This window comes from Dromiciops gliroides, chromosome 5 (genome assembly GCF_019393635.1).
Source record: "Dromiciops gliroides isolate mDroGli1 chromosome 5, mDroGli1.pri, whole genome shotgun sequence".
Taxonomy (NCBI): Eukaryota; Metazoa; Chordata; class Mammalia; order Microbiotheria; family Microbiotheriidae; genus Dromiciops; species Dromiciops gliroides.
In genome coordinates this window covers 289,470,576-289,538,093 of record NC_057865.1, presented here as the reverse complement: position 1 = coordinate 289,538,093, position 67,518 = coordinate 289,470,576, and the positions used below count along the sequence as shown (strand labels likewise).

General features: G+C 48.6%; 3 protein-coding genes across 3 annotated transcripts; all 3 read right to left on the bottom strand.

Moving 5' to 3' along the window:
• Positions 1-16,620: 16,620 nt before the first annotated feature.
• GALR3 (galanin receptor 3) lies at positions 16,621-20,044 on the bottom strand. Its single transcript, XM_043969138.1, has 2 exons — positions 19,592-20,044; positions 16,621-17,416 (listed from the first exon to the last, which is right to left on the bottom strand). The coding sequence occupies exons 1-2, from the start codon at positions 19,942-19,944 to the stop codon at positions 16,621-16,623; spliced, it is 1,149 nt and encodes a 382-aa protein (XP_043825073.1). The 5' UTR covers positions 19,945-20,044.
• An 11,933-nt stretch (positions 20,045-31,977) lies between these two features.
• Positions 31,978-48,551, bottom strand: GCAT (glycine C-acetyltransferase). The gene is made up of 9 exons (XM_043967411.1): positions 48,257-48,551; positions 43,771-43,901; positions 38,481-38,582; positions 37,157-37,303; positions 36,419-36,573; positions 35,540-35,622; positions 34,565-34,736; positions 32,867-32,988; positions 31,978-32,425 (listed from the first exon to the last, which is right to left on the bottom strand). Exons 1-9 carry the CDS (start codon positions 48,468-48,470, stop codon positions 32,274-32,276), a joined length of 1,278 nt encoding a protein of 425 aa, XP_043823346.1. The 5' UTR covers positions 48,471-48,551; the 3' UTR covers positions 31,978-32,273.
• A 3,326-nt stretch (positions 48,552-51,877) lies between these two features.
• LOC122728581 (histone H1.0) lies at positions 51,878-52,878 on the bottom strand. Its single transcript, XM_043967324.1, has one exon. It carries the CDS (start codon positions 52,731-52,733, stop codon positions 52,158-52,160), a length of 576 nt encoding a protein of 191 aa, XP_043823259.1. The 5' UTR covers positions 52,734-52,878; the 3' UTR covers positions 51,878-52,157.
• Between the last annotated feature and the right edge of the window lie 14,640 nt (positions 52,879-67,518).

The following is a 67,518-nucleotide window of genomic DNA, read 5'->3' as shown; positions in this document are numbered from 1 at the left end:
AATGCAGGGATGCTGTGGAGGTGCGAGGGTAGACAAGGGGTTTGAGCCAGAAACCCCTGAGGTGCCAAAGAGAGGACACCCTCTAAGCCACAGTCAGAGAAGCCCGCAGATCTGAGATCCTCCCCTCCAACTGATTCCTCAGAGCTGGGAGGTATCTTAGAACATGGACAATCAGGGCTGGGAAGGGGCTTAGAATGGGGGATGTCAAGCTGTGGTATATGATAATAATGGGATATTATTGTGCTATAAGAAATGACAAGCAGGATGATTTCAGAAAGGCCTGGAAAGACTCATATGAACTGATGTACAGTAAAGTGAGCAGAACCAAGAGAAGATTGTGCACAGAGACAGAAATATTGTTTGATGAAGAACTGTGAGTGATACGACTTCTCAGCAACACAATGATCCAAGACAATCCCAAAGGACTATCGATGAAACACACTCTCCACCTCCGAAGAAAGAACTGATATTGATGGAACACAGACTGAAGCAGGCTATTTTTCACTTTCTTTTATTCAAATTTTTTTGGTACAAAATGATTAATATGGTAATGCTTTACATAATTGCACATGTATAACCCATAATTGATTGCTTACCACCTCAGGGAGGGGGGAGCGGAGGGAGGAAAGGAGGGATAAAAATTGGAATTCAAAACTATAAATAAAAATATTACTTTTCAAAAAAGAATAGGGGATGTCAGAACTGGGAGGGACCTTAGAACAGGGGATGTCAAGCTGCATGCTTGGAAGGACCTCGGTAACAACACGGCCCGATCTGCAGTTAGGCAGGGCTGTGTTCTTGCCATAGCCCCCTCCTCTGACACCTTTCTTCCTCACTTCATCTCTTTGGTTTGTCCCCCTCCTCCCATCTCCTGGACTTACTCATAGAAATGTCAGATCTTAGGGGTCCAGCCCAGTCTCTTCCTCTTTACCAGGCCCAGGGAGGAGAAAGTTCTTGCTGAGATCCAAGAGGTGAGGGAGCTACCCCTTCTGTTTTTGTTGTTGTTGTTGTTGTTGTTGTTGTTGTTTGTTTTGGTTTTTGTGGGGCAATGAGGGTTAAGTGACTTGCCAAGGGTCACACAGCTAGTTAAGTGTCAAGTGTCTGAGGCTGGATTTGAACTCAGGTCCTCCTGAATCCAAGGCCAGTGCTTTATCCACTGTGCCACCTAGCTGCCCTAGAACCACCCCTTCTGAGCACTGGCTCGCTCCAGATCCCACACCATCTCAAAATGTTGGCGTGTTTATTGTCGCTGTGCCCCCCAACTCCCGCCCACCACACATGTATACTGGTCCTGTTGGCCACTGGGCCAACCCCAGGATCTTGGAGACAAGGTGCGGACAGCAGGAGGCCTGCTTCTCTTGTCTCTGACTCCAGGCCTCCTAGAACCCAGTGATGGCGTCCATTTCCACTTTCAGGCTTACGACGTGCTTTGCATATACCATGCTATTGGAGCCTCAGCTGCCCCGAGAGGCAGCAGCTGTCACTGAACCCATTTCATGGAACAGGAAACGGGTCTTCCCGACGCTAGTTCAGCCCTCCACGCACTAGGTCACCTATCTTTCTTCTAGTCCAGCCCTCCCTGGTCCTTTTTACACGGGAGGAAACCGAGGCCCGAATAGCTGACTTAGCCGTGGCCTACAGCTAGCACCTCAGCATTCAAACCTGTGCTCTCCCCGCTGTTTGTAGGAAGGGAGGGGGCTTAGATTGTCTCTTGTCGCCAAGCTCCCGGGCTCTTTGCCCTGCCCTGCCACGTTCCTTCTCTCCCCTTTTCCTCTTTCTTCAGCCCTCTCCCTCCACCTTGCTCTTTGCTCTGGGACCTTGTTCCTCCTCCAGCATCAGTGTGGCCCCCCCAGCCCTGTCCTGACCCCTTCTCCCCACCTCCTTCACAGATGCGATCACTTCCTTTCTGCATCTCCCATCCACCCAAAGATGATTTTAATTTCCCCTGTCTCCCTGGCCTTGGTGGCCTGTTACTCAGCTCAAAACAGTCGGTGACATGCCAAATGAGCCTCTGGGCAGGGATGAGAAATTTATATTCACTAATGGGAAACCTTGGCCTGGTTAATTAGTTTTATTTCCCCAAGTACAAACCATTCAGATGATAAATAGCAACTCCCTGCCAGCTTCAAGGAGGGGATGGTGGAGGAGAAGCGAGGGCTGCCCGCGTCACCCACCCCTCCCAACCACCGCACTGGAGGCTCGCCTGGGTCCGAGGCCCTAAGATGATTGATCACAGGCTCGTTTTAGAATTGGAAGGGCACTGGAGGTTGTTGAGTCCAACCTCCCTCATCTTACAGATGAGGAAACTGAGGCCCAGAGATGCTAGATGACTTGCCCAGGGTCACAGCTGGGAAAGATCTGAGGTGGAATTGGAATCCTGACTCCCTGTCCAGGACCAACATTGCGTATGGCCTCTCAAAAGTGCTCTTCATCTCTTGTCATCTCAGTGACAGGTGCTCCCCACAAAGCTAATCAAGATGGTGACAAGCCCAATCTTCAAGGCTCTCCATGATCCAGCCCCAAGGTTCGACCTCAGCTGGCCCTTCATGGCTCCTGTAGCCCCTGCCAGTGGCTGCTGCCGCCACCCATTCCCATCAGTTCACGCCTACCTGCCCTCACATCCTGGCTCATGCCAAGAACTGCCTCCCTTTGTGTCTCTGCTGCTTTCAAGCCCAGCTCATGTCCCCTTTTTCTGTGACTGGTTTCATCGAGGGTTCCCCCACACCCCTCCTCTGAACTCCCAGAGTCCTTACAGTCAGGACCACTTTGAGGGTGTTCAGGACAGGCCACCTGAGTTCAAATCCAGCCTCAGACACTTGACACTTAACTAGCTGTGTGACCCTTGGCAAGTCACCTTCATTTGCACAGTCTGCTGTAGTGGTGTAAAGCATGGACTTCAGGTCTGGAGGCTTGGGTTCAAGGGCTGTCTTGAGCTCCCTGAGCCTCAGTTTCCCCTTCGGTCAGATGAATAATCAGGAGGCAGCATGGTACAGAGGAAATAGTGATTTTGAAGGAGGAGGACCTGAATTCTAATTCTGCCTCTGTTCCTTCCTGCCTGTGGGACTTGGTGAGTCAGTGTGCTTTCTTATCTATAAATGAAGGGCAGGACTAGGGACCTCTCAGTCTTCTTATAATTCTAGATCTATGGTCCTGTGACCGATCAATCAAGCATTTAGTAAGTGTCTACTGTATGCGAGGCACTATGACACAAGTATAGAGAATGAAGCAATCCCCGATTGCCAGAATCTTACATGCTGATGGAGAATATATAGAAATTTATTGATATATGTGTATATATTCACATGTAATCAATATATGCTTATCATATTAACATATACTTGTCTTATATATAAACATATACACTTGTCACATATATTAACATACTTGTCATATAGAAATATATACTTATAAATATTAATATATACTTATCTTATATTAATATATAATTGTCTCATATTAACTTGTACTTGCTTTGTAAATTAATCTATACTTTTCTTAAATATTAACATCTTTATTAATATATTAATGGTATGTTGGTTTACACTTGTTTTATATATTAATATATACTTGTCTTATATTTAAATCTATACATGTCTTACATATTAATATTCACTGCTTTATCTGTTAATAGACATCTCAAATATTAATACATGCTTGTACTATATGTTAATATATTTGCATTATATTAACATATATTTGTCATATATTAACATACTTGTCTTGTATCTATTAATATATACTTTCTTATAATACTAATATATACTTGTAATATATTATTTTATGCATGATTAATTTACACATATTACATGGATATACATATGTACATGTGTATACATACACATATTAATATCTAATATAACGCTAATAAAAACAAATAAATAAAAAGACGTTTGGGGGTGATGAACCATATTCATGCTGACAGCTTACCTGGGAGGAAGATTCTTATATTCTCAGGCAAAGAGGGATCGATGGAGTCGGTTTCATCATGTCCCTGAGGGCATTATTTCAGAGACACTCTGCCATCTTGCCTTGCAGGACCCATTAAGAGTGTAAATAAAGATTCTATGGTAAAGACAGTGGCACTCTGTGCCAGGGAATGAAGTACTCAACAAGAATCTCTAGTATAAAAAAGAAAAATAATAAATGTTGGAGAAGCTGTGGAAAAATTGGAACACTAATGCATTGTTGGTGGAGCTGTGAACTGATCCAACCGTTCTGGAGAGCAATTTGGAACTATGCCTAAAGGGCTATAAAGCTGTGCCTTTGACCCAGCAATACCACTATTAGGTCTTTTCCCCAAAGAGATCATAAAAAAAGGAAAAGGACCGACATGTACAAAAATATTTATAGCTGCTCTTTTTGTGGTGGCAAGGAATTGGAAATTGAGGGGATGCTCATCACTTGGGGAATGGCTGAACAAGTTGTGCTATATGAATGTCATGGAATACTATTGTGCTGTAAGAAATGGAGCAGGTGGGGGCAGCACAGTGCATAAAGCACCTGCCCTGGATTCAGGAGAACCTGAGTTCAAATCCAGCCTCAGACACTTGACACTTACTAGCTGTGTGACCTTGGGCAAGTCACTTAACCCTCATTCCCCCACAAAAAAAAAAAAAACAAAACAAAACAAAGAAATGGAGCAGGTGGATTTCAGAGAAACCTGGAAGGACTTACATGAACTGATGCTGATGAGCAGAACCAGAAGAACGTTGTACACAGTATCAACAACATCGTGTGTTGATCACCTGTGACTCTTCTCAGCAATACAATGGTCCAAGATAGTTTCAAAGGACTCATGATGGAAAATGCTCTCCACATCCAGAAAAAAAGAACTGTGGAATCTAGATGCAGATTGAACTATACTTTTTCTACTTTTTTTGTTTTTGTTTTGGAGGTTTTCCCCTTTTGCTCTGATTCTTCTTTCACAACATGACTAATGCAGAAATATGTTTAATGTGATTGTACATATATAACCTATATCAGATTGCTTGCTGTCTTGGGGAAGGGGGGAGGGAGGGGAGGGAGGGAGAAAAATTTGAAATTAGAAATCTTATAAAAACAAATGTTGAAAACTATCTCTACATGTAACTGGAAAATAATACAATACTTTTATGGGAAAAAAGAGTCTTTAATCTATGCTAACACATGCTTTGAGGCTTAATTTTTTAAATTGAAAAAAAAAACTTTTATGAAGTATCTGCCATGTACTTGGGACTATATGAGACAGTGGGCACTGAGAAAGACAACAAAGAGTATGATGGTGAATAAGGTTTCCAATTAAGGAATGGAAGAGGCCAAAGACTTGAAGATAAGTCAGAAATCACACTCCAATAAGAGAATTGGAAGGCACGGGACACAATAAGTCTCAATTAACATTTTAAAAATGGAAATTAACCTTTAATTGTCAGTATTAACTCACAAAACAGGGAAAACCAGTGAAGAGAAAAAGGAACCTACAGAAATCCTGAAGCCAGATCATGTCCAAAGCAAAAAAAAAGCAACAAAAAGAAATGAAATGGGATCAATTAGCATGATTCTAGAATTAAGGATTTAGAATTTTTTTCCACCTTTTAAACTTTTATTAGTAGATGTTTCTAAAGAATAAAAATAGCAAATTACTTTAGATTCATCAAGACTTTCTTTTTTTATTTAAAACTTTCACAAAATGCATCATAATATAAAACAAACCAAAGAGATGGATTTCTATTACTAGATGTTACCGACTGTATCATTTTTTTTTCTTTTTTTAGTGAGGCAATTTGGCTTAAGTGACTTGCCCAGGGTCACACAGCTAGTAAGTGTTAAGTGTCTGAGGCCGGATTTGAACTCAGGTACTCCTGACTCCAGGGCTGGTGCTCTATCCACTTCGCCACCTAGTTGCCCCTCACTGTATCATTCTAAAGTAGTAAGTTTGTAGTCCAAGAATGATGTGAAAAGTAAAACCAAAACACGGCTGGGAGGCAGGACTGAAGGAAATTTCAGACGTTGTGGATTCCAGCCCCCTGGTTTTGGAGTGGAGGATTCTTAGGCATAGAGGTTCATCTGATCTGCCGCCTTCACAGAAGAATGAGAAACAGGGGCATGATATATCCAGGTGCTTAGAACCCAAATCAAGCTGTTTTCCCATCACTCTGTGCTTCCCACCTAAAGGAACCTGGTCTCATTGTCATTGGTTGTGGTACAACCACAATGGGACTCTTAACCCCTCAGTAATCAAGGAGATATGAGAGAGTGGAATTGGCACTTAACAAATGAAGGCAGGAAACACAGTTGGGCCTGAGAGGAAAAAATAGATATTCAGGAAATCCATCCTGGAGATGACAAAATTTAAAGGCACAAGAGGGAGATTTAAAAAAAAAAAAAAAAGGAAATACAGTCTTGTACAAAATGACTAATATGGAAATGTTTTACATGATTGCATGTATATAAACTATACCAGATTGCTTACCATCTCAGGGGGAAGGGAGGGAAGGGAGGGAGAGAGGGATAGAATTTGAAACTCAAAACTTTAAAAAAATGTTTAAAAATTGGGGTGGAGATGTTTTGCATGACTACACAATTATAACCTATATCTAATTGCTTACCTTCTCAAAGTGAGGGGGGAAAGGTAGAGAATTTGGAGCTCAAAGTTTTAAAAGTGGGGGGCAGCTAGGTGGAGCAGTGGATAAAGCACTGGCCCTGGATTCAGGAGGACCGGAGTTCAAATCTGACCTCAAACACTTGATATTTACTAGCTATGTGACCCTGGGCAAGTCACTTAACCCTCATTGCCCCACAAAAAAAAAAGAAAAAAGAATGGAAAGCCAGGGGCACCAGAAAGCAGAACTCAGAACTCTCTCTGGGGTCTCTCTCACTAGCCCCAGGGGGATTCAGTGGCTTACTTCCCTTAAAGATGCTGATTTGGGCATCTCACAAAGCAGTGACCAGAAGGGAGGGAGAGGAGAATACATAGGGTGCCTGATTACTCATGATGACTGACTCCTGAGAAAAGGTATGAAATCTCCATCATCAAAGACAGGGAGGATCTGAAGATGCAGCAAGCTGGCCATGTGGAGGTCTCTGTCTGCTATGCATGAAGTGAAGGCAGAGATGAGACATGGCCAGCCTGCCTGCTGAACTGACATGACCATAATTCTGATGGGGACCAATGTTTGTGGGGCACATTTTCATGCCTCTGTAATACTTTTGGTCTCCAAATCCATGATGTAACTAGACTTGACCTTCTTGGAGGAGGAAAAAGTCTTTGCTCCACATTTCTCTGAGTCCTCCTCACTCCCCAGCTACACCCATAGCAGAGGTCTGAGATGTTTTTGGTTGTTTGATTCTTCAGTTCTGAAGGGAATCAACTACATGACACAACCAAGCAGGCTCCTATATGGGGGCTTTGGGGCAGAAGTATCTCCAGGCTCCTCCCAAAGCTCCTTGGGTGTACAGGTTGAAGAGGGAGGTAGATCTATACCCTCCCGTATCATGATCAAATGAGATAACATTTGTAAAGAACTTAGCACAGTACCTGACACATAGTAGGCACTTAATGAATGCTTATCTCCTTCCCCTTCCCTTCTTCATGTCTAGGGTAGGGCTGGTGGGAGATAAATGCATCTTTTTTTGCTAGTAGAACCCTTCTCAGATCAGGGATGGAGTTAGGGGGACACAGGGGTGAAGCTAGAGAGAGGAAGGAGCCCCACCCCAATGGTGTCCAACCCTAGAACTAGACTGTGCAATCAGAGTCCCTCTCTCAGCAAGCCCCCAGCCTTGAAATTGATGGACTTCAGAGATGAGGGTGGGACGGGGAGGGGATGGATGGAGAAATATAGCAAGCACTGAGCTGGGCTCATTCATCCCCATCCATTCTGTACATGCTAGGCTCTCTCTGCAACCATTTCTGCTTCAGACCCAGGCTCAAGCTGGTGCCCCCCTTCCTCTCTTCCCCCTATTCATCTCCTGCTCTCCTGTCCCTTGGTCTCGGTTTCCTTTGTTAGAATAATTAAGACCATCTGCTCCTCGGAGTCTTTCATCAGCCACCTTAAATCAGCCCCTGGAGCTTGCAATGAGGCTGGGTCCCTGCCTCCCACCCCAGTGGATGACAAAATTAATTTTCCTAGCCAGGAAACCTGGTCCACTCCCCCCTCCATTTCTCCTCCCATCCTCCTCCTTCCCAGCCCAGTCATGAGTCAGCTGGCCCCCAGATCACATCTCTAAGGGCCTGTGGAGGCTTTATTGAACCAGGCTAGACACAGAAGAGTGGAAAGCTGTTAGCAGCAGACCACAGGTCTGTTTATGTTGGGGTTGGCCAACTGGGGTAGGGAGTCAGATCTGGGTTCAAATCTCTGCTCTGACTCTTGCTAGCTGGGGGTCCCTTTCCCTCCCCCTTTTCCTCTGAGATTAACTTTCGTTCTACTGCACACATCTTGAATTTACATAAGTATTTGTATGTTGTCTCCCCGATTAGAACATGACTTTCTTGAAGGCAGGAACCATGAGTTTGCCTTTCTTTGTGGTCTCTGTGCTGTGTCCCTGTAAGCACAGAACCTTTGTCCCTGATTTGTCTGGCACAGAGTAAACACCTAATATTCCTTGACTTCAATCATGGAGAAGGTAGGACTGAGGGGGAGACAAGGGGAGGACCGGCATCCTAAGAACCAGCTGCCATCTTCCTGCTGTGGGAGACACGGTCTCCCTGCCCCTCCAGTCAGTGGGGATGCAGGAGGGCCTGAGTCTCCCTCCCTCCCCAGTTATGGGGAGGCAGCCGGAAGGCTGCAGCATGAGCAGAAAAGCTCATAAATTTGATGGCTTCTCTGGGAGCTCAGCTGTGCTCTACCTAGCCCATCCTGGAGGCAGATTGATGGACTTCATTTGTCTCCAGGGCAAGCCAGGCCTCAGGCTTCTGCTCTCCAGAAAGGGAGGGGGGCTGGTGGAGGAGAGGGGGAGGCACATCCAAGATGAAGAGAGTGGGTTTGGAGGAGAAAAGAGAGGCCATCATTCACACACCCATAGACTCCTGAGTCTAGAAGCAACTGCGGGAGGCATCTGGCCAACTCCCTTCCTTTTATAGATGGGGAAACTGAGACTCAGGGGTGGTGAAGCACCTTAAGTGTGATCATGCAGCTAGAAGCAGCAGGTCCATGATTTGTATCCTCCATGGAACCCCTGCTCGGGCTATACCTTTTCCTTCCTTGGTCTTTGAACAAATGTGGATTTGATAGAACTGTGTACTGGCTCCAGCCCTGGGGGGCTGGGCGAGGTGGAACCACAGCTGCTGATTCATCCCTCTGGAGTAACTGGCTCCATCCAAGGTGCCACATTGTAGGAAGAATGTGGATACCCCGGGCACCTTCTAGAGAGTAGGGAACTGGAAGTCATGATGAAGGAACTAGGGCTCCTTACCCAGGAGAAGAAAAGAATTTGGGGGAGGACCTGAGCACTATCTTCAAGGGCTTCTTGTGTAAAAAGATTGGTCTTTTTCAGCTTGGCCCCTGAGATAGCAACAAGGTGTCACTGGTGCAGGTTGTGTGAGTCAACTCCATGGAGGGGATAACTTGCTAACAATTCTTGCTGCCCCAAGGGGAGTTTCCCACTCCTGAATGTTTCCAAGCAAAGGCCAAGTGGCCTCTTGTCAGGGTATCACTGCTGGAGTGGAGAGTTCCATCCCTCCTACCCTACCCTTGAGCAGAGGGGCAGCTGGGAACCAATACCTGTCATCCACAGAAATCCTTTTCTCATTGGGATTTCTTTGGTCATTCATTGGTTGAAAGTAGATAGATGGGGGCAGCTAGGTGACACAGTGGATAAAGCACTGGCCCTGGATTCAGGAGGATCTGAGTTCAAATCCAGTCTCAGACACTGGACACTTACTAGCTGTGTGACCCTGGGCAAGTCACTTAACCCCTGTAACGATTGGAATAATGCCACCTGCTGGATACTTACTGTAGAAGAGTTCTGCCCATGAAGGGAAGGTCTTTGAGGGCAAGACCAGGAGTCTTTTCTTCAGGAGTCAGGAAGTGACGCGGACTAGTGGGAGGAGGAAGGAAGAGACTGGCGCTCAGTCTGGGCTCTTTCCTTGGGACTCTGGTGGAGAGCGGAGCTAGAAATGTGCTCTCCCTTTAATAGCTAGGAATTTAGGCCTTTTTCTCTCTCTTTACCAAATTCTTATTCTCCTTAATAAATGCTTAAAAGTCTAACTCTTGCTAAAGCTTATAATTTATTGGCGACCACTCATTAGATATTTTAGACAGTTTAGCTAGAATTTTAGCCCTTAACAGATGGCTGACCACGAAGAGGAAAGCTAACCCTTAGTCTTCTTCTGATCTTCTGGTTGGGTAAGAAATTTCCCCTCCCTCTCCCTTTAACTGCTAAGTACTGGTGTACTGGCTGTGTTTTTCCTTTGAATTTTTTCGAATGGACCTTTTAAACTCCCTAATTATCCTATTTTTGATTTTGGTCTGTTTAACCAGACAAATGGGAGATAAGATCATGTTAATGCTTTGTTTTTGTGGATTTTCTATTTTTCTTTTTCTTTTTGTTAAAAGAGCCAGCAACTTACTCACACAAGGAAATATCTCTCCCTCTCCCAACCATGCTTTTTCAGAGAAACCTGAAGAGATTCCTGCAGCTTTTCCCAGTTCTAACACTAATTGTTGCTCTAATTTTGCATGCCTGGAGGCAATGACCCACCCCCTAGAAGCTTTTAATCCCCTAGCACCTGGAGGCAAAGTGGGGGAAGAGGAATCCAGGCCTGAGTTCAAAATCAAGTCTGATTCAAATTGCTCTGGTCCTTCCCCTCCTCTCCAGACCCCACCCTCTACTCCTCCTATGGCCAAGCCCATAGCTTCCCCTGCCTGGGAAGTCCAGAGATCTGATGCGCATGCTCAACTTTTTCTACCTGCATTTGCAGCTTCAGGCTCAGCCCTTCCCCGGCCTGGCTGTGCTTTTGAGACAATCTTAGAAAACTCTTTAAATTCCAGATATGCTTGTTTTGTTCATAATTTTGCTAACCTGCTTTTGTCTTTAATTAGTAATCTTATAAAGCATTTGTATGGTGAAAAGACTGACAGACAATATAAAGGGGTTAAAGAAGAAAAACTTAAGCTGAATAAGAATGACAATCAACATAGTTCAAGACTCTGCCTCTTTTGCCATGGAAGGGTATATATTTTACAGAAATGTAGAAGTAAGCAGCAAGGTATTGATATGAGTATTGGGGATTTTAGATATCGGAATCAAAGGTGTTCTGAATTCACTCAGAGTATTAATATCAGTTCAGAGGTTACATAGGATTTCTATGCTATTACATATACATTTTGAAATTAATGGTATGGGTTTATTTTCATAGAGATTTTCATGCTTTTGAGATTGTGTTTTATATTTAGTTTTTAAAACAAGGAGAATATTTGTAAAAGCTTTTTATAGTCATGTGATCAAGTTTATATTTTATAATACTCTTATTAATATTAAGTTCATATTCATTTAGATTTCCCTAGTTTGAATTTCATTGTCTTTTATTGTTCCATGTGTATTTTTTTTCTATTTATTCATCTCTAATTTTGAAACATTGCAAGATGGTTTTGATTTTATTATACAATGTTAATTCTAGGAGTATTGTGCTCCCATATTCTGAGTTGTTTGTTTTTGTTATTTTTTCTCAACTGATTATTTGATCAAACTCTTTAAAGCATTTCCCTGGCAAATTGTTTGCCATGGCAAGTGTAAATTGATTCTAGAAGTATTATTTTTGATAAGCATATTCCAAAAAAAAAAAAAAGAGGGGAACATTTGTAAAAGTTGTCTTTGAGATTGTGTTGTGCTTTAACTTTTATTTAAATATGTTCAGATTTTTCAAAAAAGTAATTGTATACTAAGTAAAAAAAAGGGGTATTATTTGAAATTGTTGCATAATTATATATTGTGTTCTGAGTCAAGATGTATTCACATTTTTTGCAATCATTTATTATCCTCAATTTTTAAATCCATATGAGACTTGGATTATGGGAACTTATCATTTAAGACATTAATTGCCTTTATTCTGAGTTATCAGATGCCAGTTGGCCAAGATGCCATCCAATCACAAGAGGAATACATGCAAGAGCAGACACTGAATTGTCACATGAGGGGAGACATGCATGAAGTCAAGGTATGGCCGAGGGAACGGCTTTTGACTAATGTTGAGGTTGGATTCTCTTGGTTTAATATTTTATTTTATTTTTCCCCACAATATTGTACAGATGGCTGGAAGTATTCATCCCACCCATCTCACTTCTACACCTGGCTTCCATGCTCCCTCCTATATGCCTGATGCCATGGACATCTCAGTCCCATGCATCTGATTAAGTCTGACTCAGTTTCTTCCAATATGTTCGGTGGCATGGACATATATTCCATCCACCTATTTTAAGCCTGGCATACTGTATGGGCAGTACATATTGCTCAAGTGTGGGAATGCTCATATCCCATCATTTCTCTGTTCTTTTATGGTAACCCCCATAATTATCTCAGGTGTCATGATAAATACAGTGTTGAATTTGGCCTTGACACCTGTTACCAATTATATTAGATTTTTAAATTTCTCATAATGGCATGAGGATAATTAGGCAGATGATGCAAAAAGTGATGAAACAAAGATAAAAAATTATTTTTAATAATTAATATCGCAGCAATTGTCTTCTCAATTACCCTCCATAAGGGGGGGACTATAGTAATATTATAATTTTAAAGAATGGTTCAATTTTTGTTTTATTGTATGTTTCATGTGTAACAACTAAGATTCTGAATTCCCTTAGACATGTTTTTGAGAACTTTCATTGTTGGATTTGATTATTGACAAAGCTATTTTAAAGTTGTGTTAAGCTCAATTTTGTAGGAAATTTTCCTGGCTGATTACCAGTATCCACACATCAACCCCTGAAAAGACTTCCATTCCACGACTACACCTAGAGGACATCTGAGAAAAGACTTTCAGAGACTTTAAATGAACAGCTTTGTTTTGTTTTTTTTTCTCTTTTCTTTTTCTGTTATAATATCATCTGTAATATGTATTTTCTGCAGAGGCCCTCCCTTTGCAAGACCAATGTCAAAGCGTCGGTTCATGAGGACAAAAAATCGCCCCTCTGAACAAAACTTTCCTCTCTTCCTTTTCTATATTGTTGTTCACATATTATTAGTTAGCAATAGTTATTATATTCTTTTTACTGTTCCGTCAAGGAAACATTTTGTTTCTTGAGGAACAACAGGGGGGACTGTAACGATTGGAATAATGCCACCTGCTGGATACTTACTGTAGAAGAGTTCTGCCCATGAAGGGAAGGTCTTTGAGGGCAAGACCAGGAGTCTTTTCTTCAGGAGTCAGGAAGTGACGCGGACTAGTGGGAGGAGGAAGGAAGAGACTGGCGCTCAGTCTGGGCTCTTTCCTTGGGACTCTGGTGGAGAGCGGAGCTAGAAATGTGCTCTCCCTTTAATAGCTAGGAATTTAGGCCTTTTTCTCTCTCTTTACCAAATTCTTATTCTCCTTAATAAATGCTTAAAAGTCTAACTCTTGCTAAAGCTTATAATTTATTGGCGACCACTCATTAGATATTTTAGACAGTTTAGCTAGAATTTTAGCCCTTAACACCCCCACTGCCCCACAAAAAAAAAAAAGAAAAAGAAAGTAGATAGATAACTTCTGAGGGTCCTGCCAACTTGGAAATTATCTGGTTCTGACATGGGGCAGGGTGGAGAAGAGTAGGGGTTGGGGCTTGACCCAGGCTACAGATGAATCAAGGTGAATTAAGATATCGGAGATGGAAAATTGCAGCTAGGTGGTGCCATAGCACACAGAGTGTCAGGCCCAGAGTCAGGAGCACTCATTTTCATGAGTTCAAATCCCACCTCATATACTTACAAGCCGGGTGATCCTGGGCAAGTCACTTAATCCTGTTTGCCTCAGTTCCTCATCTGTAAAATGAGCTAGGAAGGAAATGGCAAACCATTCTTGTATCTTTGCTAAGAAATTTCCCGATGGGGTCATGAAGAGTTAGACATGACTGAAACAACACTCCCTCACACTTTGTGAGGGTTTGGGCAGGGGAGACTTTCTCTGGTACCATCTATTTAAGCCATTTTAGGGTGTCATGGGACAGGATCCCCAACTTTATCTCAATATGGTTGGGATCCTGTGAAAATTGTGTGCCTTTGTCTTTTCCATCAGTGAGTAAAAAACCATCTTCAATCCACTTTTAGCTGGAGTCTACCAGTCAACATGCATTTATTAAGGACCTACTATGTGCCAGGCACTGTGTTAAGCCCTGGGGATACAAATAAAGTAAAAGAAACAGGCCCTGCCCTCAAAGAGCTTACAGTCTAATGGGACAGATAACATGCAAACAACTCTATATAACAAAACATATAAAGGATTAAATTGGTGATGATCAAAAGAGTGAGTGGTTTGAGGGAAGAAAGGGTGGGGGGGGGTTGATGGGGGGGGGCGAGAGACCAGGCACAATAGACCATTCAACTAATGATTTAGAGAGGGGATGTGCTGTTTGACCTGGTCAAGCCCAGAGTTCAATAATGGGCACAAGGGTTCCAATAGGACTTGACCCAAATGAGGAAGCAGGACCTCCCCAATTCCTAAGTACACCCTGCCTTGGAAACTTTTCCTCTTCAAACCCCCCTAGCCTTTCTTATCTCTCTCTCTCTCTCTCTTTTGGCAGGGCAGTGAGGGTTAAATGACTTGCCCAGGGACAGCTAGTAACTGTCAAGTGTCTGAGGCTGAATTTGAACTCAGGTTCTCCTGAATCCAGGGCCAGTGCTTTATCCACTGTGCCATGTAGCTGCCTCCTTTCTCATCTCTTAATCTAAGACCCCTCTTATACCTCTCTTATCTCTTAATTCTCAAAGAACTTACTATTTAGACTTCTCTTTGGGTCCATAGCACAAACTATCTGGTATTAAATTTTTTTGTCCCCCCCACACTTGGCCCCCCAGGAGATGAGAAAGATATATCCTCTTCCCTTCTTTACAGGGGTGGGGGGCTATGGGTATGGAACATTGCATTACTATCAGAATCGATAAATGAAATTGTTTTACTGAAATGCTTTCTCACCCTCCCACCCTTCCTATGTTTTTTATTCTTGGTTACAACAGATCGTCTGCTGGGTAGGAGATAGAGAGATATTCAGAAATATCAATTTATGAATTTTTAAATAATAATCTAAAAAAAATATAAATATAAAAATTGAACAATTTATCTACATACAAGTCTTATCTCCCCATAGGTACTAGTAGGAAGCTCTTTGGAAGTGGGGTTGGGTCAGATTCTTTGACTTTTCTCTGTCCAAGACCTCTTCTGATACCTTGTGGGCATTTGATAAATCTGGGTTTGTGAAAGTGTACCAGCACAATGTAAGTGGAACGTTTGTCCTACTGAGTAGAAATGGCTTGGGGTACAGTCCCAGTGACAGAACGTCTCTGTGGGCCCAGAGAGGGCCAGTCTAGGGAAGTACGGAATGGCATTTCACTAGGTTAGCCCCATGGAGAAGCCACACCTAGGAAAGCACACATCCTTCAAATATGGAAATTCCCAGAGTCCCAAATATACTAGGTTCTCTGGGGCAGCTGGGTGGCGCAGTGGATAGAGCACCGGCCCTGGATTCAGGAGTACTTGAGTTTAAATCCTGCCTCAGAAGCTTGACACTTACTAGCTGTGTGACCCTGGGCAAGTCACTTAACCCCAATTGCCTCATCAAAAAAAAAAAAAAAGAAAGAAAGAAAGAAAAGAAAAGAATAGATAGGGTCCCTGCCCTCCATGAGTCTACAGGAGAAAATAAGACTTAAAAATATGGGGTGACCAGGAAGAAATAGGGGTACATGACTATGGGTGAGGCTGGTAATTAGTCAATTTGGGAGGGGGGGAAAGACCAGAGAGAGTAGGGAGTGTTGGCAGGCCACGAGAACAAGAGTATTGGAGGGGGGTTGTGCTCATTGTTCAATGGAAAGATGATGCAGAAAGACTGGAGAACCTTAGAAAAGCATCTTCCCCTTGTTTGAGAAACAGTTGATTTATGGAGAGAGGTAGGAGGGTTCAGAGTTAGAGCTAGAGAAGCCCCCCTCCCCATATCAGCCGAAGACTGGGCTTGGGTGGGGCCTCTGCCAAGAAAGACTTTCCATGGGGGGTAATTATATATAATTCTGGGGATGTCCACACCTCTCTGGCTCAAGCAAGGGTCTCTGTCTTGTTTTCTGCCTTCTTCCAGTAAACCTTTCACCCGTAGGATTGTAAACTGTTTGCTTGTATGTGGAGAGACACTTCCTCGCACCTGGTCCTAGATGCCCTTTCACGCGTGGGTCAGGGCTGTGAGCCAAGGAGAAAGATGCATCCTTGGGGCTCTTGGTGGCATGAGAGTCTCTGAGACCAGGGTCCCATGATGTGAGTAACAACGTGTCTAGTTCTTCTCCTGGTCCCTTCCCCACCAGTGGTCTCTGAAAGGCTCCTGCTGGGACTCTCAGGCACCGGCCCTACCATCCCAGACCCCAGCCAGGCTGAAGATGATGGAAAAAAGTGGAGCCTAAGCTGAGATCTGGGTCCCTTCCCCCATTGAAGCACTCAGCGAGTAAAAAGAAGTCTCCACCCTCACCACCCCACTGCTAGCAAACTTCGGGAAGCAGCTCCCTCTCTTTCCCCTCTATGGGGGACTGCCCTCTCACGCGGGAGGGGTGGGCCCCCTCCTCCTGGGGCTGGGGAATCACAGAGCATGCGTCCCTCCCGGGGAGGGGAGCTAGCCCGAGGGATGCTGCGTGCACCCGACGGTGGACCCTGGCCCGCTTTGGAGGACCAGATCCTTGGGCTGGAAGCCATTGGTGGCGGTGTCCATGGCAGCAGAAGGGGCAGAGATGGCGGAAGCGTTTCCGGAAGTGCTTGGAGGCCAGGGCATAGACGAGGGGGTTGAGGCAGGAATTGGCATAAGAGAGGCAGTGGGAAGCTAGGCGACAGGCATAGGTGGCCCAGTTGAAGGGGAAGTGGCCAAACCAGAAATACAGGATGACCACGTGGTGGGGCAGCCAGCAGAGGCCAAAGAGGGCGGCCACCGCCAACATGGCTCGGCCGGCCCGACCTTTGGCCCGGCGCCGGGCCTCCAAGGCTGGGCTCCTGGGGTCCACGGCCGCCCAGAGGAAGCAGAGGATGCGGGCATAGGCCAGGCTGACCACGGCCACGGGCAGTAGGTATCCTACGGCAAAAGTGACCAGGTCCAGTGCCCGGCGACTCTCGTCCTCCCAGCCGGGCACACACAGCACCAGCCTCCCGTACTGTACTGTCCAGTAATAGCTGAAGTAAGGCCCCGAGAAGAGGAGGGCCAGGAGCCAAATCAGGCCGATGGTAGCCCAGGCATTCTGGGACGTTCGGAGGGACCGGGAGCGCAGGGGATGGCGGATAGCCAGGTACCTGGAGAGGAGAAGGCGGGCTGTCATTAACCCCACTTTGGTCCGCCTGCCAAGGCAGAACAATGGTCTAAGGACAGGGAGGCGGCCCCTGCTGGGGCATGCCGACCTCCCTCAGACCAGCCCTGCGGTGCGGGGAGGAGCAACAGGAAGGACCCAGAGTTCAGTCAGAGAGGCTCCTTTGTTACCTTGGACAAGTCACTTCAATTTCATGCCTCAATTTCTTTATCTTCAAGATAGGAGAGGGAACTGTGATCATTTGGAGAATGACTAAATGCCTTCGTGAGATACTGAATGGAATATTATTGTGCTCAAAGACAGGACCAACGCGAAGAATTCACAGACACTTAGGGAGATCGAGGCTCCATCAGCGGAGGGAGACACATCAGGGAGACGCACTGGATTGGAACTCCCGGGGAGGGGGCGGGGGGGGGAGGTGCCGTGTTATTTTTCCTCTCTGCAACCCCCGCACCGAGGCAAGGACCCTAAGTGGAGTAAACACTCCATAAATGCGTGTTGGATTTGTCTAATTGAATCTGTGAAACAGGAGAAAAATCTAATTCCTGGGTCGTAGTGGGGAGACTGCTTACTAGATCTTACTGGTAAAAATAATAGGATTATTGATCGAGGGCCCCCAGAGGCCATCCCTCTAACCCTACCCCCTTCATTTTGTTGTTGTTGTTCAGTCATTTCACTTGTGTCCTACTCTTCATTGACCCTCTTTGGGCCTTTCTTGGCAGAGGTACTGGAGTGCTTTGCCATTTCGTTGTCCAGCTTATTTGACAGATGAGGAAACTGAGGCAGACAGGGTGAAGTGATTTGTCCAGGATCACACAGCTAGTCAGGTCAAATTTGAATGCAGGTCTTCCTGACTCCAGGTCCAGTGCTCTATCCACTGCACTACCCAGTTGTCCCCAAAACCAGATCCCCTCATTCACAGCGAAGGAAACTGAGGCCCAGGGACCTGCCCAAGGTAACACAGGTAATAAGCCTCAAAGGCAGGATTTCATCCTATATACTCTGATTCCAGAGTAAAGAGCCCATATTTCTATGGAGCATTAAGAATCATTAAATATTTTACAACAAACCTAGGGAGAAGGGGCATTATTATGCTCATTTTACAGATGGAAAAACTGGTTAGAACTCGTGTCTCCCAGACTCCCCTCCATCATGTCATGTCATGTCATTCATTCATTCATTCATTTGGCCACCTAGACTCCCATCCATCACTTCATTCATTCATTCATTCATTCATCCATTCATTTAGCTAGCTGACACTCTCCTCTAGTCTAAAGTGCCTGTGCATTGCCTTCCAGAGAGAGCACTGGTTGGTAGTGTCATCATGCCCCTTATCTGCACAGATCCCTGCTCAGGCTCAGTACAACACGTGAACCCAGATCTCTGGGAACTCCTTTTCAGCCCATCTGAGCCTCCATTTCTTCACCCTAGTAGACTGTAAGCACCCTGAAGGCAGGAGCTATGTACTTTTTTCCATCTTTCTTTCTTGCCCAGGGTCACGCAGCTAGTATGTGGCAAGTGTCTGAGGCCGGATTTGAACTCAAGTCCTCCTGAATCCAGGGCTGGTGCTTTATCCACTGCGCCACCTAGCTGCCCCTGCCCATAGATTTTATTTATTTATTTTTGGGGGGGTGAGGCAATGGGGGTTAAGTGACTTGCCCAGGGTCACACAGCTAGTAAGTGTTAAGTGTCTGAGGCCGGATTTGAACTCAGGTACTCCTGAATCCAGGGCCGGTGCTTTATCCACTGTGCCACCTAGCTGCCCCAGGAGCTATGTACTTTTTAAAACTTTGCATCCTCATACAGACACAGTCCCTACACACACACTTAACGGTAGATAGAGTTCTAGGCCTAGACTCAGGAAGACCTGAGTTCAAATTTGGCCTTGCTTACTAGCTGTGTGACCATGGGCAAGTCACTTAACCTATTTGCCTCAGTTTCCTTACATGTAAAATGGGGATAATAATAGCACCTACCTCATAGGGTTGCTGTGTGCATCCAATGAGATAATATTTGCCAATACCTGGCACATAGTAGGTGATTAAATGCTTCCCACATGACGGCTTCAGTATTCTTCCCATTCTACCCCACTGCTTCACACAGGTCCCCAAAGGGTGTGTTTCCAGCCCAGCCCCCTAGCCCCTGAGCTGGCTGTCGGTACCTGTCCACGGAGACAGCTGCCAGAGTGAAGCTGCTGGCATACATGGTGAGATAGATGAGGAGGTGCACAGCCTTGCAGGCGAAGGTCCCGAAAGGCCAGCTGTCCAGGGTGTAGATGGCAGCCTGGAAGGGCACGCAGCACACTAGGAAGCACAGATCGGCCACGGCCAGGTTGAGGATGAACAAGTCGGTGGGGCTGCCCTTGGACTGACCGGGACGGAGCAGCCCGGCCAGCACTAGCCCATTGCCGACTGTGCCCAGGAGGAAGATGAGGGCAAAGACCACGGGGACCACGACACCCACTGCCCCTTGGGTGCCCAGGCCCTCTGAGGACCCGTTCCACGTGTCTGGCATCTCCACATCAGGGGGTGGGGAAGAGGGAGGTCGCAGCCCTGCCGTCCTCTGCCCCAGTCACATCACCTCTGGAGGATCAGGTCCAACTCTGGCTTCGGTACCATACCTGCAAATGGCAGAGGGATCAGTAAGGGGTCTAGGGACCCTTAACAGGTGCTATCTCATCACCTGCCAACCCAAGGAAGGCAGACTCCTTAGGAACTCTTCTCCCTACCTAGGGTTAGCAGAGATGGGGAGGAAGGAGTGCTGGGTTAGGGATGGTGTGGCCACCCTCTTCCTACCCTCCCACTACCAGAGGCAGCTAGCTGGTTGCCCAGGCATGGAAAGGAGACAATCATTTTGGCAGCTGCTCCCAAACCCAGATGGCTGGCACATCCCCACCCCCAGAGCCCCCCTACATCTCCCTGGGCTCTCTTGGGTCCTCTCACTTTCCCCACCTCAGGGGGGAAGCAGGGACAGGTGCCCAGCTCAACCTAAAACCTCTGTGGAGCTGTACCCACCTGATCTTTGAAGCAGAGAAGAAGGGAAAGGGAGAAGAAGCCATCCTTGCATCTGGTCTGAAACCAAGGCATAGGGAACGTCCTGACTCAGAGTCACCTTGGGGTCCCTTCCTTTGCCCTCTGCTGCTGTCCTCTCTCCTCAACCCAGAACCTGGTTAATTTCCTCCCTTCCTCTTCCCAAATCACTCTCCTCTTCCTACCTCCCCCTTTTCTTCTTCTCTCCTCCCCCTCTCCTCTTTTCTCTTTCCCGTCCCTGTTCCTCCCCTACCTCTCCCCCAATCTTCACTTCTGCCTTCCCTGACCCTCCTCTCTCTATTTTCTCTTTCCCTTTCCCCTCCTGCCTGTTGCTTCTCCCCAATGGACTCTTACTCTCTCCATCCAATGAAGTGATTCTTCTCCTTTTTTAGTTTTTCCAGGGCATCTCTCTCTCTCTCTCTCTCCCTCTCTCTCTCTCTCTCTCTCTCTCTCTCTCTCTCTCTCTCTCTCTCTCTCTCTCTCTCTCTCTCTCCCTCTCTCCTCTCTCTCTCCTCTCTCCCTCTCTCTCTCTCTCTCTCTCTCTCTCTCTCTCTCTCTCTCTCTCTCCCTCTCTCCCTCTCTCTCTCTCTCTCTCTCTCTCTCTCTCTCTCTCTCTCTCTCTCTCTCTCTCTCTCTCTCTCTCTCTCTCTCTCTCTCAGCTGCTGAGTACCCCATTGATTCTTCTATGTCTGACATTGGTTTCGGAGTTAACCCCTCAGCGTCTGGTCCCTTCCTGCCTTTCCCTCTCTGTGCTCCCTCCCCTTCCTCCCTCTCAGAGCCTAAAAGGATGAAGAAAGCTCAGCCCTAGACAGGTAATAGGAGGGGACAGGGGAGGACTGGCAGCCGGGATGCCTGGGTTCACCTTCTGAATTTGGGTGGGTGGTCATGAAATCACAGAATCTCAGAGTTGGAACCAACCTCGGGCTCCACTTTGACCTGGGCAGGAATCTCCCCTGGGGTATCTCTGACAAACAGCCTTCCAGGCTCAGTTTGACAATCTCTAGGTTTGAGGAACTCACTTGTCCCTAAGGCTGCTCATTTCTCCCTTGGAAAGATTTTGAAGGATCTTTGATCTCATTGATATAAATATCCTTACCAAGGACACAGTCCTTGGGACTCTTGTACATTTCTTTCCACAAATCTGCCCAGACAGTCTGTCCAATGTGCTCCATATTATGTAGATTCCAGTTGCCCATCGCTCTCTCTCTGTCCTTAGTCCATGATTGGTCCATTCTGTTTTTCCTTTTCTTTCCTAAGTTGTCATAAAGAGGCAGCAGTGGACAAGAAAGCTGGCTTCAGAGTCACATAAATCTAGATTCAAGAGTGGTCTTGGGGGCAGCTAGGTGGTGCAGTGGATAGAGCACAGGCCCTGGATTCAGGAGGACCTGAGTTCATATCTGGCCTCAGGCACTTGACACTTACTAGCTGTGTGACCCTGGGCAAGTCACTTAACCCCAATTGCCTCACCAAAAAAAAAAAAAAAAAAAAAAGAGTGGTCTTGGATTTGCAATACCCCTGATACATCACTTGATCTCTCACTGTCCCAGGTGAATATCTGTGACTTCAAGCTGTAGAAGAGATGCCCTAACCCTCTAAACCCTAATTAAATTTCTCACTAATAACTCCCCAAACTAATGAAATCACAGATTTAGTGAAAGAAAGAAAGAAAGAAGGAAGGAAGAGAGAAAGGAAAGAAAGAAAGAAAGAAAAAAAGGTTTTTGTTGATTAAATTTTTGTTTGTTTGTTTTTGGTTTTTTTTTTTAGTGAGGCAATTGGGGTTAAGTGACTTGCCCAGGGTCACACAGCTAGTAAGTGTTAAGTGTCTGAGGCCGGATTTGAACTCAGGTCCTCCTGACTCCAGGGCCAGTGCTCTATCCACTGTGCCACCTAGCTGCCCCTTTGTTGATTAAATTTTAACCTTGAGGGAATGCTTCTGGGCCCATGAGCACTGAGGTCCTTCTTCCTTCAGGGGTCCCTTTGGTTCTAGACTGAAGCATGTAGTTGAACCAGGCTGAGTCCTAGGAAAGTGCCTTTAAAGAGAAGGGTTACCCCACCCCTTTTTCATAGTTTTCAGCTCATTCAATCATCATCCCAGCTCTTCAGGGATGTGTAGTGTTTCTCCTCAAAGTAGGCGGTAGAGGGGTGGCTAGGTGTCGCAGTAGATAAAGCACCAGCCCTGGATTCAGGAAGGCCTGAGTTCAAATCTGGCCTCAGACACTTGACACTTACTAGCTGTGTGACCTTGGGCAAGTCACTTAACCCCCATTGCCCTGCCCAAAAAACCCCAAAAAACAAAAAAACAAAGTGGGCAGTAGAAGTGAACTACTGTATATGAATATCATATGAATCAGATATGGGATAGGCAATTTATTCCTACATATAAAAGAAATGCTGGGGGCAGCTAGGTGGCACAGTGGATAAAGCACTGGTTCTGGATTCAGGAGGACCTGAGTTCAAATCCAACCTCAGACACTTGACACTGACTAGCTGTGTGACCCTGGGCAAGTCTTTTTGCCCCGCAAAAAAAATAAATAAATAAAATAAACAAACAATAACAAAAAAAGAAATGCTAACCCTAAAAGCATTGACAGGATGACTCAGTAATGATTCCAACCTGCTTGTTGTTCTTCAGTCCTGTCAGACTCTTTGTGACCCCACGTGGGGATTTCCTGGCGGGGATATGAGCAGTTTGCCATGTACAGATGAGGAACCTCAGGCAAACAGTGACTTGCCCAGGGTCACAAAGCTAATAAGTATCTGAGGTCAAATTTGAACTCAGGTCTTCCTGACTCCAGGCTCAGCCCTCCATCCACTGTTCTACCTAGCTGCTAGTTATCCTCAAACCTCATCAGAATATAAAGCAGTTTGCAGGACAGCTGACTAGGCATTTTATATTTTACCTTGGCTCTGTACTGTTACCAGTACATGTCTTCTGGTAAATGAAATAGGCTTAGACCAATCCTCTTACCAGTTACTGTTCTCTCTAAGAGTGCTAGAGTCACCCTTACGAGTGGGGGGAAGAGGGCTCCATGAGATAGTCAGACCACATCAGCTTTTAGTTCTATTTTAAGTAATTTGGGACCAACGACCACAGTGACAAAATCGGGGCAATGACCCAGAGTTAACATGTTTTGAAAACTATATTGCCTTATGAAATGGAGAAGAGGGTAGTTTTTCCGTTCCCCTTTTTATTCTCTCACCAACCTGTTTTCCTCTGATTTTTCTTTTTTCTTTCTTTCTTCTTCTTTTTTTTGCGGGCAATGAAGGTTAAGTGACTTGCCCAGGGTCACACAGCTAGTAAATATCAATTGTCTGAGGCCGGATTTGAACTCAGGACCTCCTGAATCCAGGGCCGGTGCTTTATCCACTATGCCACCTAGCTGCCCCTGATTTTTCTTGATAAAGTCTAGCAGTAGATCTGGAGATCTGGAGATCCACCTCATCCTCCTCTCCTTTCTATGACCTTCAGATGCAAGAGGAGTTTTAAGCAATGATTGAGCGGGTGCTCCAGGCAGGAGTCTTTGACAGATTTCTCTTCTACCTTCTCCTGTGTCCAGTAAACTGGGTGGGTCACAATAAACCACATGACTGGGTTTTATGAATCAGGTTGGACGTGTGTGTGAAAGAGTCAAATGTAACAGATTTTCCTGTTTTAAAAATAGGACATCCCGGGGCAGGTAGGTGGCACAGTGGATAGAGCATGGGCCCTGGAGTCAGGAGTACCTGAGTTCAAATCCGACCTCAGACACTTAACACTTACTAGCTGTGTGACCCTGGGCAAGTCACCTAACCCCAATTGCCTCACTAAAAAAAAAAAAAAAATAGGACATCTTCCCTTGGTCTTGGTATTCTGGAGCTGGGGTCAGGAAGACCTGAATTCAAATCTTATCTCAGACACTTACTGGCCTGGCCATGTGACCCCTCTGCGTCTCAATTTCTCCTTTGTAAGTGGGAAACTGTTTGTTAAATGTTGATAATAGGGGGCAGCTAGGTGGCGAAGTGGATAAAGCACCAACTCTGGATTCAGGAGGATCTGAGTTCAAATTTGACCTCAGACACTTGACATTTACTAGCTGTGTGACCCTGGGCAAGTCACTTAACCCACATTGCCCTGCCAAAAAAAAAAACAAAACCAAAAAATGTTGATAATAATAGCACCAACTTCACATGATTGTAAGGCTCAAATGAAATTATATTTCTATGTGCATAAACTGACTATATATGCATATATGTATACATTATATATAACGTGCATGAATGTGTGTATAGGTACACACACATATGCATATATATATATATATAAGCTTTGCAAACCTTAAAGCACTAATATTAGCTAATAATAACAATTGAGATGTCATACGCACATATGTGCAGACCGAGAGCCCCCTGGTGGCCTGCGGGAACATTGCAGTTTCGTTTGTTTCTGTTTTGAAAGGCGGACTATTTCCCTTTAGGCACAATAGCCGAGCTGACCGGACGATTTGACTTGCGGTGTGGCTATACTACCACCTGGTGGGCATTTTTGGATATTGCAATCATTTGGGTAAGTAATACAGTGAGTGACGCGCTGTCTTTCTGTAAATTCTGACACTGGAGAGATTCGAATAACAGCTAACCTTATGTAACAGTTAGGATGTGCTAGCCACTGTGCTAAGCGCTTTCCAATTGCTATCTCATTCGATCCTCACAACAATTCTGGGAAGTAGGTGCTATTATTATCACCATTTTACAGATAAGGAAACTGAGGCAGACAGCGTTTAAGTAACTTGCTCAGGGTCTGAGGCAAGATTTGAACTTGGGTTTCCCTGCCTCCAGATACCTTGCATCACCTAAGCTGCTTCATGAAAGTCTTTTGGTAAAAGTAACAAAGTGGTCCAGGAAAATTTAAGAATTGAGAGAACGCTTTTAGTTGTCTTGGGGAAGGCTTCTTTCTTGGAGGAGGGGGGCACTTGAGCTGCGCCCTGAAGGAAGGAATCGGGAGTGTATTGTGTGACTTTTCTGTGATTAGGAGAGAGAGAGAGAGAAGGTATACATCACCTTTGGGGTCCTAGACTCCTTCTCCACTCAAGCAACACCACAACCAGCTACAAGTTCAGAATACTAAGGATCCAGCATGTTTCTCCCTTCCAGCATCGGGGCAAAGGAACAAAAGCATGAAGCTCACATTTGCAGACATGGCCAATGTGTTTTTCTTGACCCTGCTCTTTGTCACAAGGAGGGGGGGCTTTTAATTGACTTTTCTTTGGGGCAGAGATGAAGGAAATAGGGAAGGAGGGATAGCAGTACGAGCAAAAAAGGAAGAAAAGAGTATCAGAAGAGAGCAAAAGAGAAGATCAGAAAGAGCCAGACAAGGATGTGATTACTATCATGTTAAATTTGAACTAATTAATAACAACAACAAGATGTATATCCTGAGGACAAAGCTGTGCATAACATTTGGGGGGGGGGGACTTGCCCAGGGTCGCACAGCTAGTATAACTTTTTTTTATTGGTGGGGCAATGAGGGTTAAGTGACTTGCCCAGGGTCACAAAGCTAGTAAGTGTCACGTGTCTGAGGCCGGATTTCAACTCAGGTCCTCCTGAATCCAGGACTGGTGCTTTATCCACTGCACCACTTAGCTTGAAATATTCTTGTTTGCTGATGTTAAAGTTTATAATAAAGGTGAAAATATTTTAAAAGTTCTATGTAAATTGCACATGTATAACCCACATCTGCTTACCCCCTCAGGGAGGGGGATGGGGACGGAGGGAAGGAGAGATAAAAGTTGGAACTCAAAACTATAAATAAAAATGTTTATTATTTTTTTTAAGTGCTATGTATTTTTTTTTTTTGGTAAGGCAATTGGGGTCAAGTGACTTGCCCAGGGTCACACAGCTAGTAAGTGTTAAGTGTCTGAGGCTGGATTTGAACTGAATTCCTCCTGATTCCAGGGCCTGTGCTCTATCCACCTTGCCACCTAGCTGCCCCGATATGTAATTTTTAAGACCCTATTTGGACAGGGGCCTGAGACCAGTGTCACAACCACTATATATAAAAGCGGGATTTGAACCCAGCTCCTGTGCCTGGAGAGCCAATGTTTTTTTCTAGCCATGGCATTTATCATTCAGTCTCTTTCAGACAGAGGAAATCAAGGAAGACTTACTGATAGAGGTGATATGTCAGTTTGAGGTTCAATAAAGGATGGTTAGCATGTGTACAAAAGTATTTATATCAGCTCTTTTTGTGGTGTCAAAGAATTGAAACTGAGGGGATGCTCATCAACTGAGGAATGGCTGAACAAGTTTTAGTATATCATCATGATGGAATATTGTGCTGTAAGAAACGATGAAGAGAAGGCTTCAGGGAAATCTGGGAAGACTTGTAGGAACGGATACAAAGCAAAGTGAGAAGAACCAGGAGAATATCAAACATGGTAACAGCAACATTGAAATGACAGTCAACTGTGAATAACTTAATTATTTTGATTAATACAGTGAACCAAGACAATTCCAAAGGATCACGATGAAGGATGCTATCCTCCTCCTGGTCAACTGTGAGTGCAGACTGAAGCATTTTAAAAGATTTAAAAATTTTCTTTTCTACTGTCTTTCCTTCCTTCCTTCCTTCCTTCCTTCCTTCCTTCCTTCCTTCCTTCCTTCCTTCCTTCCTTCCTTCCTTCCTTCCTTCCTTCCTTCCTTCCTCCCTCCTCCCTCCCTCCCTCCCTCCCTCCCTTCCCTCCTTCCTTCCTTCCTTCCTTCCTTCCTTCCTTCCTTCCTTCCTTCCTTCCTTCCTTCCTTCCTTCCTTCCTTCCTTCCTTCCTTCCTTCCTCCCTCTCTCCCTCCCTTCCTTCTTTCCTTTCTCTTATAACATGGCTAATGTGAAAATAAGTTTTGTATAATTTCACACGTATGATGGAAATTGATCGTATTTCTTGCCTTTTTGATATGTGGAGGAGGTGTGAAGGGAGGGAATTTGAAACTAAAAATAAAAATAATTTTAAAATTAAAAAAATAATAAGGGATGGATAGCAATTCAAAAGGAATTCAAAAGGAAGAGAGGGATGCCAAAGAGTAAAGCAAGTATTGGGGGAAGGGGCAGGAGGGAGGAGTTGTCTCCTTTGCCTAGAGTGTGAGGTGGTTGGAGGAGAGATGTATGGGATGAGATAAGGCTGAACAAGACAGCATCAGATTGGAGAGCTGAGCAGAAGAGTCCAAACATTACTTGCAAGCAAAGAGGGGGCCATTAGTGACCTGGTTGGATCTCTGAGTAAGGATGGATTGACTTGGGGAGCAAGTCAAGGAAGGAAATCACAGGACATATGACCAAGAATGTCTGTTTGCCTGCATCAGAGACAGCACAACCTGTGGCCGGGACAGAGTGAGTGGTACTGGCCATCAGTGCTAGGGGAGTTTATTGAGAAAGCATTCTCTCTCTCTGTGACCATGGAGCTGGGTTGGGCTGATCAGGGGAGAATTGCCGAAGGAGGTAGGATTGAGCAGGGGCACGGAAAACTTGACAGATTGGAAGGTTAGGTCAGGTGGGAAAGAGGGGACACCCCCAGACATGGGAAATGGTGCAAGGTGAATCAGGAGGTGGAAAAGAAAGCACAAAACATGTCCGAGTCATGGTTCAGGTGTGTATGTAAGCTTGTCTCAATAGATGAGTGTTGTTCAGTCATTTTAGCCATTCACTAATGACTTCGGTACCTCATTTGGAATTTTATTGGCAAAGATATTGGAGTGATTTACCATTTTCTTCTCTGGCTCATTTGGCAGATGAGGAAACAAGCATCATTAAGTGACTTGCCCAGGGTCACACAGCTAATGTGTCTGAGATCAGATTTGAAGATGACTCTTCCTGACTCCAGGCCTTGCCCTCTATCCGCTGTGCCACCTACCCACCTCCAACAGGTGGGCACACGTGGTCTTTTGTTTATATTCTTGTATATTATTTTGTAATATATTTTGTTTATTTTTTGTTTATTTATGTGACTCTGGGCAAGTCATTTGCCCTAACCCTCCCAGGGTCTCAGTTTCCTCTATAAAAATGGTTGGATGGCATGGCCTCCAAGGTGGGGTCCCATCCAGCTAAGAACACGTGTAACAGGGATGCCTTGATATATAACTATAGATGTGGCTAGATCCATGCCTATGCCCACACTTGTAAGATCAGTTCTAGGTAAGGGTAAGATCTGTGTGAGACGTGAGATGTGAGATGCAGACGTGTACCAAGGATGCCAGAGCCCCAAAGCAGTTTGCCCTGGCTAACCTGATTGGATAAAGGCTTCACATGATGGGGACCCAGAGGATGGGGACCAGGCAGATTCATGCCCAGGCTCCCTGTGACCTTGGCGAGCACCCTTCACTCCAGTGGCCAGAACTGCATCCTCTCTCACAACCGCCCGATGAGACTCATCAAATTGGCAAAGATGACAAAAAAGGGGGAAAAAGCCACTTCCTGGAGGGGCTACAGGAAAACAGACACCTCAGTGCAGACTTAGTGGAGCTGGGAATTGGTCTGGCCCTTCTGGAAAGCAATTTGGAACCATACCCCACCAAGGGATCATAGAAAGAGCAAGTGGATCCACAAATATTTATAGCTGTTCTTTTTTGGGGGGTGAGGGGCAATGAGGGTTAAGTGACTTGCCCAGAGTCACACAGCTAGTAAGTGTCAAGTGTCTGAGGCTCGATTTGAATTCAGGTCCTCCTAAATCCGGGGCCAGTGCTTTATCCACTATGCCACCTAGCTGCCCCTAGCTGCTCTTTTTGTAATGGCAGAGAATTGGAATGCCCATCTGTTGGGGAATGTCTGCACAAATTATGACCTATGAATGTAATGGAATGTGAGAATGCTGTAAAAAAAAAAAAAACAGGAAAACTGGGGGGCAGCTAGGTGGTGCAGTGGATAAAGCACTGGCTCTGGATTCAGGAAGACACAAGTTCAAATCCGGCCTCAGACACTTGACATTCATTAGCTGTGTGACCCTGGGCAAGTCTCCTAACCCTCACTGCCCCAGGGAGAGAGAGAGAGAGAGAGAGAGAGAGAGAGAGAGAGAGAGAGAGAGAGAGAGAGAGAGAGAGAGAGAGAGAGAGAGAGAGAGAGAGAGAGAGCTGACAACACTCGATTTAGAGTTAAAGGCCCTAGTGAGCTCCCATCCTGGTTCTGGCATTTATTGGCTGGGTAACCTTAGGCATGGCACCTAATCTCCCGTAGGACTCAGTTCTTTCAGTTTTAAAATAGAGAGGCTGGATTTCGTGGATCCTTGCCAGTTCTACATCCTGTGAGAAATAGGAAAGACCCTGGAAGTCACATTATGCTCTCCACAGGGCCTTGCTCTCCCTCATGCTCACCCAGGAGTTCTGATTTTTACCAGCCAGAGAGAGCCTGGGATGCCCCTGGTGAATTGGGCAAAAGTCGAGAACCTGAATTGGAAAGGGTTTCAAAGGTCTTCCAGGTGGACCCTCCTAACCCACTTGGGGCAGGACAGTAAGTTTTGTGGTTGGAGGACCTTGGAAGAGGTTCTTGGCAAGAGGGGTGGGTAGCTGGCATGAGCAGAGAGAAAGACTCTCTGGACCCAGCAAGACCTTCCTCTCTCCATCCCTCGGGTTCCCATCGTTATGCTGGGGAGGGAAAAGGGATGAAGCAGGAGCCGAGGGAAGCCCATTCCCCCCGGTTTGATACTGGACAAAATCCGAGGGTTTATATCTGCTAGGAGCGCGACCCGGGAAAGGAGAGGTTAGGATCACCTGCCCTCCAGGGGGCTGGACCAGCCCCACATGAGGGCGGGAATCCCACCTCCGGGGGCTGTGTGTATACTTGGAGAGGGAGCTCTGTTGCGCAGTCACGCCCCTCACCCGCCTGCGGCCCTCTCCTCTTGGGAGCTAAGGTCCTCCTCTCCAGGGTGGACTCTTCCCAATGGGAGGAGAAATGGCCCCGGGGGTTAGGGACTAGACAGCCGCGCGCCCAGGCTCCCCGCAACCTTGGTGACCCGGACTGCCTCCTGCTGGCCCTGCTTCTGTGCCACCTTCTCCTGCGCTCTCGAACCTGAGGGCCCAAATCCCGACGCGAACCCTTGGGCCCCGCCCCACAGGTTGTCCCGGGGCCTAGTCCTCCTGGCCCAAGCACAAGGGCAAGCACAAGCACCGGGCGGGTCGCCTGCTGCGTTTCCTTGGCTACTACTTCTAAAACTCCTGAACTGCCCTGGACGGTGGCAGAGCTGGAGCCAGGGCCCTCGGGGGGCTTCCCGGGGGCCAGGATGGGCACGCTGCGCAGCGAGCAGGCTGAGGCAGCTCAGTGGTACCAATGCAAGCTGGCACAGAAGGCGACGGCGACACTGGAGCTGCCCGCACTGCCCTCGGGCCCCAGGAATGGGAGCCGGGTGGACAATGTGCGCAGCCTCTTGAGCGAGTGGCTGGCTAGTGGGCAGCATCAGCCGCCGCCTCCAGTCGTCTTGGGTGTACTGGGGCCCATCTTCTGGCCACGGTGGGCCCGGGTCCGCCACACTACATGACGGGCTCTCTGAGCAGCTGCTTTGGCCACCCCACCCCGGCATGGTTTGCCGCCTCGCCCAGGCCGCCCAAGCTGCTAGCCTGGCATTGCCAGTGGCTGCCCGCCCTGGGGTCGCAGCAGTATCCCAGGCACCAGCTGCGCTAGCCTGTGGTGGCTACCTGACAAAAACTGGTGTGCCCCTACCCCGCTGCCGAGGTCCTAGAAGAGCGATCTCCCAGGCTCCAAGCCTCAGTTTCTAGTATCTCCCATGCCAAGACACGGTTTCCTTGGCTGAAATCACAGATCATCCTGAGCATTGTGGACTCTGGGCACTGAAGTACTAACAGGGTCTCTACTTTTCTATGAACTGGACCTGCCTGGTTCACTGTTCCTCCTCCTATCCCAGGGTCATCTAGACGGCCTGGGTTGGAACAAGGCCTCCTTGTCAGTGTCTCTGGGACCCAGGCCAGTCCTCATGCCCAGAGCCACACCAGAGGGAAGTAAAAGGAATCCAGGGCTATGTCGGTGCCCTTCCTCCCAAGCCAGGTGGGATCTCAGGGAAGTGAGGCAGTGAGGGCAGGGCAATCCCCTGGCCCCTACATCTTGGCAAAGGGCCTTGACTGGATGTTTGTCGCTTCTGCCAATGCTGGGGGCATGGGCTCCAGCAGCCCAAAGAACTGTGTCCCAAGTCTCCCCACTACTCACCCACTAGGGAGCTGCTGCCCCCCCCATTCCTCTCTAGAAGCTACACCCCATGGGCATCCTCCTCTGTCTCCCTGGCTCTGAACATCAGCCTGTTAGGCTGTGTGTGAAGCCTCAGTTCTCATCTGGGAGGGATGCTGTCCCTAAGCATCTGTGACAAATCTAAGAGTCTTGCTCCCCAGCCTCTGCTCCTAGAATCTCAGGGTGAGAAGAGGCTTCGGAAGTCATTTAGACCCACAAGAAATACTGATTCTCCTGGACAACAAACTCCAAAGGGTGGAATCCTCCTTTTGGGTAGAAAACATCCACCCAGAGACAGGGAGCTCACTACCTCATGAGACAATCCACACCACTTTTGAACAGTTCCAATTGTTAGCTGTGACCCGCTAGAACTCAGCCCAGAAGGTGTTTTTCAACAGACACAGGAAAAAGAAAATGTAAAAGGTCAGACATTGGATTCCCAGGCACTTAGTTGGACATCACCATGGAAGTCTGAGGTGGGGGAAGGACACCAGGAGCTGGCCTCTGGGCTGGTTGGTACTCCCAGAGCTTCCCTCCCGGGCTCTCTGGCTCCCCAGCGTCAGCCCGGTCCATCCCCTGCCCCCGGGGAACGCCGGTTCCCCAGGAAGGCCCTGAGCAGTGATTCATGGGATGGCCCCACGCTGCTTTCCCACCTCCACAAAAGCCTTCACACAGCGGTCGATGTCTTCCTCACTGTGAACAGCCGAGATCTGAACTCGGATCCTGGCCTTTCCTTTGGGTACCACAGGGTAGCTGAAGCCGATGACGTAGATCCCTGGTGGGAATCCCCGAATGTTAAAGCTCTGAGCTGCTCCCCCTCCCCTGCCCCTCTAACCCCTCATTTTACAGACAAGGACTTCCTGAAGGTCACACACAGGCCCCTCCCCTACTTGAACTGGCTCTGAGGGAGGTCAGGGGAGGCAGCATAGGTTATATCTGTAGGGGCAGATGAGCCGGTGCCCATAGCCCTTGAGGGTGGTCTGAGAGGGAGAAGGGAGGACACTGGGGTATCCTCTTCCACCCTCTTTTCCTGGTTCTAAGGCAAAAGACAACAGGGTCTTCCTCATATTCTCTCTTCGAATGTAATCTCTGTGGCCTAACCTACACATGGGGAAACGGAGATCTGGGCTGGGTGTAGAGGGAAAAAGGGCTGGGACTTGGGGCAGAGCCACCGAAGCACCTTGCCCAGGTGCCCTCAACCAGCCCCCGGGGCTACCTCTCTTCAGCATGTCCTCAGCCATCGCTGATGCCAGCCGGGCATCTCCCAACATCACAGGGCAGATGGGGTGCTCCCCGCCCGAGATGGTGAAGCCAGCAGCCTCCATCTTGCTACGAAACCTGCCACAGGAAGGGAGAGAAGCCAGGTGGGCTTGGTCCCTGAGACCAAGACTCAGAAACTTAGGAGGGGAAGGGTTGGGCCTAGGGACACGCCCACTGAAGATGGGTCTTTGTCTCAGACAACAGGAGGGACTGGAGAGGAATAAAGATGCCACCCTTGCCAAGTTTAGAGACGGTTCACAACTGGCAGGGATGTCTCCCATGTTGGAAGATAGAGAAAGGCAAAGATGATGGGCTGAATTTCCTTCAAAGGAAGAAAGTAAGGATGAAGGTATAAGTCTAGAATTGGGCTTGAAAAACCCAAACTGCAAGGACAAGATGAGGGGAGTTGGAATCATCCAACAGGTTCTGTAAAGAAAACCTGGGGTGGGGGGGGGCAGCTAGGTGGCGCAGTGGATAGAGCACTGGCCCTGGATTCAGGAGGACCTGAGTTCAAATCCGACCTCAGACCCTTGATACTTACTAGCTGTGTGACCCTGGGCAAGTCACTTAACCCCCAATGCCCCACAAAAAAACAAACAAAAAAGAAGACAACAATCTGGGGGGTCTTAGTGGACTGCAAGCTCCATCTAATTGTACACTGTGAGATGGCATCCCAATGAGCTAATGCTATTTTGAGAGGACAGACAGCTCTAATGCCCTTGACTTTGGTGGAACTACTTTGGAGGGATTGGAATTCCTCCATTTTGAGAAGGACATTGCTAAGTGGGAGGGCACGCAGAGGAAGGTGGTCAAGACTATGGGGGGGGCAGCTAGATGGCGCAGTGGATAAAGCACCAACCCTGGATTCAGGAGTACCTGAGTTCAAATCTGACCTCAGACACTTAACACTTACTAGCTGTGTGACCCTGGGCAAGTCACTTAACCCCCATTGCCTCACTAAAAAAAAAAAAAAAAGACTATGAGGGGTCTGGAGGATCCAGCCCTAGAAAGGTAACTGAAGGAGCTAGGTTTGTTTGGTGAGTGTGAGTGTTTGCTGGGGTGTCGTGTGGAGGCTTGGGTTTGGTCTCCTTGGCCCAGAGAGCAGAACCAGAAGCCGTGGTGGGGAGGGAGCTGCAGAGAGGACAGAAGTTAACATTTCTGCCTGAAGCAGAGCAGGCTGCCCGGGGAGGTGGGGGGCTCCCTTGGTCTGAGGCCTCAAGCACTCGGGCAAAGACTCGTTGGACGTATTCTAGAAGAAACGACCAAGGGGCAGCTAGGTGGCGCAGTGGATAGAGCACCGGCCTTGGATTCAGGAGGACCTGAGTTCAAATCCAGTCTCAGACCCTTGACACTTACTAGCTGTGTGACCCTGGGCAAGTCACTTAACCCCAATTGACTCACCAAAAAAAAAAAAAAAAAAAAAAAGAGAGAGAGACCTTAGAGAAGAAACGACCAAAGTATTGAAAGATGACATGGAAGACCAATACAGAGAGCAAGACAGACCCGGGCTGGGGAGAGCATCCTTCAAAGTTGCCTCGGGAGACACAGGCAGGACGGGAGGGAGCAGGATGCTGGGAGAGGGGGATTGGGGCCTGTATCAAGGCCAGAGCTCCCTCTCTAGCCCTCCTCTCACTTCCCCGTGCCGGGGCCTCACCGTCGGGTTTTGGCAGCCATAGATTGGGCGATGGCATTGCTCTCCATGAGAAGGTCCAAGGCCTTGGACGCACACCCCACAACAGCAGGGGGAAGGCTGTTAGAGAAGAGGTAAGGCCGGGCCCGCTGCCGGAGAAGAGAGATGAGATCCCGAGGCCCAGTTGTGTAGCCCCCTGTGAGAAGACAACTGGGTTACAGGCAGACACCAGCATTACCCCTCCATCCCCACCATTCTCCCAACTCCCACTGTGTCCCACCCGCCAAGCTTCCCCTGGGATCACCCAGGGCAGACCTCACGGACCTCCCCGCCTGAGAGACTTAGGGTGAGAGAGGAACAAGGGACAGGACTGGTTCTCCTCGGATTCTGAGGCAGAATATGGGCAATGCAGGTGGAAGCAACAGGGAGGCCTATCTCAGCTTGATAGAAGAAATAGTTCCTTGGAGCTTATCAAGAGGAGACTGAGGGGCAGCTAGGTGTCGTAGTGGATTAAGCACCGGCCCTGGATTCAGGAGGACCTGAGTTCAAATCTGACCTCAGACTCTTGATATTTACTAGCTGGGTGACCCTGGGCAAGTCGCTTAACCCCCATTGCCCCCCCCCAAAAGCTATCACACACACCAAAAAAAAAAAAAAAGTAAATTTAAAAAAAGTAAAAGAGGAGACTGAGCTGTCTAGGAGTGAGCTTCCCATTGTGGGGGGCTTCAACAAAATGCTGGATGATCACTCAGCCGGCAGGTTTCATTCCATGTACTTAAATCTCCGGCATCCCATACAGTAGACACCTAATAAATGCTTGTGCTTTGATGTTGTAGAGAGGATTCTGGGTAAGCTGCTCTTTGGGGTCCTTCCCAACTCTGGACCCCTCAGTTTGGGGAGGAGAAAAGAAGGGCAGGGAGAGACCCCTCTTCTGCCCTGATCCCAGGCTGCGACCAGGGGAGGGGGGAAGGCAACAGGGGCCCTTGACATCCAGACAACCTGAAGCCCCGCCCAAGGCTTTTCCCAGAGTGGAGTTGATGATGGTCACTTGGTCCACTACTCCCAGCAGCTCATCAGTGCCCCTGCAAGGGAATGTCACCTACTCACTACCTGCCCTGGGGTATGGGACACCCCCCCCCCATCTTGCTCCTCCTTGAGCAATTTGGGTTTGGTTGGGGGGAGGTGGGAGAGGCCTTCTGGACACACCCTCCCTATCAGAGCCCTTCACAAGTCACCTCCTCGGATCCCCCTCCCCATCCACCAATTCTCTATCCCCAGGCCACTTGTCTGAGCCTCTGGTGATGGGAGGGTCACACACTCTGCAGCCTGAGAAGCACACACACTCCTCCTGCTGCCATTACCACCACTTCTTCTGCCACCTGGAGATACCTCTGGGCCCCCAGGGAACCCAGGCCATGAAGACAGATACATCAAAGTGGAGAATGAAGGGAACTCCGGCTCCAGTCCGGATCTGCCACTAACAAGGCTGTGTACTCTTTGGGAAGTCGAACTTCCCTGGGCCTCAGCTTCCACCAAGGTCCCGTAACTTCTGGGATTCCATGGGCCTGTGCTCTTCCCGCTGTCCCCTCTGCCTGAGATGAGTCAGTGATCTGAAATCAACAGGCACGCAGCCAGGGGCTGGTGCTCACCCCTAGGAAGCCACAGGAAGGAGGAGACTCATCTATGCAGAAAGACCAAGCCATCTCAGAGAAAGCCCAGAACCGGGAGGTCCTGAGCTCATGAGGCCTCTTCTCTGCCCCAGTTTCCCCCTCAGAAGGCTAGACTAACCCCATCCTACTAGGGCTGTGAGAAAGGGAAGGTTGGCCGAGAGAGCCTGGGCCAATGCTGAGACTGTGGGCATGGATTGTGGCCTCTCACCGGCCACTTGGTCCAAGGAAGCCAGTGGCATGACACTCGTCCACAAAGACCACGGCTTTGTACTTCTGGGCCAGCTGGCAGATCTCCCGAAGTGGGGCGATGTCGCCGTCCATGGAGAAGGCCCCATCTGTGGCCACCAGCCTCAGCCGATGCTTCTGCAGGGGGACGAGGCAGGGGCTGGGCTGGGAAGCACCCACACTTCTGCTCCCAGCTCCCCTTGTGAACCAACCTCCCTCCCTCCCTCCCTCTTTCCCCCCTTCCTTCCTTCTTTCCCCCTTCCTTCCTTCTTTCCCCCTTCCTTCCTTCCTCCCTCCCTTCCTTCCTTCCTTCCTTCCTTCCTTCCTTCCTTCCTTCCTTCCTTCCTTCCTTCCTTCCTTCCTCCTCCCTCCCTTCCTTCCTCCTTCTTTCTCCCACTTCCTTCCTTCCTCCCTCCCTCCCTCCCTCCCTTCCTTCCTTCCTCCTTCTTTCCCCCACTTCCTTCCTTCCTCCCTCCCTCCCTTCCTTCCTCCTCCTTTCCCCGCCTCCCTTCCTTCCTTCCTTTCTTCCTTCCTTCCTTCTTTCCTTCTTTCCTTCCTTTCGCCCCTCCCCTGCTTCCCTCCCTCCTTCCCTCCCTCTCTCTATAACTTGGTCATAAGGAGATGTTTGCTATCTTATCTTGTGAGGCTGTTCTGAGAAAGTGGCCTTGTGAATCTTAAGCCATAAAGATCTGAGAAGGAATGACTGGCAGCCTCCCGTTACCTGGGCATCCTGTAGCTTGGTCTCCAGATCCCCCATGTCCAGGTGGCGATAGCGGTACTTGTTTGCTTTACAGAGGCGAATGCCATCGATAATGGAGGCGTGGTTGAGCTCATCTGACAGCACCACGTCCTCTGGTGTCAGCAAGGCCTGGCAGGAGCAGCAGGGAGTGGCAGAGACCAACAATATCATACGCTGGCCACCCTGCCCAGCCCGAGCTACTCCAACGTCTGGGCCCTCAGCCTGGCTGGGGTCCTGTTCTTGCTCACCCCTCCCCTCCTGCCTCTGATCCCAAGAGCTTAGCCTGACACAGCCTCGAGAACCAATAGGTTCTGGCCCCCTCCACAGAGCCTGGGCTTTTCTGAAAGCTGTGTGCCCAAGACTTCTCATCTCTCTCTTCCTCTTCCTCCTTGTTGCTAGGGGTCATTTAGCTACTAATGTTCAGAAGTGGGATCTGACCCCAAGGCCAGGATGTGTTTGCCATGACACCAGGCTGCCTCCCTCCCTCCCTCTCTCTCTCTCTTTTTTGGGTGAGGCAATTGGGGTTAAGTGACTTGCCCAGGGTCACACAGCTAGTAAGTGTTAAGTGTCTGAGGCCAGATTTGAACTCAGGTCCTCCTGAATCCAGGGCCCATGCTCTATCCACTGTGCCACCAGGCTGCCTCTCACAACAAGTTAGAGATGACCTTGCTGGTATGCTTACATTTTGACATTTTTCTCTTATTTTTACTCTTGTCTCTTGCTCTGGTGTCACTAGTGGGGGCCCGAGGCCTCTGATCAAGGATGGTAATGTTGTCACTTATCTTCATAGCTTTATATTTTAACTTTTTTCACTTTTATTGATATTTGGTTTTTATATCAAATTTAGGAGAGAAGTGAATTTGTTAAGCCAGACACTGTGCCGAGTGCTTTATAAATATTATCTCGTTTGATTCTCACAACAACCCTGGAAATACAATGAAACTCATTTTACACATGGGGAAACTAAGGGGTACAGAGGTTAAATGACTTGCCTAGGGTCAAAAAGTGTCAGGGGTAGGATTTGAACCTAGGTCCTCTGGCATTCCCAGGACCAGTGTTCTTTCTTCTGCATCAATCAGCTTCTTCCCATCTAGAATCCTTCCCTCAGTGACCCGGGTCTGTCTCACTTGGTCTCTGGCATTTTAAGATGTTCTAGGCACCAGCCTAGATTCTGATTTTGTTGAGGAATGGGCCAAAGGCCGTAGCATGTGTGGAGCCCCCAAAGCCTGCCCAAGGTTCCCAGACTCTTGTCACCTCGTGCCCCTGGTACCAGGCCCTGAGGCCAACCGGGCCAAAGCTCACCTACCTCAAACAGTCCAGCATTGGCATCAAAGCAGCTCGGGTAGAGGATGGCGTCCTCTCTTTGGTGAAATCGGGCGATCTTCTCCTCCAGGACTTTGTGGATGCTCTGTACGGGAGACGTGGGGAGATGCCAGAGAAGACATGGGGGTTAGGGGGCTGGGGAAGGGGCCTCTGCCACCTGCCAACCAGTCACAGCCAAGGCCAGGACAGCAGAGCCGACCAGCGGGTCTGGAACATAAGCCCTCTGAGAGCAGGGACTGCTTCATTTTTGTCTCTGAACACCCCAAACCTAGGATAGCACCTGGCATGCAGGAGGCACTTAATATATAGGCTTGAACTAAATGGGCCAGAATGCAAACGTCAGGACAGCTTGTCTTCAGTCCTTCTCCTGCCCTGCCACGTCTCCTTCCCAGGGGCCCCTGGCCTCCAGGGTGCCCCACGCTGTCCTGATCAATCTCACGCTCAAGGGTCACAGACTTCCCATTCCCTGGGGAAGCCCGGGAGAAGGGAGGAGTGCAAGGCCTGGGGTCACAGAGCCGCAGAGCTAGAGAAAGGAGGCTGGAGGTGGCAGGAACCTAGAGCTTGCCCCTAGTCTTACCTAACCCCCCACCCCCACAGAGCCATAGAATGTTGGAGCTAGGATGACCTTCTTAGAACAGGGAATGGCAGAGCTGGGAGGGGCCTGTGTATATGATCCATCAGAACAGGGAAGCACTTTGGGCCAGCGAATAGCACAGTAGCTGATTGGGAAAGTAGACAGGGAGGGGACCTTTGAACATAAAATACAAGAACCGGGAGGAACTTTAGGACCTCGAATGTTAAAGCAGAGAGGGAACTCACAGTTGAAACTCTTGATTTCACTCATTCATTAATTCACTTATTCAACAAACATCTATTAAAGATTATAGCACCTCTAGTGATGATATATTTATTCAGTATTTCTGGGGATACACAAATGGACAGAGACAGGCTCTGATGCTCAGAGAGATCGCCATCCAGTGGGAGCCATGACAAGCACCCAAATAATTCTGTGTCCGAGAAATCAGGACCAAAGAGAGATCCAAGAAAGGAGCTCAGAGACATTTACAGGCGGACAAGGAAACCAGGGTCCCCAGAGGGAAACCATTTCTTGGGTCACAAAACCCCAGGCCAGCGTCCTTTCCTCCATAAAGGTCAAAGGTTGTGCCTGGCCCAAAGTCTCATTCCAGAAGCAGGAAGGTGGAGGGAGGGGTTCTGTCTGTGGCTGCTCAATGGGAGCTTTAGGGGGAGGGGCGTTGGGTTTTGGAGTTTGTTTTGAACAGAAAATTATTAATAGAATTGATGACAGAAATTGTTAATACTAAACGTCACAGGGGCGGCCATTCCCTTAAATGAGCCCAGGAATGTCAGAATTTCAGTAACGTCCTTACATTAACTACTCTTAAGACATTTACTTTAGATTAGGTGGAGCTGGTCCCCACCCAGGGATGTTGGGGAGTGGGGAGTCCAGCTCAAGCTGGCTCTCAGCTTCTCCCTGACTTGCCCCTTTCCACTGGGATTCCTGGCATGAAGGGCAAGCGGCCAGAATGAAGTCTCATGACTGGGCCTTGCTACCTCCCCTGCCTCATCCTCCTCTTCTCCTAAAGGTGTAAGAAGCTTCTTTGGTTGGCAAATCCCTGGGACCCCTCCCCCGGGTGGCAGGTCTGCTGCCCTGTCATCTCCATTAAAGATTCTTTATTCCTCAACTCACGGACTGGGTTTATTTCAGGGCTTGACAGAGTCTGGCTCCTGCCTCTGGGATTTCTTCGATCTTGGTCAAGAATCTTTCCCTCTCTGAGGAACCCCTTCTTTCAACTGAGGGGGTAGGACCGGGGGAGCTGTTACTTCTTCCACGTTGAAAATCTAGGTTCTTGTACCCTCAAGGTCAGCTCTGGTGGTAAGGAAGGGATATGGATGGAAAGACAGATGGACAGACAGACAGGTACAGATAGACATACAGATGAATAGACAGAGAGAGAGAGGTGATTTTTTTTTTTTTTATGATAGGGAGGGTCAGTTAGCCTCTCGTGAAAACTGCTCTGGATAAAATCAGCTAGGTGTCACAGTGAAGAGGGCCCTGGGCAGGCCTGGAGTCAGGAAATTCTGAGTTCAAATCCAGCCTCAGACATTTCCTGGCTGTGTGACACTGGGCAAATCACTTAACCTCTGTCTGACTCAGTTTCCTCATATGTAAAAAGAGGATGATAATAGCACCTCCCTCTCAGGGCTGTTGTGAGGATCAAATGAGATAACTGTAAAGAGCTACTGGCACACAGTAGGTGCTTAATTAGGTCTGTGCTCTGTCCATGTGACCACACTGCCCCTTCCCCATATTCTAACTGGGAAGTGGTTTTTAGAACCATTATAATGCGTTTCCTTTGTACCTGTTTACCTGCATGACTCTGGGAAGCTGCCAGCCCTGCCCACGGCTTCCCCAGAATGAAGGCCAAAGGGGGCCCTGACACAGAGGTGAGCCTGTGAGTCCCTCCCCTGTACCTCTCCGTGCTGTAACTGAAAGGGCCGACGTGCCTTCCCAGAGCTGAGGCAAGAGCCACACACTGGACGACCGGACACCTGGCTCCCAGTGCTGACCCTGCCCCATCATTTAGAGAGTAATGGTTGATCCATCACCCCGCCCCCAGCCTCGATTTCCCTCATCACAACGACTCTGTGAGGGAGGTGCAGTTATGACCCCCAATTTACAGATGGGGAAACAGAGGCAGGCAGAGGTGGTTTTGCTTGTTTGTATGTATGTGACTTATCCAGGGTCATACAGGTAGTAAATGGAATAGTAACTGAAACTCGAAACCAGAGCCTCTGACTTCACCATCCTGCCTAACCATTAGAGGAGTTGGATTCAAATCTCACTTCTTCCACTTATTACTGGTGTTTACAGTGGTAAAGTCCCCTCCCCTTCATGGGCCCCTCAGCTATAAAATGAGGTAGCTGGACTTGTTCAACTCTTAAAGTCTCTTCTAGGCCTCAAATGTCTGCTAAGTCCCATCTTCCTGCAAGAGGCCTTGGCTGCCCCCCTAGCCCAGCACCCAGATCACAGAGCTCCGCCGGGCCTTCCTTTGAATTCCAACAGCACCGACGGTGTCCCCCTCACGGGGCCCTTCCTTAGATCAGCCTGCCCCAAAGGCCCTTACCTTCTGGAGCGCCCCCAGCCAGACCGGAGCTCCTCCAGGGCCTGGGCTCAGGACCACCCTAAGAGACTCCTCCAGAAAAAAATTTATTGGTTGAATAAATGCTTCAATTGTATCTGCTTTCCCAGAGATAAGTATCTGAACGGAGGCAAGGCTCTCTCCATCTCTCAGCATAGAAACTGCCCTTCCCTCTAACCCCAGCATGAACACATGCCCAGCTTCTCTGAAATAATGTTTCCTGCCTTGGAAATGACTAATCAATTGCAAGATCAGATCTGAGAATCTGAACACTCCAGCCCAGAACAGAATCACAGGCTGTTAGTACTGGGTGTGCATTTGGAACACAAAGTGTATCATGAAATGTTAGAGCTGGGAGGGGCCTCAGAACAGGGGATGTCAGGGCTGGGAGAGGCCTCAGAACAGAGAATGTCAGAGCTGGGAGGGAGCTTAGAACAGGGAATGTCAGAGCTGGGAAGGCTTGTAGAAATCCTTTATTCCAACCCCTTAATTTTACAGATAAGGAAACCAAGGCATAAAGAGTAGAAATGACTTGTCCAAGGTCACACAGCAAATTAGTGTCAGGGCTAGGATAAGAACTCAGGCGTCCCAACTTCCATTCCAGGGTTTTCCTTGTTATTTGAAGCTCCAGTTTCAACAGTGTGGTTACTCTCTTGACAACTGGCCTACAAGTCACTAAGTCTGTTTTCAGTTGCTATGGCTAAACTAAGCCCTTCCTCTCCCCCTGTCCAGCATGTCTTGGCTCAGTGGGACCATCTTCAGCCTGTATGTAGAGGCCCAAAGCCTGTCATAGTCTCCAGTGGGCAGGTACAACCTTCTAGAACCTGGATTCCCCTCCCACCACCAGACAGCCTTGAAGCAAGAATTCCAAAGCAACACCTCATGTCACAAGGGACCCTAGAGGTCATCCAAAGGCTGACAAGGCCAACCCTCTCATTTTACAAATAGGGAAACTGAGGTCTGGAGAGGTCAAGGGCTTTGTCTGAGATCACACAGGTAGAGCAGAGACTGACATCTCAAACTGGACGTCCCAGAGACGCCTTAAATTCAACCCAAAGCAAAACTCAGTCTCTTTCCCTTCATTTCTGGGTTTTGTAATCAGGATTCTCAGCTCTCAGCCTTCCCTCATGTAGTCAGCTACAATGTCTTGTACTTTTTGCCCCAAGGGCATCTCTCCCCTCTGACCCCTTCTCTCCACTCTTTACTGCCCCCTGGGCCCAAGCCCTCATCATCTTCCATGGAATCCAGCCTCCTAGAGGCTGCTCAAGTGATTTCCCTTAAGTGTGTGTCTGGCTGTATCGCCCCCTCCTCACTGAACTCCAAGATGCCTTGAGGCCTGAGGATAATATAGAAATTCCTCTTTCACTTTTGAAGCCCTCACCCCCGGGGATCTCTCCAGCCTAGGACATGCCTCCCCTAACTATGCTGCTGCAATCCGGCCAAGCCAACTTCTCTGAGCTTCACACAAAACATTTCACCCATACTTGGGCACCTTTGCAGTGGCCGCCCCCCAGGCCCTCCTGCCCTCCCCCCTCGCTTTTGCTTCACAGAATCTCTCTTCCTTCAAGGTTTAGTTCTGGCTTCCTCACCATCCCCCTCAGTGCTGGTGCCCCCCTTCCCAAGCTGCCCTATACTTAAGTCCTTTGAATTTATTCTGGATCCAGTGGATGCAGCCAGTTGTCTCCCCTGTTAGAGTGTGAGCTGTTTTTCCCAGCAGGGATTATTTGTCCTTATATCCTCAGAGCTCAGCGTGGTAGCTGGCACACAGTAGGTGCTTAATGAATGCTAGTGATTCCTCAGCTATCTGTTATTACAACAGCCCTGAAATGCAAGTAGGGGGCATGGAGAAACTTATCCCCATTTTACCGACGAGGAAATGGTCTGAGAAGTTAAGTCATTTGTCAGAGGCCTAACTGCTCATCGGTGGTGGCGGAGCTGGCACTAGAGGCCAGGTGTCCTGTCAGTCAGGCCAGAGGCCAGTCCCCCCCACTCCATGATGCAATTGCCCAGAGACACCTGTGACTTGACTAACCAGGCCAGTGGGCTGTGGGAGGCAGCAGCTGGGGTCACAGCTTGGCTGCCTCTCCCTGGGACAGGGGGTCTCCCTCATACCTGTGTCCCACAGATGAATCGGACAGAGCTGAGGCCTGCTCCGAACTGCTCCAGGGCCTTCAGACCAGCTTGGATCACTTCAGGGTGGCTGGAAAGACCCAGGTAGTTATTGGCACAGAAATTAAGGATCCCTGTGGTAAAGAGGTGAGAGAATCATAGGGTTTAGATTTGGGAGGCTCCTCAGGGGTCATGGAGAATAACCCTCATATTTACTGATAAGGAAACTGAATCCTAATCGAGGGAAGTGACTTTCCCAAGGTCATGGAGCTTCTGAATATGAAAACCTAGATTTTCCTCAGATCTCCTGATTCTAAATCCAGGGCTTTAGGGTATATACTTATATATAAAACTATATATCCTAATGACATCTAGGTAGTACAGTGGACAGCATACTAGACTTAGAATCAGGCAGACTGGAATTCAAATCTGACCTCAGTCACCTATTAGCTAGGAGACCCCAGGCAAGTCATTTAAACCCTCTCAGCTTCAGTTACTTACCTGTATTTTGTTGTTGTTGTTTTTTGGTGAGGCGATGAAGGTTAAATGACTTGCCCAGGGTCACACAGCTAGTAAGTGTCAAGTGTCTGAGGTCAGATTTGAACTCAGGTCCTCCTGAATTCAGGGCCGGTGCTTTATCTACTGTGTCACCTGGCTGCCCCCCTCCTCTGCATTTCTAAATGCTCTGCCTTTTCTTCTCTCCCTTCCTTCAGATTCTCTGCATCCTTCAAGGCCCAGTTCAAATGCTGCCTCCTCCAAGAAGCCTTCCCTAAGGACTCCAGCCCACACAATTTCTCCCCCCTAGAGAGATGGCATCTGACACTTAGGTATACTTGAAGGCTTTACAGGGGGGCATCTCTTAATTACTTGGTTGGCTACTTTGTGCCAGGCACAGGGTGCAAACAGGTAGAGAATACAAAAAAAAGTAGAGGCCTCTGCACTTTGAACGGGAAGTAACCTAATTGGTGCATGCATAGTGAAGGGGCTATGTTTATACTCCTCTCCCCCCCCCCTTACATTGCTGAGCATTATGGCTGTGCTGGCTCAGCCAAACACACACATTTTTAGGCACCAATGAGAAGCAGAGGTAAAATACCAGTCTAGTGTTCCCGCACAGGGGAATAGAGAAGATTCCGGTGGGTGGGAATGAGAGGAGGCTAAGACACTTGTTCCTTGAGATCCCTGGATTTGGAGCTAAGAGCCCTGTGGTTGAGTCTCAGGCCTGTTTACTCCCTCCCTATGTGGTGATGGGCCATTCACACCCCCAGGGATAAGACCCAAGCACATTTCTGATAGTGGAGGTCTCCTGAGACCCCATCAAACTTCCTTGCATCCAACTTTTCTCTGTGGGCTGCTTTGATCAGCTGTTACTACCTAGGGGACTATCTTTACCTGGGGCTTACTGAATACATTGTTATTAAAGAAGTTCCCTGTCTTATCCCTGAGGTTTTGAGGGGTTCATTGCTCCTATCTGGGGAAGGCGGGAATGACTATAACAGGAGGAAGCTGTGATAACTGAAGGGAGAGATCATGGCAAGGAGAGCTCACAGGACAGCTGGGGGATGAATGAAGGTTTAATGGAAGTGGCATTTGAGATAAAGGAGCAGGGATTTCAAATGGTGGTATTGGCAAGGTAGATGGGCCAAGGCAAGGGAACAGAACAGGTGTTGTGGGCCAAGATAACGCTGGAACTGGGGAGGCTGGAGTCAAACCCCAGTGAGGAGTTAACTCCTACACTCCCACTGCTTAGATTGTGAGGAGGTACAAAATTGAGGTGCCGACCTGGGGCGGTTTGGGTTGACTTTGTGCTCTGATGGATTGATCAGGGGCTCAGCTTCGGGGCCCAGGGGGCAAGAGGAATATCAAAGAGGAATATAGATTGGGACCAAGTCCCAGCGTGGGTCCCAAAGGAACCTCCTGGCTGATTGCTTTAACTTGCTTGCAGAGGTGTGAGCTTTTTCTGGAATGCTTTTACCTGGGTCTACAGATATGTGTTTTTAGGAAAAAATGAGTGACCCAAAGCAGCAAAACAGGGGTCAGCAAACTCAGGTGGGGAGCTAGGTAGGAATGGGACACATTCTCAGAAGTGAGAGCTCAAAACTGTGCACAGGCGGGGCAGCTAGGTGGTTCAGTGGATAGAGCACCGGCCCTGGAGTCAGGAGGACCTGAGTTCAAATCAGGCCTCAGACATTTGACACTTACTAGTTGTGTGTCCCTGGGCAAGTCACTTAACCCCAATTGCCTCACCAAAACAAAAAAACAAAAAACAAAAACTGTGCATAGGCTCAGGGAGTTTAGGGGTTGGAAGCGATCTTAAGACATCTGGCCCAACCCTTGAAGAAAGCTAGTCTAGCCTGCCTGGTGAATTATTATTAGAAGGGGCTAGTGGGAAACTGCAGGCCCACCAAATCTCAGAGATGGATGTCTGACCCGCATTTTACAGATGAGAATGAAGTAGCCTAAAGCCAGAGACTTGTGCCCAGGGTCAGAGAGATAGAAAGTGGTGGAGGATCCAAAGCCAGGTCTTCTGCCTCCAAATCGATGCTCGGTCTAACCTACAGACCTCTCGGTCCCTACTGCTCCCTGCACCAGCCCCTCCCCCAAGACTTGCAGCTCAGAGGCCCCTACTCCATCTGCCCCATGGATTCCATTTGTTGTCGGTCGGGGGGCAAGGAGCTTCAAAAGAAGAAAGAGAAGGCAGATAGCCAAAGTCAGCAGTTTCTGAGGCCTCAGGCTGCTGGGTGGAGGCTGAGAGCTGTCATAGGAAAAAGACTTACTTTAGAGACTCATCCCAAAGTGAAATCTATGCAGTGAAGCTGGAAACCACTGGAGTTTCCCATTAGTTCATTTCTTTCTTTTTTTTCCCCATTAGTTAATTTCTTACCAACCCTGACCCCATCTTTCTAGCCTTGACTCACAGAGGGCTTAAGAGACCATCCAGTCCAAACTCTGTGCCAGGTTTTGTGATTTGTCACAAACTCATCATCCATTTTCTCCTTCTGGCTGGGAGGGCTACATGACTTCTATTTCTTTCTAGCAATCGTCATGCCTTCTCTGGTCAGTGAGAGCCCCTGAAATGGATTCGGTTTTTCAATGTGTCATCCTTTAATTTAATATGTAATATACCATATGTAATTTACTACATATACAACGTGTAATCTCCCTTTTATTTAATCAGTTCCTTTTTTTTTTTTTAAGTGAGGCAATTGGGATTAAGTGACTTGCCCAGGGTCACACAGCTAGTAAGTGTCAAGTGTCTGAGGCCAGATTTGAACTCAGGAACTCCTGAATCCAAGGCCAGTGCTTTAGCCACTGCATCACTTAGCTGCCCCCCACCCTTTAATTTAATATGTAACATATCATACCATTAATATGCAATACACCATATGTCATTTACTACATATACAACGTGTAATCTCCCTTTTATTTAATCAGTTCCTTTCCAATTAGATGACCCTTTCTGAAGCCAGGCCCCTGACAGTAAGTCTCAGCGCCTCTCAGACATGGTGAACATTTAGGTCTCGCCATCACCTCCAAGTTTAGGAAGTTTACTTATTCCTTTATCTGATCATAAGCTGTTCTCATTTCGGCATTCCCTCTGCCCTCCGTTCTTGAATTTCCCGAGTTTATTAGCCAGTCTTGTACATATATAAGAACTGAGACCGTGGATTCTATTCCCGCCCCTTGGATTTGCTGCTGGAGCCGGGGAATGTCCAGCCTTCCACGCTGATCACTTTCCAGGTTTTACAGGCTACGCTCTATAGAATCTATTTGGCTCGGTGGGTAGATGGTGGAGGCAGACTACAGAAGGCTTGAAATGCTTAACAGCCCCTACAGACAGCAGGAGGCCAGCGAAGGCTTTGTGAGGAGGAAAGTGATATAATCAGGACTGGGAATTATAAAGCTGACCTGTGTCAGCTGTGCGCAGGGAGAGCGAGGCGGCAGGAAGAAGGCTTCTCTCACGAGATCCCCGCCTGGCCTCCCCCCCCCCCTCCCCCCGACTTCTTCCATTCAGGCATCACACACTCAGACCTGGCCCTCTACGGTGTCCCTGCACCCAGCCCCTGCAGCAGCTGCCTCGTAGCCTTCAGCGGGGACAGGCTGTTCACCTCGCCCGTGAAATCAGGTTAAATGAACAGGAGTGGCCTCCCTGGGGGGAAGTGGTCACAAAGCGACAGCTGGGGCGGGGGGGGGGCGCTATGTGTGGATGTACATGCGAGTCACCTTCCATCCCTAACCCATAGCCACTTCCCGCAGTCTAGCTCAACTGCCAGCTGTTTTCTTGGGAGGCAAGGGGATAGTGGTGGGGGGCTATCCTCAAAGGAGCACGTCCTGGGTCTTCGCCCTAGGCTAGACAACCTGCAATTGTCCGGTTGGGGAGTGTGAAGTGTTGGCTTTGAAGGGGCCAGGCGGGGACTGGGGCAGGAGTATCCCTCCCAGTCTCCCCCCTCCCCTGCCTCTCCGCCCAGGTCAGGGCTGGCCGCCTTACCTCCCGGGCTGCCCTCCACGTTAATATGGGGCCCCTGCTTGGAGGTGATGATTCTCTCGCTCTTCCACGTGCCCGCCGCCCGGATCGCGTCCAGCTGGCTCTCCAGGATGCCCACGAGTTGAGCCAAGGCCGACTGCGCCCGGCGGCCACCCCCTCCCGGAGCCACAGGGAGGGCCTGGGCCAGGGGCGAGCTCAGAAGGCGGCAGCGCCACATCCCAGTCAGTCACACCTGAAATGGACTGAAGCCGGAGTGAGCTCTCGCTGGGCTGGGGTCTGCGCTCATCCAACTAGCATCTACAGGATCATGTGTCGGGAGGCAAGGGCCCCCGCGCAGCCAATGGGGAAGCCGAGAGCCGGGCTGGGCGGTCTGCAAGCAGGGCTCATTTAAAGGGCCGGAGGAGGGCAGCGGGGATCAGCTCATAGAGCCCTTTCTTTCCCCCCTCTCCCGCCCCCTCCCCACCTATGTCCGCTGTACCCTGCCACCTTTTGCCAACGTCGCCACCAGCTGAAAATCTTCCCATTAAGGCCCATTTTATAGATGAGGAGCCTGTAACTTGCCCAGGTCGCACAGGTAGGAACAGGAAGCATTTATGGAGAACCTACTCAGTGCCGACCAGTCGATCCGAGAGCATTTATTGAGAGATTGAGAAGAAAGCATGAGCCTTCCCGGAGCCAGGTTCAAGTCTCACCTTCGACATGTATTGTCAGTGTTAACTCTAAGCACATCACTTAACCCCTCAGTGTCCCAAGCCAATTCTCGAAGGATAGAAGTCGTTCAGGAGATGCTGGCCTGCTTTGATAAAGGGAACAATGAAATCATAGATCGAGTTTCGGTCCCTATCCCTTAGTGACTAGGCTGGGGGCTACGGCTGAAGAGGGAGAAAAGGGAAAGTCCTTTTTTCCCTTAAGAAGCTTATTTGGGGGATGGGGCGGGGAGGGGCAAACTAGAGATGCAAGTAAGTAGCCAAGACTAGAAACTGGCCCTCAGGCGACAACCCAGTCAAGAAACCTTTGTTAAACACCTACAGAGTGACGGGCGCAGTAGTGAGCTCTGGGTCATACAAAGAAAGCGCTTACTACTGCGCTTGGCACTCAGGCGTTTAATCAGACTGTGGTCTCCTTGAGTTCCAACCGCGCTCTGTTCCAAAATCCCTTGACATACCGACCTTTATGACCCTGGGCAAGCCATTTAACCCTCGTTTGTCTCAGTTTCCTCATCTGTAACACGAGGATAGTAACAGCACCTACCTTTCAGGGTCGTTGTAAAGTGCTTGGCACGCAGTAAGCACTACAAAAACATTAGGTATTGTTTTTAAAAAACGGAGAAGTGGGAAGCCAGATAAGCCAAACTGGCAGCAGGCGTGATTGTGGTGCTGTGTGTGTGTGTGTGTGTGTGTGTGTGTGTGTGTGTGTGTGTGTGTACACACGCGCGCTGACAGCAGAGGACACTGAGGACTCCCCAGGCTGGAGGTAGGGAGTGTAGACAAAAGCCTACTGGATCTAGAGTCTGAAGACCTGGCTGGGCTCCTCAGGAGCTGTCATCTTGTGCTTCTGTAGGCTTGCTCCCTCACCTGTATGATGCAAGGGCTGGTCTAGACTCTAGATGGCTTCTTAGGATCCAGGCCTACTTTAAATCCTACGAGCATAGGGTCCGGCTTCCTCTAGAAGGTGGGATTTGCGCTGGGCCTCGGAGGATGGGGAGGGCCTCAAAGGAAGGGGGGTGGGGCAGGATCCTAGGGGGCGGGGAATTCATCCGTGCTCACCTCCCAACCCAGCACATTCTGCCCACTTTACCCACCCATTGGAACAGAAGGGTCCTCGCCCCTTACTCCCCCCGCCCCGGAAGGAGGTGGACCCTCGCAGAGGAAAGGGGGGTGGGCTTTCTCCAAAAGTGACTAGGGAAACCCTCCCCTTGTGGAACGAACCCGAGACCAAGGGTAGTGCCCCCCGCCCGAGCCGCGTTTGACTCCTCCCAGCCTCAGGATGGCAGTGGGAATGGGCACGAAGCAACAAGGGCCCCTGCCTCAGCATTCAGGCGGGGCGGGGCGCCCTTTACTTACGAGGACCCCGGGTACTGGCACCCTCACACTTGAAGGCATTTAGCCCTCACCCCGCCCCCAGCCCCATACCTCATTCCTATTCCCCTTTACTTACCGGATGCTCAGCCCCTCCTCATCCTGGCCACGCAGCCCCTGCCTGTGAAGCTTCCACCCCATCCCATTCCGCTCCCCCACGCCCTTCTCCCTCCCAGCCCTTTTGGGGCCTAAGGTGCCCAAGCCCCCAAATCTCCCCCCTCCCTCATCCCAGACTAAGCGTAGGGCGTTCTCCCTCCAACGTTCTCTCCATTTTACTCCCCCTCCCATATTTCCCCAAACCTACCGCGGACGGCGGCGGGGGTGGGGGAAGAGGAAAAGGCCTCAGAGAGCAGTATAAAGGCATTAGTTTGGGGGTGGTTTTTTTTTGGTCCGTTTTCAATTTTATTTCAAACTCTAAAATTACAAAGACAGCAATAATCACACTCAAAATAAAATACAATGCAAATGAAAGAAGGGTGCAGGCATCAATCCTGCCAGATTTTCCTCGGGTACTTAGAAACAAACACACATACTAATTGCCCCACAGTGGGGGCAGCACCAAGCAAACTTAAGCAATGACTAGGTACAGATCCGGTTCTGTAAAAACTACATGAGCAAATTCAAAATTGACTGCATGATGTCTTTCTCCGCTCCTTTCCCCCCCCCTCCCCACCCACTCCCTCCCAGCTCCCCACCCCTAAGCTACGACTACAACTACCTAGAAAAAAAAGGGTCCTAAGAGGTCGGGGTTTTTTCTATGGTAGACACGTGGCTCATTAGACAAAAGCTGGGGTTCGAGAAAGGCGACCCCAGAGGAAGAGAGCTAGACCGGATAGCACCGAGAAGAGGGAGAGCGGCCTGAGCCCACTCTTGCCGAAAAATCGCCATTCTGCGCTATTCAGCAAAGTCAGGGCTCAGGGACGGCCGCTCCCCCACTTCGGGGCCAACAGCCTACTCTTCAGAGCAAGGAGGGGGGGGAGAAAAAAAAGAAAAATTTAAAAATCACCCAACCCTTAGGAATAAACAAAGCTATCACGATGATGCAGACACACACACACAAGCACAAACCTTAAACAGGGTAAATTCAGGCACTTGTCAAGACTCTCCCCCTTGCCTCTCTCAAAGTTCCCACCCCAGAGTTAGGAGACAATACCCCCTTTCCCGTGCCCCAGACCGTGGCCACTGGCCGCAGCGTCCACGCGCGCCGTCCCTAAGCCGCCGCTTTCTCGGCTCCGCTCCGGAGCTCCGTTACGGACCCAACCCCAGCCCCCCGCGGGAGCGCGGGAGCCACTTTAGGTCGCCGCGTGTTTGGGGAAGGTCCTCCTGTCTAAGAGGGGGCTACTTTTCTTCCGCAACCCTCCTCCTTGTCCCTGCAAGCTTTGTCCCCCTCAAAGGGGCCCCAGACCCTGCCTTTTGGAGACCCGTCCAATGGCTGCGACCAGAGAGAAAGCGTTAGGCAAGTCCCTTTCTTCTGGATGGTATGAGCAGTCTCTTTCCCTCTGCTCACCTCCCCCCACCCAAGCCCCCCATCCCCACCCCACCCCGCAAAAAGTACTTTATACAAAACACCCCCCCCCCAAACTTAAAATCCGTGACACCAGAAAGGTCTTAAAAACAAGTTAACAAACAAAACCGGAGGACAGTCTCGTGATTACGGAGATGGGCAGTCGGGACTGTTCTTGGCCGATTGGTTAAGAACATACGACTCCTGGGACAATCGCCGAGGGAGAAAAGTTCCGTCTCTTAGAAAGTCGCGGTAGAAAGGGGGTCGGGGTCGGGGGAGGACTATTTACAGGGGGAGGCGCCGCAAGCGTCCGGGCCGGCGCTCACTTCTTCTTGGCCGGCTTCTTGGCGCTCGACTTGGCCTTGGGCTTGGCCGGCTTGGCCTTCTTAGGCTTGGCCGCCTTGACCGGCTTGGCCTTGACGCTCTTGGGCTTCCTGGCCTTCTTCGGGGCGGCCGCCGCTTTCTTCTTCACTCTCTTGGCGGCCGCCTTGGGCTTCTTGGCCGGAGCCTTGGCCGCGGCCGCCTTCTTGGGCTTGGCCGCCCTTCGGGGGGTCGCCGGCTTCTTGCCCTCCTTCTTGGCTTTCCGGACGGCCGGCTTCTTGGGCTCGTCGCCCTTGGCCAGGCGGAACGAGCCCGAGGCACCCACGCCTTTGGTCTGCTTGAGGACCCCGGTGGTGACCAGCCGCTTGATGGACAGCTTGATCTGCGAGTCCGCATTCTCGCCCACTTTGTAGTGCTTCTTGACGTACTTCTGGATGGACTGGCGGGACGAGCCGGCCCGGTTCTTCTCGGCCTGGATGGCCGCCACGATCATGTCCGAATACTTGGGGTGGTCCGTGGGCTTCTTGGAGGCCTTCGCCTTCTTGGGCTTGGAGGCGGGGGTCGAGTTCTCCGTCATGCTGCGGGCTCGCCTAACCCCCGCTCGGGGGGTCCCTGGTCACCCTGGGGAGGCGAGTGCCCCCTCGGACGAAGGAGCGCGCCGCGCTGGGGGGAGCACGGGGGAGGCGCCGGCGCAGCCGCCTCTTCTCGGGGTTCAGCTCCCAGCCGGGACCGGCCCCGGGCAGGCCGGGCAGCGGGAGGTCGGGGGCCGGATCAGCGGGGGTGTCGGAGCCCCTCGCGCTAGGGCTGCCTCCCCGAGGGTCCCGAGGGTCCGGGCTGCGGCCTGGGCCCGGCCCCCTGGCTGCGGGCGGCGGCGGAGCTGGGTGGCGTGGCCGGGGCTGTTCTCCTCGGCTCGGCCTCTGCTGCGCGCTGCACCCGGCCCCGGCTCTGGCTCCGGTTCGGGCTCCGGTTCGGGTTCCCGCTGGCTCTGCTGGCTCTGCTCCGCTCCGCCGCTCCCCAGCTCGGCGTCTGACTCTCTCAGGCGGCCGCGGGCGCATCCGGGTATTTAGCGGCAGCGGGCGGACCGCGGTGAGGACTGGGTTGCTGGCTGCCTGCTCCCGGCCGGGAATGGCGCCGCGCCGCCGCCATCTGTGTTTCTTCCGCTGCCCAAACCGGCCCTTTCTCCGCGGCCCCGGCCGCCCCGGGCCCCGCCGGCGGCCCGCGCCGCTGCCCGGCTCCCAGGGCTCCCCGGCCGCGCCGCCCGGGGCGGCCGGCGCCGTCCCCCGCGCCCGCGGGCCGCCCCAAACGGCGCCGGGTGCGCCCGCGCCGCCGCCACATTTCTCTTTTGCGGGGCCCGGGGTCGGCGGCGCGGGGGCGCAGGGGCGCGGGGCCGCCCCCCACGCCTAGGGCCGGGCCTGGGCCAGCGGCAGGGCCCGGTTCCCGCGCGCCCCGGGCCCCCTCCGCGCGCCCGTGCGCCCGGGAAGCGACCCCAACTAACACAGGGAGCCCCGCGCCCGGCAGCGCCCGGCGTGGCCCGGCGGGCCGGGGGCGGGGGCGGGGGCTCCACCCGGGGCGGGGGCGGGGGGCCAGAGACCCCCCGGGGCGGCGGGCCCGGGGACCCCCGCGGGCTTCGCTCGCCCGGGCTCGAGGGGGCTGCGGAGCTGCCCCCTTCCCCGCCATGTCCAGCCACAGACAGCTCCAGCTGTCCCCCCCTGATCTGAAAAGCTCCCCCAGAACTCTGGGTGGGCGGCTGGGAGACCCTCACCTTGAAACCTGCGTGTCTGCTCCTTCCGGGGGACCCTCCTAACTTTCGAAGTTCAGGGGCAAAGGGGCTCTCAGGCTGGCCCCTTCCCCCCCACACCCAGCCACCACCAGCCCCAAGTTTTCACCGTAATCCTGGAAAGTACCCCTCGATGCCTGCCTAAGGGGATCCCCTCCACTTGGACCCCACCGTATCATCCCCTTGAAGACCCCGGTGACTGTTCTCCCCATGAGGACCTCCTGACTCCCCCAGTTCGGTCCACAAGGGGCTCTGAATCTCCCCCTCCCCCCCCCACACCCATTCACCTACAGCACCGTGTATCCTATTGTCCCCACTTGGAAAATGCCCCTCAATTCCAACGTTGAGGGGATCTTCTTCCCTGTAGACCCCAGTATGACCCCCCCAGCGATCCCCACTTGATTCCCTGAACTTAAGCCTGTTAAGGGGGCCCCCTAGCTGTCCCCTCCTCCACAGATTTATCCAACAGTATCAATTAGATTTCCTCCCATCACTTCCCAACTAGACCGGTAAAGTGCCCCTACCACAGGCCAGAGCCCCCAAATCACTGGGTGGTCACGGGTCCCAGAGACTCCTGGGCTGCTAGGACTCCCATCTGGTGTTCTTGGCTTTTGAGGGGCCTTCACTTTTCCCTTCCTACTCACCCTGAAAACAATTCACAGTCACTGTTTCAAACAGACATCTTTAAACTGCCCCCCCACCATACTCCAACACACACACATCTGAGAAAAGTCCCTGGACCCTTGCCTTGGGGGGAGGGACAGTCCTATGTGGACCAGAGTGCACCTGGAGCAGGAACCCCTTCTGGGGAAGACTACCCAGGCCCCCTATAATCCATATTCTTTTTTCCCTCAGCATCCTTCAAGTAAACCCAGCCTGGCAGAGAGAATTGGGGAGGGGGGGTTTATACAGATTCCCATCATGTTCGTACCCCAATTCCCCCCCCAAAGGAAGTGTCTCAGCCAGGGAGTTTGGGGGTTACAGATATCACCATCATCCTGATTCTGGGGTCAGCATCTCCTCCCTCCCTCGCCAACACTCCAAGGGAGAATAAACCCAATATTTATCCCAGGCAGATGGGGGTGGGGGGTCGCGCAGGCAGGGATGCTCCATCTTTGTCTCTACTCCTGAAGCAGCCTCTGACCTTGCCCCTGCTCTTAGCATCCTAACCGGAAAGCCAGTGACTGGCCAGAAGGCATGGAGGACCACATAGACACATCCCCGCACCTTGAACCTGGGGACGGTCAGCTCTTAGGCTTCTAGCCAGCTCTAATAGGATAATCCTGTGTCTTGGCAGGAAGTTCGTGAGTGTTGGGGGGCGGGGGTGCCTCGAAACGGCTCCCCAAAATACAACAGCCCACTCCAGGTGTTTGGGAGACAGTACGGATTGACCCAGGGGTTTCCACCGGCCCCCTCCTCATAGAAAGCCGTCCTTGAGGCGGTTGGTTTCTTTCCTTAGGGATTTTTTGGGGGGGGGGAGGCTGGGGAGATTGGGCAGGGGGAGGACTCCGCGTCTAGGAGTCCGAGCTTCCCGGGTCTGGAAAGGGGAGGGCTGCAGCAGAGGTGGGGGGGGGGCCATTCTGGAAGTGTGTGGGGGAGCTTCGGATCCACTCTGAGAATCTGGGAAACTTTCATTGCCCAGACAGTGAATGCATGCGTTCAGCGAGAGCCAGTCCTATCGCCATCTTGCTGGGTGGATTTTCCAAATGTATATCTTTTTTTTTGTCCCCCCTGCCCGGCCAAGTAGGGAATGGGAACCTCTTGCGGGGGCGTGGGGGGGTGGAGGCAGCTGTCTGGGCCCCAAGCTGGGGGGGGGGCGGGGTACAACTTCTAGTGTGGCTAACCTTGGGTTCTGGAAGTGCCCACCGCCCAGATCCCCGGGTGCCCACGCACCAGAAATGCCCTGTCCTCCCTCTCCTCTAGACTTCGCTCCTTCTCGGCTTTCTCTCCGGGTGCCCCCACCCCACCACACCCCACTTATCTTTTAACCCTCTAATCGAGAAGTCAGGAACTTCTCAAAGAAAGATAAACTGTAAGAGACCATTTAATAAGAGGCTGTAAATCATTAACGTGTGTCCTTGGACGCTTGGGGGCTGTTGACCCACACAGCGTCGTCTGTCCTGGCCCAGAAGTGGAAGGTGGGGGGAGGGGTGGCTTCGAATCCCGAGAGCAAAGGGCCCCGAAAGGATTTTTAACGGGGTTAGGACATTTTGGGTCCGGGCTACTGTCACAGCTGCCCCAGGGTTTTCAAAGGGACCACGCCCCAACCTCTCGGGAGAAGGAAGAAAGTTACTGAGGTTTATTTGGCAACCCCTCACCAGCCCCTCCCTCGGGGCGATAGCGATTAATTCATCTCGACCACGATTGCTGGGGTGGGGGGGTGGGGTGTGTGTGTGCGTGTGCTTGCGCGGGTTTAGGGCCGACGTGAGACACTCGGGACTCAGAGTTCAGAACTTTTCGCTTTATCTGTGAGGCACCGAGTGCTGCGGGCGGGGGTTGGGGGGTGGGGTGGGGTGGGAGGAGAAGGGCAAGGGGGAGGGGGGCTGGAAGAGAAGGGGGAGGGCGAGGACGTGGGCCTCCAAAAGTGTTGTTTTTGTTTTCTTGTTTACATAGTAGTAATAAACGGAATCCACTAAAATGCAGTACGCTACTATCGTTATTTTTATTTAAATTCCAATTCGTATTTGATGGTCAAATTCCAGCCCACATTAGCAACTCCAGGTCCGAGCCAGTCTCCTAGCCTTTGTACAGGCCGGTCCCCATCCCTGGGATGCCTTACCTCCTCGTTTCTAGCTTCCTTCAGGTGGAAGTCAGCCTCTTCCGGCCTTAGGTCTGGTAGCACCTCCTACGCGAGGCCTTTTTCTGAGTTCTTTACCTGACAGTATTTTGCATTTACTTCTCCTTTGCTTTTGCTCCAGGCCTCTCATGTTTTCATCAGCTCTCCGGATTGGTTCATCACTCTCCTCTTCAATTCTTCCTCCACACAACTGTTGGCAAAATGATTTGGGGTCTGACAGTGTCACCCCACAGCTGGATAAACTCTCAGCTCCACTGAACTGCCTAGTTGCCCTTATGCCCGCTAGCACAATCCAGGCCCTTCATACAAGTTTACTGGTTCATTATTTTTGTACCTATCATTTCTCTCCCAGGAGAATGGAAACTTTTTGAGGTTAGGGACTATTTAAAATTTTTTTTCTTGCAGCCCAGCATATTATTAATATACAGTAGGTGCTTGATAGTTCAGTGGGTAGTTGGTAGTTCACTGGGCCTGTTGTCAGAAAAACCTGAGTTCAAATCCATCCTCAGACACTTACTAGCTTTGTGACCTTAGGCTAGTCACTTCACCCTGTTTGCCTCAGCTTCTTCATCTGTAAAATGAACTGGAGAAGGAAAAGGCAAACCACCCCAGTATCTTTGCCAAGAAAACCCTAAATGGGGTCACAAAGGATCAGACCGAACTGAACAATGACAACAACAGGTGCTTAGTGTTTGTTAAATAAAAAATGAGTGCTTAACTGTTTGTATATCACAGTATTAAACACAGGGAAAAGGGGAGGTTGGGAGGGAGAGAAAGAGATGTCAACTATAGACAGACCAGTTCATTTATTTAACACCAGTTAAATTTCAGTTCTCCCCCTGCCCTCAACCACACCAAAATAAACAAGCTCCTTGAGTTGGAGTGACCATCTTGGAGACAGAAGTAATGGATTAATGGGATAATTAATAATAATGACTCCACTTGTGCTTTGATTGCTATAGGGAACTCCCGGATGAGGACAGCCCTTCCACCAATGCAAGTGTGCAGCTTATAGTCCCAGAGAGTTGTCTAGAAATCATACGACCAGTATGGGTCAGGTGGGATTTGAACCCAGATGGTCCTTTCTTCAAGGTTGACTCTCCATTGCTGAGTCACCCTGACTCTATGAAGATGAAGAAGATGAATCTAGCTGTGGAGTTGAAGGATCTTAGAATAGGGAGTAAATGCCAATATTAAGAGGCAGCTATAATGCAGTAATGCTAAAGAATGCTGTAATTGAAAGAAGACTAGATTTGGACTCAGAAGATCTAGTCTTAGGTCTGCTGGATGACCTTGGGCAAGTGTCTTCTCTTCTTGAGGGCCTCAGTTTCCTTATCTAGAAAAATAAGAAGATTGGACTAAATTAGGCGGTCTTAATCTTTTGTGTCATGGACCCCTTGTGCAGTCTAGTGAGACCTTTGTGCCCCACTCAAGATCATGTCTTTAAATGCATAAAATGCATGAGATTTCAAAGGAAATCGATTCCATGGAAAGTTATCAAGACATTAAAAAACAAACCAAGTCTGAAGACATCAGGCTAACCACTCCAGTACTAACTGAACTTAAGTGTTCTTACTGGCTTTAAAATCCCAAGATTTTATGACCCATGTTTGATTCCAAACTCAGCTACTAGTTTATTGTGTCCCTGCATGACCCAGCGCCAATTAGCTCTGCTCCCAGGGTCTCAGTTTACTCCTTTGTGAAATGAAGAGGTGGAGCTGTAAGATTTTTCCAAGTTTGGTGATGTTGCTATCCTCCTTCAAGGAATAACAATACTAGAGAGCATTTATAGATGGATTTAAGGCTGACAAAGTACTTTACAAATATTATCTCTAACAATGCCCTCTACCCTCACAAGAGATAACTGATGAAATGGGTGCAAATTGAAGTAGAGCTTTCTAACTTGATTTTTTGATTGCTTTAATTTTTTTGGAGATATGGCTAATATGGAAATACATTTGACATGATTTCACATGTATAACTAACTGATATTTTGCTTGCCTTCTCAGTGTGTGTGGGAAGCTGGGAGCAGGGAAGAACTTGGAACTCAACATTTAAAAAGAAAAGAATATTTTAAATAATAATTTTGTTGAAAACAAATATTATCTCATTTGATCTAAAAATCACGTTGGGAGGGAGGTGCTATTTATACCCCGATTTTATAGAGGAGAAGACAAAATTGAGAGGTTAGGTGACGCAGCTAGCAAGTGTGTGAGATAGGATTTGAATTCAGGTCTTGTTGATTCCAAGTCCAGCACTCCATCCAGCAAACTCCATAGTTGCCTCTAATAGCAAACAATCAATATTTATTAAGCATCTATTGTGTGCCAGGTATTGTGCTAAGCACTGTGGATATGTTATTGTTGTTGTTCAGTCATTTTCAGTTCTGTCTGACTCTTCATGACTCCATTTGGGGTTTTCTTGGCAAAGGAAATTGAAGTGGTTTATCATTTCCTTCTTCAGCTCATTTTACAGGTGAGGAAACTGAGGCAGACAGGGTGAAGTGATTTGTCTGGGGCCACACAATGAATAAGTGTCTGAGACTGGATTTGAACTCATGAAGATGAGTCTTTCTGACTCCAGGCCTGGTACCCTATCCACTGTGCCACCTAGTGGCCCTGGACATATAAAAGGAGGCAAAAGACAGTCCCTGCTCTCAAAAAAGCTTACATTCTAATGGGGGAAACAACAAATTAACAGCTATGTGCAAACAAGCTAAATGGGAATCATTAAATGGGAAATAATGAACAGAGGGAAGGCTTCCTGTAGGAGGTGGGATTTTAAGGGCAGCTAGGTGACACAGTGGATAAAGCACTGGCCCTGGATTCAGGAGGACCTGAGTTCAAATCTGACCTCAGGTACTTAATACTTACTAGCTATGTGACCCCAACACAAGTCATCTAACCCTCATTTCCCACCCCCCAAAATGTCTTTGAGGCAGCTAGATGACACAGTGGATAAAGCACTGGCCCTGGATTCAGGAGGACCTGAGTTCAAATACAACTTCAGACACTTAACACTTACTAGCTGTGTGACCCTAGGCAAGTCACTTAACCCTCATTGCCCTGCCAAAAAAAAAAAAGAGGTGGGATTTTAGTTAGGACTGAAAGGAAGCCAGGGGGGTTAAGTAGTCAGAGCTGACAGAGAACATTCCAGGCCTGGGGGAGAGCCAGAGAGAATGCCCAGGGCCCAGACATGGAGGATCTTATTCATAGATCAGCCACAAGAGACCAGTGTCACTGAAGTGAAGCATATGTGTTGGGGAGTAAGATGTAAGATGACTTGAAATGCAGGAACAGACTGGGTTATAAAGGGTTTAGAATAACAGAGCATTTTGTATTTGCTTTTGGAGGCCATAGGGAGCAGTGGGGTGAGTTGGTCAGACTTTCACTTTATCTATCTATCTATCTATCTATCTATCTATCTATCTATCTATCTATCTATCTATCTATCTATCTATCTATCTGCCTGTGTTTGCCTATCTGTCTGTCCAGGGAAGAGCTAGAACTGATGGTGCATGAAGATCAAAAGGAAAGAACCCTGAATTTTGGAGTTAGGAGAGACCCAGGTTCAAATCCCACATTTACTAGCTCTACAACCAGGAGCAAGTCACTGAGCTCATATGGGCCTCAGTTTCTTCACCCGTAATTATCAGGCTAATAACGCCTATAGTAGCTACCTCACAGCTTGTAGTAAGAATCACGTAAGCTAGTGAATTGGAGGAATGTCAGCTATTATGACTGCCCAGCCTTGGCTCAATCCTACCTCCTCCTGCCTCCTCTCTTAGCACACCCCTTAATAAAACACTTTCCTCATCAGCTCTGAGCCAGGACCGTCTCCCTGACGCCTGAAACCCTTATTAATCTTTAATGCCTAAGTTTCTACACTGTGTATTAGCCTGCCTTGTGGCCCCCAATATCTCCCAGTCAGAAGAGATATGTGGGAGGTGGTGCTCTGACTTTGGCTCAGCACCATGAATACTACATTTCCCATGAGTGGATAGCAGGAGAACCACTGGTCTGTCCCAGGGCATTTTTCTTTTACCTTTTTTTTTTTTTTTTGCGGGGCAATGGAGGTTAAGTGACTTGACGAGGGTCACACAGCTAGTAAGTGTTAAGTGTCTGAGGCCGGATTTGAACCCAGGTACTCCTGACTCCAGGGCCAGTGTTTTATCCACTTCGACACCTAGCTGTCCTGTCCCAGGGCATTTTAAAGGGCCCTCTGTCTTTTTTTTTTTTTTTTTTAGTGAGGCAATTGGGGTCAAGTGACTTGCCCAGGGTCACACAACTAGTAAGTGTTAAGTGTCTGAGGCCGGATTTGAACCCAGGTACTCCTGACTCCAGGGCCAGTGCTCTATCCACTGCGCCACCTAGCTGCCCCCCTCCATCTTTAAAAGGGGCTGCCACCATGGTCTACAGACTTGAAATTGTCTGTGTCTATGAATCTGCTCAGAACTAACATGGCTGGAGGGGGCTCCAGGCCAGTGGGAGAGGAGCAATTCTGTTACTGACAATGATCAATTTGTTACCTTGAGGACAACAATCTTCAGATCCACGGGAAGTGCTGGGAATTCCAGGCAAAGGTGGGCAGACCTGCTCATTTAGTGGGCATAGGGGTGGGGAGAAGAGAAGGTAGGCAGGAAATAATGAATTGTGGCCTTCTGAATGTGTCCAGTCCTTGGGATTCACCCACACTTTGTCCAGCCAAATCAAATAATAAAAATAATCATCCCTGACACATGTAATTCTTTTTAAAAGGTTTACAAAGGGCGTTACACCGATCATCTAATTTCATCCTCACAACACCTCAGTGAGGGAGGGGATATTTTTATTGCTACTTTATTCATGATAAAAATGAAACTCACAAAGCCAAGAAGTATCTTTTCATTCCTCATCCCATTCCTTCTGTCTTCTCCAACAGATTGTCCCGCTCTGTCATCACAAATTTTCCTTTCCCTCCCTCTCAATCTCAATCTCTCTCTCAATCTCTCAGTCTCAATTTCTCTCTCAATCTCTCTCAATCTCAGTCTCTCTCTCAATCTCTCAATCACTCTCTCTCTCAATCTCAAATCGCTCAATCTCAATCTCTCTCTCTCTCTCTCTCTCCCCCCTGACTGACTCATTTCCTACTGTCCACAAACATGTCTATGTCTCCCCATTCCTGGACAAAACCCTCTCTGGATCCTTCCATCCCCACTAACCAGCCTCCTATATCTCTTCTGTCCTTTGTGGCTGAACTCCTTGAAAAGACTCTCTACATTAGATGTCTCCACTTTCATTCTCTTCTTAACCTCTTACAATCTGGCTTCTCTCTCTCCAAATCGACTAGTGATCACACGTGATGGCCTTGTCTCAAGCCTCATTCTCCCCAGCCTCTCTTCAGAAGTCTTTGACACTGTAGATCCCCCTCTCCTGATTCTCCTCCTCATCTGTCTGACCCTTCTCCCTCTCCTTCTTAGGATCCTCTTCCAGAGCCATAGGTGTCCTGCAGGGTTTTGTCCTGGGCCTGCATCTCTTCTCCCTCCATTCTACTTCACTTGCTGATCTTAGCCCCCATGGATTTAATTACTATCTCTGTACTGTGATTTTCTTTCTTTTCTTTTTCTTTTCTTTTCTTTTTGCAGGGCAATGAGGGTTAAGTGACTTCCCTAGGGTTACACAGCTAGTAAGTGTCAAGTGTCTGAGGCAGGATTTGAACTCAGGTCCTCCTGAATCCAGGGCCAGTGCTTTATCCACTGTGCCATCTAGCTGCCTGAAAAATCTGTGTTCTAATATATTTTTGACAGCTTTCTTTGTGGTGACAAAGAACTAGAAATTCTGGGGTTGCCCATAAATTGGAGAATGGCTAAATAAGTTGTGGTTTGTGATCATCATGGAATACTATTATGCTGTAAGAAATTATGAACTTGATGATTTTAAAAAACATGGAAAGCCTTTCATATTTAATGAAGAAACGAGTAGCACAAGAGCCAGTGAGCCATTTCTTTTTTCTTTCTTTCTTTCTTTCTTTTTTTTTTTTTGCAGGGCAATGAGGGTTAAGTGACTTGCCTAGGGTCACACAGCTAGTAAGTGTCAAGTGTCTGAGGCAGGATTTGAACTCAGGTGCTCCTGAATCCAGGGCCAGTGCTTTATCTACTGCACTACCTGGCTGCCCCCAAGCCATTTCTTTTGGACCACTCTACGGTGTGATACATTCTCTTATGTCAAGGTTACGTGGTAGAAATGTGATCTCTAGTTTGATTTGATTCAATCAAAAATCACTTTTTTTTTTATGCTTTTTTTTTTTGTGGGACAATGAAGGTTAAGTGACTTGCCCGGGGTCACAAAGCTAGTAAGTGTCAAGTGTCTGAGGCTGGATTTGAACTCAGGTCCTTCTGAATCCAGGGCCAGTGCTTTATCCACTGCGCCACCTAGCTGCCCCAATCACTTATTTTTAAACTTTATTTTATTTTTTTTATCATAAAAGTATTTTATTATTTTCTAGTTACATGTAGAGATAGTTTTTAACATTTGTTTTTATAAGATTTCTAGTTCCAAAATTTTCTCCCTCCCCCCTCCCCAAAACAGCAAGCAATCTGATAGAGGCTATATATATACAATCATATTAAAGATATTTCTGCATTAGTCATCTTGTGAAAGAAGAATCAGAACAAAAGGAAAAAACCTCAAAAAAGAAAAAACAAAAACAAAAGAAGTAGAAACAGTATGGTTCAATCTGCATCTAGATTATACAGTTCTTTTTTCTGGATGTGGAGAGCGTTTTCCATCATGAGTCCTTTGGAATTATTTTGGACTATTGTGTTGCCGAGAAGAATCAAGTCTATCACAGTTGATCATCACACAATGTTGTCTATACTGTGTACAATGTTCTCCTGGTTCTGCTCATCTCACTCAGGATCAGTTCATGTAAGTCCTTCCAGGTTTCTCTCAAAAAACACTTAATGTGTCTCCCCCCCACCCTTCCTGATCCCGGAGCCCCCCCCCCCCCGGGGGCCTGAGGGGGCGGCCGAGCTCGAGGCCTGGGACAAAACAAAACAAAACAAAACAAAACAAAACAAAACAAACCACTTATTAAGTATTTCCTAGGTGCCAGGCCTATGACTAGGTGCTGAGCATACATAGAAAAAAGTGAACCAGTATCTGCTGTCTACTAGGTAACACTAGAATGTAATTTACTGGATCAGCTGTATCCCCTAACCCTTTTAGACAGCTTGAATTGAATATTCCATAGGCGTCTCAAATTCAACATGACAAGAACAGAACTCACTATCTTTTCTCCCAAACCCTGCCCTCTTTCCAAATTTCCTATTACTGTGCAATTCAAGCCCTCTTGGACCCTCTGATACTGGCTCACTTTTTCTTCCTCTCACACGACCCTCCATTCCCATCACAGGCATTTATTTGCACTGGTTTGTCCCTCATGCCTGAAATACTCTCTCTTCTCATCTCTGACCTGTAGCTTCCCTGACTTCCTTCAAGACTCAGCTCAAAACCTTCCTTCTGTCTTTCCTGGTCCCCACCCACCTCTAGGGCTTTCCTTCTGAAATTACCTCCCATTTACAATCTCTAAATCTTGTAAATCCATGTCTCCTCCACTGGAATGGAAACTCCCTGAGGCCTGGACCAGGGCTGAGTTTTGCCTTCTTCGTGTCCCTGGAGTTTAAGCACCTTGCCTCAAGGTGCTTAAATCTTGCCAGTGCCTGGCAAGCACTGAATAAATGCCTGCTGCCTGCCAGGATGATGATGGTGGTGGTGGTGACAACAATATAACAACAATAACAATAACTCATATTAGTTATCGATTAGAAGAGATGCCCAAGCAAACCTTGTCCTAGAAAACAGCTAGATCTTCCTTTGTTACCCCTCCATTATAGCCCATGACAATGAGTACTTATATTTCTGTTAACTGTTTCCATCAGCCTTTAAGGAGCTGCTTTTCTTCCCCAATTTCCTTTCATTTCAATGGAGCTGAATTGAATTTGCTACTGTATTATCAACTCCATTCAACATGAGATCCTGGCTTCCAGGAAATGCCATCTGGCGAGATGCATGTGTAACTACAGGTGAGGTAACATTTTACATGCAGACAGCACTTGTCAGCTTTTTTTTTTTTTTTTTTTTTTTTAGTGAGGCAATTGGGGTTAAGTGACTTGCCCAGGGTCACACAGCTAGTAAGTGTTAAGTGTCTGAGGCCGGATTTGAACTCAGGTCCTCCTGAATCCAGGGCCGGTGCTCTCTCCACTGCACCACCTAGCCGCCCCACTTGTCAGCTTTTAAAAGGGGGCAGGGAGACAAGAATAAACCCCAGGATGGTAGCAATCATTCTCTTCAAAAACATCATAATTCATGGGTTCCAAAGTGTTTTCTAAGCTATGGGGCTTGGGAATGAGACTTTTGATTTCTTTTCTTTTTTTTCTTTCTTAATAGTATTTTAGCTTCTTTTTTCCAATTACATGTAAGGATAGTTTTCAACATTCATTTTTGTAAGATTTTGAGTTCCGAATTTTTCTTCCTCCCTCCCTTCCCTCCTCCCTCCCCAAAACAGCAAGCACTCTGATATATAGTCCAGTACACTCATGTTAAACATATTTCCACATTGGTCAGGATGTGAAAGAAGAATCAGAACAAAGAGGGAAAACTACAAGAAAGAAAAACAAAACAAAACAAAACAACAAAAGGGAAAATAGCCTGCTTCGATCTGCATTCAGATTCCACAGTTCTTTTTTGGCTATGAAGAGCATTTGCCATCATGAATCTTTCGGAATTATCTTGGAACGTTGTATTACTGAGAGGCATGATGTTGCTGTTACTGTGTTACAATGTTCTCCTGGTTCTGTTCTCTTCACTCAGATCAGTTCATGTATGAGACTTTTGATTTCAATGGTGTAGGGAATGCCTGGTTTGGTCTTGAGCGATGCTTGGATCACTAGACTTTAAATGAGGTGTCCAAGGTCACACACTGTGTGTCAGAGGTGAGACGACTCCAGGTCTTCCTCACTTACTATAAATTTATCTCGTAGCTCTTCATGCACAATCCCAGGCTTGTTGTGAGAGTTCCACAGTCACCATTATCTCCATTTTGTAGGTGAAGATACCGAGGCATAGACAAGAGACATGATTTTCCCAGGAGCACAGATTTACCTAGTGACAAATCTAAGATTCCTACCTTAATCTTGTAACTTCAAGTCTATCAAGACTTTTGTCTTTTTTCTTTCCAAATCACCCTCCCCAATACATGCTTAAAATATACCCATCAACATATTTTCAATTCTATTTGACATGCATTTATTGAGCTCCTGCTATAAGCTGAGTTTTGTGCCAAATATTGTAGAAGATGCCAAATCTTGTCCTTGTCCTTTGGGTCTAGGGTAAGAATAATTCCATTCCACTTCATTCAACACACCTTTAAAAAAAACTTTAATAGGGGGCAGCTAGGTGGCGCAGTGGATAAAGCACTGGCCCTGGAGTCAGGAAGACCTGAGTTCAAATCTGGCCTCAGACACTTAACACTTACTAGCTGTGTGACCTTAGGCAAGTCACTTAACCCCAATTACCTCACTAAAAATAAAAAACATTAAAAAAAAACCTTAATATATGCCAGGCAATTCAGTAAGACAAAACAACAAAAAACAGTTTCTGTCCTCCAGGAGTTTACAATCTTTTGGGATATGCTACGTGTAAACAATTGAGTAAATATAATATCTTTTGAGGGAGGAAAGGCAGCCCTATTGATTCAGGAAGGAAGATAATGACTCCAAGAGGAAGAGATAACGAGGCAGACATGTATTGAGGGAACAGGTGGAGTTCTGAGTTTCGGGAAAAACAAAGACCAAGATGGCGGGAATGTACAAGTTGTCAAAGGGGATAATGTCAAATCAGTCTGGAAAAAAAGATTATGAAGGGCTTTTACTACCAAGTTAAGCATCTTGAATTTTATCCTAGAGGTAATTGGGAACCATTAAAGATTCTTGAGTGGAGGAGATGCACATACAGATAGCTATAGTATCCAATAATATATGATTAGTTCATTAGAAAGGAGAATTTGTTGTTGTTCAGTTGTTTTCAGTCATGTCTGATTATTTGTGACCCTATTTGGGGTGTTCTGGGTAAAGATTCTGGAGTGGTTTGCCATTTTCTTCTCCAACTCATGACACATGATCTATTTGGAAAGGCTGTTGTCAGGCTTTAGAGTTCTAGAGGCAATAGGGAGCCAGAGGAGTTTATTGAGTAGGGGAGTGACATAGCTTCCAATCTGCATTTTTTTTTTTGTGGGGCAATGAGGGTTAAGTGACTTGCCCAGGGTCACACAGTTAGTAAGTGTCAATTTTCTGACGGTGGATTTGAACTCAGGTCCTCCTGAATCCAGGGCCAGTGCTTTATCCATTGTGCCACCTCACTGCCCTGACTTTCTATGTTCTTTGCAGATTTCATCACCTTCACCTTTAAGATGAAACGCAAGCACTATCTTGTCAATGAAGGCTTTTCTGATCCCTCCAAATGCTAGTGTCCTTCCTCCTAGACGAACTTGTGCTTAACTACATAGCTTATATATGAGTATATTGACTCTATAGTTATGCTCTATGTATTGTTATGTATTTGGCATCTTCCCCAATAGAACATGAACTCACTGCAAGCAGGGGTGGTCTTATTCTTTGTCTATGGCCACCATCTAGCACAGTGCCTGGGGAGGAACTCCAAAAATGCTCTGTGATTGCTTGATTGCTGTTCTCCAAGTTTTGGCAGAATATCTAAAATTCTGTTAGTCTCCAAATGAAAGAAGAAAAAGTAG

Excerpts from the sequence above, each read along its gene's own strand:
- GALR3 (XM_043969138.1), bottom strand. The coding sequence starts at position 19,944 with ATGCCAGACACGTGGAACGGGTCCTCAGAGGGCCTGGGCACCCAAGGG. Across the intron at positions 17,417-19,591 it reads GCAGCTGTCTCCGTGGACAG|GTACCTGGCTATCCGCCATC; the intron begins GTACCGACAGCC and ends TCTCCTCTCCAG.
- GCAT (XM_043967411.1), bottom strand. The coding sequence starts at position 48,470 with ATGTGGCGCTGCCGCCTTCTGAGCTCGCCCCTGGCCCAGGCCCTCCCT. Across the intron at positions 35,623-36,418 it reads TTCCTTGGACCAAGTGGCCG|GGGCACTGATGAGCTGCTGG; the intron begins GTGAGAGGCCAC and ends ATTCCCTTGCAG. Across the intron at positions 32,426-32,866 it reads TGAGGACATGCTGAAGAGAG|GGATCTACGTCATCGGCTTC; the intron begins GTAGCCCCGGGG and ends GATTCCCACCAG.
- LOC122728581 (XM_043967324.1), bottom strand. The coding sequence starts at position 52,733 with ATGACGGAGAACTCGACCCCCGCCTCCAAGCCCAAGAAGGCGAAGGCC.